This window comes from Triturus cristatus, chromosome 1_1, assembly GCF_964204655.1.
Source record: "Triturus cristatus chromosome 1_1, aTriCri1.1, whole genome shotgun sequence".
Taxonomy (NCBI): Eukaryota; Metazoa; Chordata; class Amphibia; order Caudata; family Salamandridae; genus Triturus; species Triturus cristatus.
The window spans coordinates 325581555-325653643 of NC_140579.1; positions in this window are offsets into that span (position 1 = coordinate 325581555).

The following is a 72089-nucleotide window of genomic DNA, read 5'->3' on the forward strand; positions in this document are numbered from 1 at the left end:
TGTTGACTGACATGGGTGCACCGAGCCACATGCACGCCTTGTACAATATCACCAATGTGGACTGACGCGGGTGGACCGAGCCACACGCACGCCTTGCACAATGTCACCAATGTGGACTGACGCGGGTGGACCGAGCCGCACGCACGCCTTGCACAATTTCTTCAATAGGAACAGACGCGGATTTGAGCCTGGTACGATTCGGTTCCTTGAAAATCCATTGGCTGCCTGCAACAATGTTTCAGACTCGTCATTGCAATGCTTTTGAATATTTCAAACGATGAGGAAGACGTGTACGAGATGTGCAATGCGATGGATTGGCCAGATTCATAGGATGCAAACGTGTCAGACCTATCGCTTTTGACTCATGGGACTGAATCTGCCTCTGCAGCACAGATATAAGTCTGTCTGTTCACCTGTGAGCTCACTTGCCTGCACTACATGCTCCCGATCGACATCTCTGCTAACACTGCTGCTGTATCTGCATCCTCTGGCTCCAAGAATGGCACGTACTGTGGAGATGGCCCCAGCCTTCACAGAGGAGGAGAACAAGGCCCTGCTGGACAGCCTTCTTCCACAGTACAGCAAGCTGTATGGGACACCAGGGTAGCAGGTGAGTGTGCACTCCACATCCCTTATTCATTGTGTATGTTGTCTGACTGGTACCAATGAAATTGTGTGCAACAGTGTCTAGCATGCTCACTGAGTAGTTCATACCCCCATGGTGTGTAGGTCAGTGGACAGGTACTGTACATTAAAAGTGCATTTTCACACGGTTGTAATGCTCAGTTAATGTTTCCCTGTTGAAAACTCAGGACAACTGTCAATCACCATATCTGCACTACCTGTGTCCATCATATTCCCTTGCGAGAAAGACATGTATATCCAAATGTGTAATGCACAAACATGTGGCTTGTGTGGTAAAGGACTTTTTCTACCCTTGTCATCCTCATAGGTTGATGCCCACCAGAAGCAGGAGATCTGGCTGACCATTGCCCGCAACTGCCAGAAGAGGTGGCAGGACCTTCGTGGCTGGACCCGGAGGATTGCCAGAGTCCAGCTGAAGCTGTCGCTTCCTCGCAGAAGGGGCGGACGAAAGACACTGACCCCCCACATGCTCAGGATTCTGGCGGTGGTCTTCCCGGACCTGGATGGGCAGTTAAAGGCCAGACAGCAGCAAGGAGGGGGTAAGTGTGTGCATTCTCTGTGTCCAATGTATCACATTCTCTTTGCACACCCACATCTTGGTTACACTTCCACAGATCTCCTGTCTGCTTGTACAGGAGTCATGTGGCAAAACTACGTCATGTCCCATCCTCATCTGATACACAGGTGTGCCCCTTTTAGGCTGTGACTTGTGTAACTTGGGTTTTGTGTCCCTGCTGTTGTACAAACTTAACATTGTGAACAGCATCTGCGACCGGTGCATTGTTTTGTCTTCATGAGTGAGGCACATGATTTCCATGTGTCTGCACATTGCCTTAAAAAACAGACATGTACTCTGTGTGGGAAATTGATATGTGTTCCAATTTATGTTTTGGCACACCATATGTGCCAGGGTTATTTGACACACAGCCATGTAGCAGCAACGATAATTTATGGGCCTCAGAAAAATGTACATCAGGTGTTTAACACATGCATGGACACATGCCTGGTGTCCAGGGTAATCCCATGATGCACATGTTCCTGGACAGGTATCCCTACTCCGGACATGAAGTACACTCTGTTCTTCTACTCCTGTGTGTCAGCCTAACATTTGTGCATTGTGAAGTATGCTATATGGTGTCTGCATCGGTGTCATTGTGAGGTGGCCTAGCCTCTTAGACTCCTGTGGTGTTGGTCATTTTTGTTTGTGCAGCAAGCTGGGGTGTGGGAAATGGATCATCAGAATGGGTTCATGCATAGGTGTCGAATCACTTGACGGTGCATTATGTTGTATAGTACATCACAGTGCAGGCAGTCTCAATTCATTGCCATCATGCTGTGATGTCATCATGCTTACAGATTGGTGCTTGCAGTCAGTCATCTGTTATTATTAGATGTGATCATCAGATGCCTGAAGATGTGGTTAGCATTGGGTGTCCCTGTGCACTTGACATCTGCAGGGCTTAAATTCTCATACATTTTAATGGTTGTGACACAGTGCACAGTGTATAATTTTGGATCCATTACGCCTGAGACTGAAGCCAGTGCTGGCTGCTTAGCCATACTGGGCCGTAGCATGGTATCCCACTTGCTGATGTGTATCCCGCAGAGATGTCAGTTGTACAGCATGCACTCTATTGTGAAACTGACCATCAAGACATGTGCACATCATGGTGTCTTGTGAGTGAAGCCTATCCATGTTACTGACAATGGTTTTTGCCATCCCTTCTCATGACATATGTACTGAGTCAGTGGCAGGAGATGGCATGTGTTAGTCCAGGCAGATTTAAATCATGAGTCCTGCAGTTCAGAGATATGTCTATGTGGTGCCTGTGCACACATATGAGAAGTGGCAGACAACATGTCCCAGGCAGATGGGTCCATGGAGGGGCAGGATCTGAGGGGCATGGTTGACTTGCAGACTGACATGCGCCATTTACAAATGATGTCTCCACTGTTTGCAATATCTGGCACTTGATGCAAAGCCGTACTCTGTGATGTGCTGCACTGACTGTGATGTGTCAGGTGACACAGGTGACTGATGTGGATCTGTTTATCCTGATTGATTGCAGATACATCGACAGCTACTGGAGGAGACAGCTCCACTGACCAAGAGGAGCCGCCTAGCCAGACTTGGTCAGCTTCAGAGGAGTTGGAGGGACCCAGTGTCACAGAGGGTGAGGGTAGCCACACAGAGGAGACAGCTACAAACATCTCTGCTGAGGAACACAGCATCTCCAATGAGGACTCCCTTGTGGAGGCGGGTGTCAGCAGACCCCAGACAACACCTAGCGAGTCTGTCCCCTCCACCACCACCATCTCCACCCTCCCATCTTCTGCTATACCAGATGTCTGTGGAGACCCCCGTTTGAGGGAACATGTCTCCTTTGGTCCAGGCACCGCACCCCCTGCCCCTGTCTCCCCTGCTGCCCTCAGTGTGGAGTCTGTAGACTTACTGAAGCAGCTCCATGTAGGGCAGACAGCGATGCTGTGTGTCCTCCATTCCCACACTCCTCTGTTGACTCAACTGGTATCCTTCATGGAGGACATCTCATCCAACCTGTCTGCCCTACATCGGGCCATTCAGTCCATGGCCTCCACACAGACGGCAGCAGTGTACCCTACCTGAACAACGCACACACACACTGGCACTGGCACGCACCACAGCAGACCCAGGAAGCACACAATCACGCAAGTCCAGAACAAAATCCACAGGCACGCACACTCAAGGGACTGACGGCACACACACAGGGGATGGGTCACAGATGCACAAACAGGCATCCACGAGCACTCCGCAGACATCAGATGCCTCTCCCTCCAAAAGCACTTCCCCTGCCTCACCTGCAACCCCCCTTCCAAGCAGCTCTTCCTCTGTGATCTTGGCCTCTTACCCACCGATCCATCTGCCCAGACGCACAAGGGGAAGAGGAAGTCACGACGCACAGGGGGGAGTTCCCCTGCCACACAGACACCCTCCCCCAAGTGCCCAAACACTGAGGCCCCCAGCCGCAAGTCCCCCCGCAGCAGGAAGAGCAAGACCCCCCCAATCCCGCAGGTCAAAGTCACATTCCCCTTCCTGCAGCCCCCAGGCCACCACTCCACAGGTCCCCGCGCCACACCCTGCCCCTGGTTCTCCCACACACCAATACTGCATCCCCAAAATGATTAGGCCATCCCCTCCTACCACATGCACTTCCACCCCCACCTCACATGCTCAGCCTGTTGCTGCCACTGATGTGGGGACCGTGTCCCCCCCATCCTGCCAACCTCACCTGAGCTCCATGACACTCCCTTGGAGTTTTGCACTACAGTGGAGGCCCCGTCCCAACCATCTAACCTGCCCACTGCAGTGGTGCCGGTAACAACCCCGTCTGACTTGGGCCATGCATTGATGTCACCACACACCCCATTGGGCTTGGGCCCTGCCGTGGTGATGGTGCCCACAGTGTCAGATGCCTCCGCTTCAGTTGCCAGTGACACTCCTGCACCCACCAACCCTCCCCTGCCCCATTCTGCTGTCCCCTGATCCTGTCCCTGTGGTGCCTGGTCTGCCCCTGTGTATGCCCCTCCAAGGGGAGATGTCCCCTGCCCATAGCAGTGCAGGCAAGCAATGGGTAACAACTTGTCACATTTCACCCTGGGTGGACTCCTGACATGGACTGGCCATTGGCCTTTTGACATTGTGGACTTAACAGTTTCAATGAGTTATGTGCTTAATAAAGCCAATTTTTGTTCTCCAGTAGTGTTGCTTCAAATGTACATGATGTTGATGATGGGTGTCATGGACTTGCTGTTGTACAGGTATTTTAAAGGTATAACAGAATAAGTTGTTGATGTGATGTACTCCATGTGGTCTATGGGATATGTGTACTTTTCTGCTATGTATCCATGACATCCTTAGCTGCAATTTCAGGGTGTAATGATGGCAAAATGTTGTGACCAGGGTTTTATCTTTGGGATTGCTACTTGACATCTTTGCCATACACTGTTGCACATAGGTTGTGCTTACATTTGGGCACATGGAAAGATTCCCTGACTTGGGCAATCTCCACTGGACAGGCATGTTTGTGCATCCATGTTACACAAGTCATCTGTGTCATCTGTCCAACTTGGTCTACATGTGTATAGCATATGTGCAGATGACTGAGGGAGGACTCCCGTACACAAGCTTCTGTGACCATTGCTTTTCTTGAGTTGCAATTGTTGTATAACTGGGCAATTCTTGTGCTGGTATGATAGGAGCCTACACAGACAAAATGTGGCACAGCTGACCTTCCCCAGGAGTGCAGTCCCATCATGACATTGTGTCATTCCATGACATTGCCTGGGCACATGGTGTGTGTTGTGTGAGCATGTCTGTGTGTGTTCACTTCCCTTTTCTGGACGCAGCCTGTGTTCCAGACAGATGTACCTGTTTTGTGGACTGGCTGACTTGGCCTGTGTTCATGTAACTTCTTTGTCCTGCCTTTTCTGGAATGTAGGTGCATGACACACTACTGGTAATTAGGCTGTCATCCCTGGCTGTTTCATTAGTAAATTCCAGGGTTATTATCCAACGCACGTGGGACACATTCTGGATTACCATTGGCACTTATGTGTTAGCAACATCATGTGCTTTTCCCAATGTGGTATCTGTCATTGACAAGCTCACTTGTGTGTGTGTTTGAGTGTGACCACTCCCTATCATCGGGGTCATTGCTGCTTTGTTGGAAGGTGTCGACATGTGTGCGTTGTGGCTCTCCGGTGGTTCAACATTGGTGTATGTGTCTGGCAGGGTTAGGAATGAATTGTGTAGTTTTCACGTAATGTCGATGTGCCGCATGCTGTGCAGTGTGGCATACCTTCACAGGTGTTGTTGTCAGCCCATGTGTGATGATTTGTGGGTATCTATGATCCCCCAACACCCCTGGGATTGGCATGTGTGCATGAGCAATATCACCGGTCCCTGTGTGCCTAGCTGATGCACATTCTTGCAGATCAAGGTGTGTGATGTTGATGTTGGCAAAATGGGAGTTGTTTAACGTCTAGGCCCATAACTACTTTTTGCCCATTGTTTGCAAGCTATGGCCAGTGATTTGTGTTTATGGAGGTGTGCTGTGAGTTTGTGGGCCCAGACACATGACCCAGGACGCACATCTGACTGTGCTATGCAGTATTGGGAAAAACTAGCTTTATCATCACAGTGGGATTGGCGTACAGGCTAGTCACCACAAATATAGGGTACTAGAGGGTAGTGCTGTGTTGGGTCTGTCTCTTGCTGTGTTGGTAGCTGTTCCACCCACCTTGTGTCACATGAATCCTTTGTGATCCTGCTTACCTGACAATGCCTGCTTGCCCCGCCAGGTGTGCCCAGTCAAAGACTTACTTTTGTATGGCACAGTTCACACGTGTGTCATCGTAGTTCAGCCCACCGTCATGCATTGTGCAGTAGCCTGGGGACACTGTGACACACACACATGTTGTGTATGATATGCAATGTGTGGCTGCCTGTCTGTGTTTGTGCATCTGTGCCTCTGCATTGGTGTGGCTTCAGCGTTCCATTGGGGGGATGTTGTTTGTGTGATTGCCCCTATTGTCCAAGCGTCTTGTAGGTCATCATCCTGCACATTGATCATGTTTGGTATGTCCCATTGCTTCCATGGTATGTGACTTTGACAACTAACATTGACAGTCTCCACAGGATTCCGCAGTTTGTGTGCCTGTTTGTAGAGATATGTGTAGGCATCTTGATGTTCCCTTTTCACACAGTCTGATTGTACACTGTTGGAATTATCAGGGGTCATGGCCAATGCTTGTCTTCACAAGGCAGAGGGAGTTCTTGTGATACACAGCATTCTTTGCCTCTCATGTCTATGTTTGTTAGTGGCACAACCACCACATTGTGAAACATTGGTTGTGGTGTAGGGTGCAGTAGTCACAAATGCTGGTCTGGTGATACAGCCCCCTATGAGTTGTGGGTAGTGGTGCAGGGCATACATCCCCCAATGAGTGGGGAGGGTAGTGGTGCAGGGCACACAGCACTGTATGAGTTGAGAGTAGTGGTGCAGGGCATACAGCACTGCATGAGTTGTGGGTAGTGGTGCAGGGCATACATCCCCCTATGATGGGGGAGGGTAGTGGTTCATGGCATACATCCCCCTATGAGTGGGGAGGGTAGTGGTGCAGGGCATACATCCCCCAATGAGTGGGGAGGGTAGTGGTGCAGGGCATACATCCCACTATGAGTGGGGCGGGTAGTGGTGCAGGGCTTACATCCCCCGATGACTGGGGAGGGTAGTGGCTCAGGGCATACGACCCCTATGAGTGGGGAGGGTAGCGGTGCAGGGCATACATCCCCCAATGAGTGGGGAGGGTAGTGGTGCTGGGCATACAACACTGTATGAGTTGTGGGTAGTGGTGCAGGGCATACAGCACTGTATGAATTGTGGGTAGTGGTGCAGGACATACATCCCCCTATGAGTGGGAAGGGTAGTGGTGCAGGGCATACATCCCCCTATGAGTGGGGAGGATGGTGGTGCAGGGCATACATCCCCCTATGACTGGGGAGGGTAGTGGTTCAGGGCATACATCCCCCAATGAGTGGGGAGGGTAGTGGTGCAGGACATACATCCCCCTATGAGTGGGGAGGGTAGTGGTGTAGGGCATACATCCCCATATGAGTGGGGAGGGTAGTGGTGCAGGGCATACATCCCCTATGAGTGGGGAGGGTAGTGATGCAGGACATACATCCCGCTATGAGTGGGGAGGGTATTGGTACAGGACATACATCCCCCAATGAGTGGGGTGGGTAGTGGTGCAGGGCATACATCACTGTATGAGTTGTGGGTAGTGGTTCAGGGCATACATCCCCCTATGACTGGGGAGGATAGTGGTTCAGGGCATACATCCCCCTATGAGTGGGGAGGGTAGTGGTGCAGGGCATACATCCCCCAATGAGTGGGGATGGTAGTGGTGCAGGGCATACACCCCCCTATGAGTGGGGAGGGTATTCGTGCAGGGCATACATCCCCCTGTGACTGGGAAGGGTAGTGGTTCAGGGCATACATCCCCCTATGAGTGGGAAGGGTAATGGTGCAGGGCATACATCCCCCAATGAGTGGGGAGGGTAGTGGTGCAGGGCATACAGCACTTTATGAGTTGTGGGTAGTTGTGCAGGGCATACAGCACTGTATGAGTTGTGGGTAGTGGTGCAGGGCACACATCAGTGTATGAGTTGTGGGTAGTGGTGAAGGCATACATCCCCCTATGAGTGGGGAGGGCAGTGGTTCAGGGCATGCATCCCCCTATGAGTGGGGAGGGTAGTGGTGCAGGGCATATAACCCCCTATGATTGGGGAGGGTAGTGGTGCAGGGCATACATCCCCCTATTATTGGGTAGGGTAGTGGTGCAGGGCATACATCCCCTTATGAGTGGGGAGGGTAGTGGTTCAGGGCATACATCCCCCTATGAGTGGGGAGGGTAGTGGTACAGGACATCCACCCCCAATGAGCGGGGAGGGTAGTGGTGCAGGGCATACATCCCCCTATGAGTGGGGAGGGTAGTGGTACACAACATACATCCCCCAATGAGTGGGGAGGGTAGTGGTGCAGGGCACACAGCACTGTATGAGTTGAGAGTAGTGGTGCAGGGCATACAGCACTGCATGAGTTGTGGGTAGTGGTGCAGGGCATACATCCCCCTATGATGGGGGAGGGTAGTGGTTCATGGCATACATCCCCCTATGAGTGGGGAGAGTAGTGGTGCAGGGCATACATCCCCCAATGAGTGGGGAGGGTAGTGGTGCAGGGCATACATCCCACTATGAGTGGGGAGGGTAGTGGTGCAGGGCTTACATCCCCCGATGACTGGGGAGGGTAGTGGCTCAGGGCATACGTCCCCCTATGAGTGGGGAGGGTAGCGGTGCAGGGCATACATCCCCCAATGAGTGGGGAGGGTAGTGGTGCTGGGCATACAACACTGTATGAGTTGTGGGTAGTGGTGCAGGGCATACAGCACTGTATGAATTGTGGGTAGTGGTGCAGGACATACATCCCCCTATGAGTGGGAAGGGTAGTGGTGCAGGGCATACATCCCCCTATGAGTGGGGAGGATGGTGGTGCAGGGCATACATCCCCCTATGACTGGGGAGGGTAGTGGTTCAGGGCATACATCCCCCAATGAGTGGGGAGGGTAGTGGTGCAGGACATACATCCCCCTATGAGTGGGGAGGGTAGTGGTGTAGGGCATACATCCCCATATGAGTGGGGAGGGTAGTGGTGCAGGGCATACATCCCCTATGAGTGGGGAGGGTAGTGATGCAGGACATACATCCCGCTATGAGTGGGGAGGGTATTGGTACAGGACATACATCCCCCAATGAGTGGGGTGGGTAGTGGTGCAGGGCATACAGCACTGTATGAGTTGTGGGTAGTGGTTCAGGGCATACATCCCCCTATGACTGGGGAGGATAGTGGTTCAGGGCATACATCCCCCTATGAGTGGGGAGGGTAGTGGTGCAGGGCATACATCCCCCAATGAGTGGGGATGGTAGTGGTGCAGGGCATACACCCCCCTATGAGTGGGGAGGGTATTCGTGCAGGGCATACATCCCCCTGTGACTGGGAAGGGTAGTGGTTCAGGGCATACATCCCCCTATGAGTGGGAAGGGTAATGGTGCAGGGCATACATCCCCCAATGAGTGGGGAGGGTAGTGGTGCAGGGCATACAGCACTTTATGAGTTGTGGGTAGTTGTGCAGGGCATACAGCACTGTATGAGTTGTGGGTAGTGGTGCAGGGCACACATCAGTGTATGAGTTGTGGGTAGTGGTGAAGGCATACATCCCCCTATGAGTGGGGAGGGCAGTGGTTCAGGGCATGCATCCCCCTATGAGTGGGGAGGGTAGTGGTGCAGGGCATATAACCCCCTATGATTGGGGAGGGTAGTGGTGCAGGGCATACATCCCCCTATTATTGGGTAGGGTAGTGGTGCAGGGCATACATCCCCTTATGAGTGGGGAGGGTAGTGGTTCAGGGCATACATCCCCCTATGAGTGGGGAGGGTAGTGGTACAGGACATCCACCCCCAATGAGCGGGGAGGGTAGTGGTGCAGGGCATACATCCCCCTATGAGTGGGGAGGGTAGTGGTACACAACATACATCCCCCAATGAGTGGGGAGGGTAGTGGTGCAGGGCATACAGCATTGTATGAGTTGTGGGTAGTGGTGCAGGGCATACATCCCCCTATGAGTGGGGAGGGTAGTGGTGCAGGGCATACATCCCCCTATGACTTGGGAGGGTAGTGGTTCAGGGCATACATCCCCATATGAGTGGGGAGGGTATTGGTGCAGGGCATACATCCCCCTATAAGTGGGGAGGGTAGTGGTGCAGGGTATACATCCCCCTATGAGTGGGGAGGGTAGTGGTGCAGGGCATACCTCCCCCTATGATTGGGGAGGGTAGGGGTGCAGGGCATACATCCCCCTGTGAGTGGGGAGGGTAGTGGTGCAGGGCATACATCCCCCCATGAGTGGGGAGGGTAGTGGTGCAGGGCATACAACACTGTATGAGTTGTGGGTAGTGATGCAGGGCATACAGTACTGTATGAATTGTGGGTAGTGGTGCAGGACATACATCCCCCTATGAGTGGGGAGGGCGGTGGTTCAGGGCATACATCCCCCTATGACTGGGAAGGGTAGTGATTCAGGGCATACATCCCCCTATGAGTAGGGAGGGTAGTGGTGCCAGACATATATCCCCCAATGAGTGGGGAGGGTAGTGGTTCAGAGGTTACATCCCCCTATGAGTAGGAAGGGTAGTGCTGCAGGGCATACATCCCCCTATGAGTGGGGAGGGTAGTGGTGCAGGGCATACATCCCCCTATGAGTGGGGAGGGTAGTGATGCAGGGCATACATCACCCTATGAGTGGGGAGGGTAGTGGTACAGGACATACATCCCCCAATGAGTGGGGAGGGTAGTGGTCCAGGGCATACATCACTGTATGAGTTGTGGGTAGCGGTGCAGGGCATACAGCACTGTATGAGTTGTGGCTAGTGATGCAGGGCATACATCCCCCTATGACTGGGGAGGATAGTGGTTCAGGGGATATATCCCACTATGAGTGGGGAGGGTAGTGATGCAAGGCATACATCCCCCAATGAGTGGGGAGGGTAGTGGTGCAGGGCATACCCCCCCTATGAGTGGGGAGGGTATTCGTCCAGGGCATACATCCCCCTGTGACTGGGGAGGGTAGTGGTTCAGAGCATACATTACCCTATGAGTGGGGAAGGTAGTGGTGCAGGGCATACATCCCCCAATGAGTGGGGAGGGTAGTGGTGCAGGGCATACAGCACTGTATGAGTTGTGGGTAGTGGTACAGGGCATACCGCACTGTATGAGTTGTGGGTAGTGGTGCAGGGCATACATCCCCCTATGAGTTGGGAGGGTAGTGGTGCAGGGCATACATCCCCCTATGAGTGGGGAGGATAGTGGTGCAGGGCATACATCCCCCTATGAGTGGGGAGGGTAGTGGTTCAGGGGATACAACCCCCTATGAGTGGGGAGGGTAGTGGTACAGGGCATACATCCCCCTATGAGTGGGGAGGGTAGTGGTTCAGGGCATACATCCCCCTATGAGTGGGGAGGGTAGTGGTACAGGGCATACATCCCCCTATGAGTGGGGAGGGTAGTGGTGCAGGGCATACATCCCCCTATGAGTGGGGAGGGTACTGGTGCAGGGCATACATCCCCCTGTGAGTAGGGAGGGTAGTGGTGCTGGGCATTCATCCCCCTATGACTGTGGAGGGTAGTGGTGCAGGGCATACATCCCCCTATGACTGGGGAGGGTAGTGGTGCAGGGCATACATCCCCCTATGAGTGGGGAGGGGAGTGGTCCAGGGCATACATCACTGTATGAGTTGTGGGTAGCGGTGCAGGACATACAGCACTATATGAGTTGGGGCTAGTGGTGCAGGGCATACATCCCCCTATGACTGGGGAGGATAGTGGTTCAGGGGATATATCCCCCTATGAGTGGGGAGGGTAGTGGTGCAAGGCATACATCCCCCAATGAGTGGGGAGGGTAGTGGTGCAGGGCATACACCCCCCTATGAGTGGGGAGGGTATTCGTCCAGGGCATACATCCCCCTGTGACTGGGGAGGGTAGTGGTTCAGAGCATAGATTAACCTATGAGTGGGGAGGGTAGTGGTGCAGGGCATACACCCCCCAATGAGTGGGGAGGGTAGTGGTGCAGGGCATACAGCACTGTATGAGTTGTGGGTAGTGGTACAGGGCATACAGCACTGTATGAGTTGTGGGTAGTGGTGCAGGGCATACATCCCCCTATGAGTGGGGAGGATAGTGGTGCAGGGCATACATCCCCCTATGAGTGGGGAGGGTAGGGGTACATGGCATATATCCCCCTATGAGTGGGGAGGGTAGTGGTTCAGGGCATACATCCCCCTATGAGTGGGGAGGGTAGTGGTGCAGGGCATACATCCCCCTATGAGTGGGGAGGGTAGTGGTGCAGGCATACATCCCCCTGTGAGTGGGGAGGGTAGTGGTGCTGGGCATTCATCCCCCTATGACTGTGGAGGGTAGTGGTGCAGGGCATACATCCCCCTATGACTGGGGAGGGTAGTGGTGCAGGGCATACATCCCCCTATGAGTGGGGAGGGGAGTGGTGATGGGCACCCCCCCTAGGTGTGGTGACTGCTGGCAGTGGGGACCATGCTACCCCTGTGGTTTTGCTGTTGCTGGTGTAAGGGATTTGACCCCCCTTATGTGTGTGTAGCATTTCGCATGTTTGTGACATTTATTTGTGGGGTGTCTGACTGACCGTCTGCGTTGTGCTCGTTGCTCCGTCTCGTACACGTTGAGAATTGGTCGGTCTCGTAGCCGTGGATCGTGTTGTGGCGCGAATCGGACCTGATATGCAGCTTTCCTGGATGCTGTGACGTGCTGCTACTGGGGACCCGTCCGGTGCGTATGATTTGCGCATCGTACTTGTCCAGCCGGAAACTGTTGTGGGAACTGCTTCTGGGAGACTCAAATCGTCAATCGGAGGTACGGCTCATACAGGAAATGCTGCTGGAATCACAGCCTACGTGTCGGACGGAATTGTGTCAGTTATGTGCATCGTACTTCATTGCCCGGACGGACCGGCTCCTGGAACGTGTCGGTCGCAAGGTAAGGCTACGAACAGCTCTCGGAGGGCTGTCCGACCCGGATCGGAATCGACCCCTAAGAAGTAAGTTTACAGGTATTAAAAATAACCTTAAAACCACTTACCGCTTTACTTCTTCGTACCCGTGCTGCCCTTCTCCTCTTTCTCGCAAGCAATGCACATGCGCGGGCATGCGCACATGCACATTTTTACTGAAGCATTACCGATATGTTGAGGAAGAGGAGGAGGACAGCCCGGGGACGCCGCAGTTAAGAGGTAAGTGGTGTTAAGTTTATTTTTGATTCCTGGAAACTTACTTCTTAATAGGGAGGTGGAGACGGGCGGCGTAGCATAGCAGAGCTACACAGAGTTTGTTTGCAACTCCGTCGACCTCCACCTGGCCCTGCTATGCACACTGCACCCGGGGTTAGTAGAGATGTGCCCACTTTCATAGAAAAATGACTTTCCGATGCTGTAACCCTTGGAGCATTGCAAAGTTACCCACTCTTTGCACATCACAAATTACAACATAAAAAGTTAACAGACACATGACATGAACGTGCACTTAGCACATGCTTCGTACTTGATTCAATGATATCTGAAAATATTTCACTCAACATTACTATTAAAGAGTGCATTTATTTTAAAAATTAGAGGATATACTCACAAGTGTGTATTTAACAATGCTAATTAAGATGTTGTAATGATGTTTTAATGCATATAAAACGATCCTTGTTTAATAGATAATGTATTTACCTTGAAGTAGAAACCTAACTTTCCTAAACTTGTGCTATAGCGTATGAATAACATTTAGGGCCTCATGTAGGTAGCCAAATACCGGTCGGTAACGGCCGATTTTCGGTAAATATGCCGTTACCGACCGGTATTCAGACAAGTGAGATGTAGGAGTCCAAAAACGACTTTTCGGTAAATATGAGGCGGTAAATACCGAATCATATTTACCGAATTCTAAAATACCGAATCAGATTTACCGAATACATACTTAACGAATCGGTAAATATGAAGTGGTAAATATGAAGTGGTAAAAATTAAAATGACATGTAGGAGCACTCGGTAATTAAGAAATCCAAGAAAATCGGTAAATAAGAATCGGTAATTAACACGGATTGAAAGCAGGTGGTAACCATCAACAGTGCATATAAGCAATCCCAAAATGCAACAGCGTGGACAACATGGCCGCTATGTATGTCATTGCAAGGCGCCTACGTCTACAGGCAGCAGGACTGAGGGCTTGGCGACGGGAGGAACGCATCTACAGACAGCGCATCACACTATTCCAGCTGACTGATGCAGAGATACATGAGAGGTACAGGCTACACCCCGAAACCATCATGGACTTAATCAGGGACCTTCACCCACTCCTGGACCAGCCAATAAGAAGGGCGCACGCCATACCCCCACATGTGCAGGTGCTCTGCAGCCTACATCTGCTGGCATCCGGCAGTTATCAGGTGGTGATAGCTGCGGTGGGTGGTGTATCCCAGAGTTGCCTGTCACGTTTCCTCAGGAAGTTCCTGGATGCCATGATGCAGAGAATGCACCACTACATCAGCTTCCCCAACACACAGGCTGCACTGCAGAAAACAAAAACAGACTTTTATCACATGGCACAGTTCCCCCATGTCATCGGCTGTATTGATGGTACACACATCCCAATCTGTCCACCAGCTGACACAGAGCACATCTACAGGAACAGGAAGTCCACCCACTCCATCAATGTGCAGGTGATCTGTGATGCAGGGAACATCATCACAGATATTGTTGCAAAGTTTCCTGGGAGCACCCACGACTCGTACATCTTCCAGAATAGTGGGATCTACACACGACTGAGTGCCGGAGAATTTGGAGAGGGATACCTGCTAGGTGAGTAACAGTGACGCCCCTTGCAACCTGCAAATCATAGTGTAAAGAGGCATGTGACTGATGTTTCCCTTTTACTCATCTAGGCGACAGTGCATATGCATGCCGGTCATTCATCCTCACTCCCTACCTACACCCAGCAACCCAGAGTGAGAGACGATACAACGTGGCACACAAAACAACACGCAATGTGGTGGAGCGCACGTTTGGACTACTGAAGAGCAGGTTCCGCTGCCTCCACAAGAGCGGAGGCGCACGCCAGTACACACCCATCACCTGCTGCAAGATTATTGCCACTTGTGCAATGCTGCACAACCTTGCCACGAAAAAAGGTACAGATGTGGAACTAACATATTTTGAGGACAACGAGGATGAGTCAGGCTAGCCACAGGGCAACGCAGCTAGAGTGCCAACTGCAATCGATGGGAGAGAGAGACGGACAGAGATCACATGCAACTATTTCTGAGTAAGTAAGGGGACACAGCCAGTTGTGATTAGTCATGACGTAGTTTTAATGTGGCACCACGCCATGAACACATGAACAAGCCAATCTGGCAATATACCATCTATACAAGGAGTATGTCCAGGGTTACGTCACCCATTGGGAAGTGGCTAAGCAGGGCCACATCAATGTTTGCGCATACGCGCTGCAGTGGTGGATGGCACGGCCTGTGCATCCTCACTAGAGCCAACCCCAAGCCGCCTGCTGCTCCTGCGTCCTTCTGGGACGGGGGGTGTGATGCTGCTCCTGCTGCTGGTGTCGATGCTCTCCGCAGCATCCCCTGCAGCAGTTGTCGACGCCTGACTAGTTAATAGCACCCCTAGTGCACTTGTCACCTGCACCATCCCCCGAGACAGGTCGCTGCAGCAGTGTGTTAGGCCCTCCTGCATCGTCACAGAGCGCCGGCACAGTAGAGAAGTCGCAGTTGCCAGACGGTTGAGTGCCCTGTTGGTAGTGTCCCTTCTCTGCCGTTCCCGGCGCCGTGCTTCGATGTCAGCATCTAATTTGCTGCACAACTGCTGGATTGACTGGGACATGTCCCGAATGCCCGCAGCCATGCCGCTGATGTTATTGTCCATGTTGACTAATGTAGTTTTCATCACCCGCATGTGCCTCTGGACTGACATGACTGCCTTTGTTTGCAGGCGCTGTTGTTTCAACATTTGGCCCTCGAGACCCAAGAAGACACCATGGCCGTCAATGGGTGCTGGTGGACTCTGGACACGCGACCTGCGGCGCCCTCTTGCTCCCGTCTGTGCTGCCTGTGAGGTGTGGGGCACAGTGGCATGGCTCCCTTCCTGGGGCCTGGTGAGTTCTTCAGGGCCCATGCTGTCGTCTGACGAGGTGTCTAAGGCTCGTAGCCTGGCTGCTGGATGCCTCCTCATTCCCACACCTGCAAGCGGAGATGTGGCCGGTGATTCAAACATGAGTGGCGATGCTGGCTCTGGGTGAGGTGATGCTGGCTCTGGGTGAGGTGATGCTGGCTCTGGCTGCGGCGAGGCTGCCTGTGTTGGTGGTGCGGCTGCCAGTGGGCCTGCTCCCTGGTCTGAACTTGTGCTGGCTAGAGGTGATATTTGTGGCCGGTGTGCCGTCTCTTCTGCAGCATGCCCTGTCCTGCATGATGTCACATCTGTGGACAGAAATACAACATTGGCTCAGTGTCCCCGAAGGGCTGCATTGAAAGCGTCACAATAAATCATTTCACATTCCAAAATGTCCTCTGTCTCCTTGTGCCTCGAGTGCGTGACATGCCTTGTTGCCCTGTAACATCTACGTCATGGTTGGTGTTTCCCTGACTACATCTCCCGGAATGCATTGCCTGTCTGCACTGACACGTGTGGACTGCAGTGTGATTCTCGTTTCACAATGGGGGATGTGGGATAGGGATAGGGGGTGCTACATTGCTGTGCTTTCGTCTTACCTTGTTGTGTGGCGGCTCTGGCAGAGCTGTCGGCGTCCCCAAGACCCACGACGCTCTCTTGCTCGATTGTGGCCCCCACCAGCTCCTCCAGTTCGGTGAGGGCAGGTGCCCTGTTGGTTCCACCTCCAGTCTGGCTGGCTTCCTTCTGGATGTCGCCCATCTTCCTCTTGGTTACAATCCTCAGGTCATACCAGCGCTTCTTTAGGACCTCTATGTCCCTGTGGGTCACTCCCACAGCATTCACCTGGGCCTGGATGGCCAGCCATATGTTGCGCTTTTCAGCCTCAGGCACTTGCAGGGATTGCCTTCCAAACAGCTTCTGGTGCTGCTTCACCACCTCCTCCACCAGCACCTGGAGTTCCTTGGGGCTAAATTTCAGCTTCCTCCTCCTTTCCCCTCCGTCTCTCTGTGTTCTCTGGCTGGACATGATGTTCGTTTTCCCGCTCGCACAGGCACCGGCTCCCTGCCTCTCCTCTGCACTCCAAGCCTCTCCAGGGTCGGCTAATTATGTACACCTGCCTGGGTGTGGCCACTTCCTGGTTGGGTGGGCTGTGGTTGCACGGGATTAGCTGTTTCGTCAAGTCATGTGATTTTATTTACCGATTCCGTACATACCGATTCGGTATTTTCCGATTCGGTAAATACCACCTCGGTATTTTCCGATTCGGTGAATTCCGATTCGTGATTACCGAATGTTACCGAATCGGTAACTGTTACCGAATTTTTACCTACATATAACTTACCGATTCTAATTTACCGATTCGGTACGGCTCGGTATTTAAGAAACGGTAAAATTTATTTACCTACATGAGGCCCTTAGTGACTTGAAACTGTGATTAAAACTATCCTCATATATGTAGAATGTAACATTACCTGAAACGATAAAGTGTTTGTAATGTGTGCACTAATGTTACACGTAAATGCATTTAAAAGAAGTGCTCAGCTATACTTACACTTGATTTATTTGAAAGATTTACTGTAGGCTACACATAGTATGAATTTAATAAGATGTACTAAAAACTTATATTCATTTGTGTTTTAGTGTGCACATGCATGTTAAAGGTGCACCATTGTATTAATGTTTAACTATTCCTAACAGTTTAGACCTGTGTTTCACCATGCTGCATTTCATAAAATACAGTTATTCATTTTTCTGCTAACACTACATTTCTTGCAGGTATTCACATGCATTGTTAGTTTAGAATAAATGTATTACTGTACTAGAGATAGGGAAAGGTGCCTGAGAAAATACCTTGAGGAGATACAGTGCGCTAAGTGAATGGACTATTTAACAAATGTTTCAATCTATGAGAGTCTGAGAAATAGATGTAATCCCATGTTTAATGGGAGATAATCCTTAGATGTAATAGTCTGCAACTTGGAAACTTGATAAGGACAATGGACCCCTGATGGTGTGATTAAGGGCGTGTTGCCTATGGGCTTTGGGTGTTGTACTGTTCCCCCTGGACCAATTTGAGAGAGATGCTTTGCAGACCCCAATGAGATTGCTTCCCGACTCCCTTCCTGACGCATGTCCTCTTCAGAACTTGCGAATTCCTTGCAGACACCTTCCCTGATACCCTACTACCTCAATGGACTTTATGAGGGTTAGACATCAATGCTTTCCATCGATTATTTTCTAAGTGTGACTTGGGGAAACACTTATTCCTGGCGCATAGAAGACTCTTGACCAAGCTTCTGAAATGCTTACGCTTCCTTATTGAATTTCCTCTTGTCCTGTCCCGACTTCCTTCATGGAAATTTCCTGATTTGTGAATCCTTTGTTCCCTAACCTTCCTCTGGTCTTAGATTATTTTTTGAGCATAGGATGTTGATACTTTTGTTCTGTATCGTAGTCACCAAATTGCTTGTATGTTTATTACTAGGTTGCTTCAATTTCTTCAGGTGGCTGGGATTTCCAGTTGTTATTGTGTACCTTTACAGCATGGTCTTATGAGTAGTATATTTGAACTTGATTATTATGTGTAATGCACCTTGTTGAACTTGACTATTGACTCCTGGTCCTCATTGTGTAGCCAAACGGGGTTCACTGTTAATTGAAATTTGATCGAATGCAATGACTAACTCCCATCACCTCTCAGCCGGGTTTAAAAGGTCCATCAGCTGACTAATGGTTTACAAGTGGGCCCATAAAACGCTGTATTGCCCTTTAGTGACTGTATGCATTCTTCTCAATTGAAAGAGAGCTCCAAGTATTGAAACAGAGTCCTCCACCTGAAGTTCCGCCTAGACCCTTAGCAGCAAAATTACTTCAATACAAATAAAGCGAGGTAGGATGGACATTAGAAGATGAAAGATTAAACAAAGTTCTTCTCTTCTTCAGTTACAGCCTGGCAGTGCAGCACCGCTGGTCCTCGTTCACAGCAGTAGAGTGGAAGGTGCATGATTTGGAGCAGAAGTATGCTATGACTTTTCCCTCCAGATTGAACATTATCCTTGATCAGAATAATTTTTCTTTACTGAATCTGAGATGGCCAGTGCGTGAATTCAACATAATACAGCAGGACACTCAGTCATTCCTGATCAATGGAAGCAGTAGAAGAGGAAGAGACATAAGCAGCAGAACCCCAGGGGGCAACAATTGGACCAAATTTGCTTCAACAACCACACAACAGCAAGTGCAGAAAGTTAAGGAAAATGCACTGGCAATTTCAGCAGCCTTCAGTCCATGGACTGTGGACAGTACACTCACTGTAGTGGACCCATTGATGAAGAGGGATGCAGCAGTTCCCCAATGAACTCCGAAGTTTGGAGCTTATCCAAGGTCACTATTTAAATAGTGGATGATATCCTTTGAATGGAAGCTTTGTGGATGAAGGGATTGTGTAGTGTGATGGGGGGGTCGAAGTGTTCACTGCACTGATCCAAAGTTCACAATTACTTCAGTTGCTGATATTTCAATTTTGTAGCCAGCTACATTGTACACTTCACTGAAATACTAGCAGTTATCAACACTTTTATTGCAGCGAGGGGTCCTGTGGAGTGGGAATCATATTGCTACCCTTTCTCTCCGAACCCATGGAAATCAACTGCGGAGTACCACAAGGATCGTCGCTCAGCTCCACGCTCTTCAACATCTACATGGCCCCCCTCTCCACCATCGTCAGACCGCACACACTCAGAATAGTATCCAACGCTGACAACACCCAGCTCATCCTTTCCCTCACCAAGGACCCCATCACCACCAGACTCAACTTCCAGGAAGGAATGAAAGAAGTTGCATCCTGGATGAGCAGCAGCTCCCTGTAGCTCAACTCGGAGAAGACAGAGGTCCTCATCCTCGGACCCGCCCCCTCTGCATGGTACAACACCTAGTGACCCACCGCGGCAGCCCTACCACCCCCAAAACCTCGGAATCGTACTCGACTCTTCCCTCTCCATGAACCAACAAGTCAACGCCGTCGACTCCAGCTGCTTCAACACCGTCTGCATCCTCAGAAAGACCTTCAAATGGATATCCCCGAATCAAGGAAGACCGTCACCCATGCACACTCATAACCAGCAGACTGGACTATGGAAACACCCGATACGCCGGGATCAACAAGTCTCTGCTCCACAAACTCCAGACCATACAGAACACCGCAGCCAGACTTGTCCTCTGCATCCCTCGACACGAACACATCACCCAACACATGCGGAACCTCCACTGGCTCCCTGTTAACCTTTAAAAAACTCACTTCCGCCTACAAATGCCTCCACAACACCGGACCCCAATACCTCAACGAGAGAATCTCCTTCCAAGTAACCAAGAAAAACCTCCGATCCACTGACCTTGCCCTCGCCGAAACCCCGTGCATCCGCAGAGCCAGAACAGGTGGAAGAGCCTTCTCCTACATCACAGCCAAGACCTGGAATGAGCTCCTGATCAACATCTTCAGGAACACACTCAAGACCTGGCTCTTCGAATGAACGGAGCTATTTCTCAGCACGGACAAACACCATGCACTGAAAATTACAGTGAATGCCATTTTTCTAACGCACTCCACATAGCGTGGCAGAGGCTTTTTTTGCACTTCGCAGAATTCCACGTAGCGGAACTCAGCAAACTCTGCCCAGGCTTAGTATGGATTCACAGTTGGGGTTGTTAAATGTTGTTTTGGCTCAGGCAGCTTATAAAAGTCACAGTATTAGCAATTGTTGTTAGTATTAAAAGGCGTTTGACAGCACATATGTTGTTGCCCACACCAACTATAATTTCCTGAACTGTGTTTATTTAAAGGAGCCCCGAGCAGGAGATCCTATTGAACATTCCTTAGTCCAGTGCTGCAAGATGTATATGAAAACAGAGGGATTCTCAATTATTAATTGGAATGTATAAGTTCTGCTCACACATCACTAGCAGGCTGGACAAGCTGTTTATTTACCAAGTATTTCCCTGATGAGCTTGATCCCTAGGAGGCGGGTTTGGAACGCCATGGTTTGTTCACTGCTCCTGGAGGTTAATGCAGCAGGCACTGGAAGGCTTCTAGAGAAGAGGGAGATAGAGAGGGAAGAGGGAGGAGGTAGACAGAGAGTGTTCAGAGATTGTGAAAAAGAGAAGGCAGAGGGCGAGAGATCAATGGAAGGATGGATAAAAAGAGAGAGATTGTGCAAGGAGCTGAAGGGAGTAGGGCTGGTTTGAGGATTTTTGCTAGTGCTGCTTTTGGTTCCTATGTCTAGCCTTGATCAGAGGCATGGAGTCCACTTTGTGTTTCTTCAAAAAACACAGCTCACTAAGTCAGAATGATATGGAAGGGCCAGATTTATCTCACTTCCTACTTGACATATGCTAGGGCCCTAGTGCTCTGGATACATCCCGTAGTACCTTATATAATTAAGATGCACAAATAGATTCAGACTGGTTTTATGTGTGTGGGGGAGTCAGATGGATGTCAAAAATATGCATTTACAGGACTTATATTTGCCTTACTCTGGTCAACCACTATTTCCTGACAGGCTGCTGCTGGCAATACTCCTTTATTTAGTTTACTTATTTATTTAAGGGTTTTTGCAAACTGCATCAATCATCACCTGGAGGATATCACAGCGCTGATATGGTAAACTGTCATTTGTAGAGGCATTAGATGGCACATAAGCCTCATCTCTATGTTCTAAACAACTGAGTTTTTAATTTCTTCCTGAATCCAAAATGTTCTCGGTAAGACACAGATCCAAAGGTAGCTTACTCCACTGAACAGCCACTAGATGAGAAAAGGAGCAGCTTCCAGCTCTTTTGTTATCCACATTGATTTGGCCAATGCAAGATTGTGAAATCTCAGGACATAAGTAGTAGAATAGAATTCCAATCTGGTTTGTAGGGTTACTGGGCCTATTTTATACAGTTCTTTGTGCGCATGACAAAGTATTTTGAATTTGGCTGTTTGGCTCATGGGCAACCAATGTTGCCTCACTAGACATGAAGATCCAGAACTATATCTATCTTTGTCACATGTCAGTTTGGCTGTTGCTTTTTGCATTACTTATAGTTGGGTGAAAAGATAATATGTCAATGCCCACATACATAGCATTATCATAATCCAGCCTACTAGTTATGAGGGCCTGGATATTTAAAAAGTCTCCTTAGTAATTCTAAAGTGGCAAAACATTCGCCACAGGTAGCCTTAACTTAATCTTGCGTAGATAAGGAGTTATCAGTTCAGAGTCCCAGATTTTTTACTTATTTCTTTGGCTCTGGTGCGGCTCCCAGCAAACTTGGCCACCATGAGGAATCCCAAGTCAGTTTTGCCCCTGCGTAAAATAGAATCTCCAATTTTTTTGCATTCAATTTGAGGCAGTGACCGATAAGTAGTTTACCAGCTTATTTCTGATATCTTCATGTCCTTCACCTGTTGATATCACCAGCTGTGTGTCATCCGCATAAGAATAAATATCAAAACCCCATTTCTTCACAATCTTTGCAAGGGAAAACACATAAATATTAAAAAGAGTCAGGCTTAAAGAGGAGCCTTTAATGAACCTCTGCTAAAAACAGGTAATTCTAACTGGTTCATGAATCATGAGAAGGATAGGTCTCAGCCTCCCTCACCCTCCAGTGACATGGAGAAAGCATTTAACTCACTTAATTGTCAATGTCTGTTCCATGTACTCCAACGTTTGGAATTTACTGACGAGTTTCTGGTATTGGTATGAATTTTTATATATGTCCCCCAATGCAAGAATTAAAACAGACAGAGTAATATTTACTCAGGTGCCCATGCTTAGAGTTAGTTATGGGGCAGGGGTGCCCCCTTTTGTTCCCTGTAGGAACCTTGGTATGTCACATACTTAAGGAGAGGGTAGGAATGGTCTGATTATGCATTGTCATGCTAACATTATCCTATTATATGCAGACAATGTTACATTAGAGTTATGGGATGTGTGCTCTGGATGGCCCATGGCTCTATAGAAACTGGAAGAATTTGGTGCTATTTCTGTGCTCCAATAGAAAGTTACTACGTCATTGATACATGCTCTCACACAACTCAATGCTTTCAATCTTATTTCATGGGCTAGAGTTGATGTCCCATGATTTAAAATATTTTGGAGTAATCAAATTTAAAACATAAGCAGATGGGATGAATGGAAATTTACAAAAAGCTTTGGTGTCTTTCCAAGAATTGATGGAGCTTTGGATGAAGTTGCCTATTTCCGCATTGGGAATGGTGGCTTTGATCAAGATGGTGATCCTGCCTCACATGCTTTATTACTGTTCCAGAACCACCAAGTTTTTGCAAGACATGAACTCAGAAGTGATAGATCTTAGGTAAAGCTCCAAGAGTCGCAGAGTGGACTGTCCAAACTGTACCTACAATTGACTGAAGGTGGATTTGAGGTCCCTGAATCTGAATCTTATTACATAGAAGTAAAACTGCGATGGTCGGTGTACTATTTACACCAATCAAGCTTTACTGAATCTGGGTATATATTGTCTGCTCTGGGAGGTGTGCCAATACCTAACCCTCTTTTGGGGTGGAAGCGATGCCCGAACAGAGTGTCTCTTCTTTTTGGACCTGCGAGGCACTATTAGCATAGATAACTACAGAAGATTAAGCAGAGTATCCTATATACCCTAGAGATTCAACTCAGGTCATTATCAGAGTTCGTTTGAATTAAGGAAATGGCAGTTCAGCCTCTTTGGATCAGAGCTGAAAACACCCCAGTGGGACACATCTTTAATTCTGGTTCCCTCATGTTCTTTGCTGAAATCAGGGAGGAGTTTGAGATGCCTTCTGGACAATTCACGGTACCTGCAGCACCTTGTAGAGAAGCAATGGCTCCAAGGGGGTGAGATCCTACAATTCTGGAACTGACCACTCATTTACAATACTACTGACATGACAAGGAGAGAGGTGTGCGCTTTATAATCTGTATAAGTGCCTGAGAATAAAGCATTGTGTGGATCTGAATGGTCTTAAAGGAAGATGGGAGACAGACTTAGGTGAGGATTTGTCTAAAATGGATTGGATGGACATTTACACAAGGTGTTTGCGAAATTACTAACTAAAACATATTCAATTATTATTTTTGCATCTGGAGTATCTTACCCTATTTAGATTCTGTGAATTAATTCAAACAATTCCCAGTGATTGACTTAGGTGCAGCATAACTGAGGTAACATTTTATCACATGATATGGGCTTGTTCTCAAGCAAATATTTCTTGATTGGAACACTGATTAGATGAGGAGTAGGAGGTAGTGTCTGGGTAAACAATTCTGGAATTTATACCAAGACTCAAAGCCAATAAGGTCATCAGTCGCATTACTGATTTAGCTTTGGCAGTGCTAGGAGGGCCAGGTGAGTCCGATGGAAAGTGCTCCACCCCCTTCAGTTTCCACGTGGTGACTGAAACTACATAGGTGGGTGCAGGCATAAGAAGCCTGCCATGAGACATCTCAATTACAAAGCCGGGAGAACTGTAGATATATCTAACTGACACTTAATATTGTTGATGCTACACCCAAAGTCTAATGATAAACCCCTGTAGGAAAGGGCCCTTTTTGTATAGTCACTCCCCCACACACACTTTTTGCTTCAATGCTGATAGCTATGACTCAAAAGATGCACTGCAGCCTGCTCCCCAGGTACCAGTGCCAGAGCTCTCTACCTAAAACTGTTGTGTGTAAATTGCCATCCCCAATTGACAGGAACTTTACTACCCTTATAAGTTCCTAGTATATGGAACCAGTGGTACCAAGGGCATGGGTGGTAAAGTGGTCCCGAGGGCTTGCAGCACTGTTTGTGCCACCCTTAGTGACCCAAGTAAACTACTCACAGCAGTCATGCAGGAACAGTATAAACTGCTCTAATTTAACCTTGCCCTCACCATGTGCAGCAAAGTCAATGTACTGCTTTTATTAAATGTCAGTCACACCTCAGGAATGCCTCCTCAAGCCCAGGAGGCAGGGGACATTCTATTAAAGCTGTGAGCATGTAAGTGAAAGCTTGTTGTGTCCCAATAGTGGCCTTTACCATTAAAGGACACTATAAGTGATAGACGGTCCATAGAATAACATGGGCTGACACCCCGGAAAACCTGAGGTTGACAGCTTCATTATGGTACCACCAAATATGTTGTGATTGGTATCAAACAACGTGCCTTCTCACCCCTGACATGAATCTTGGGTTGATAGCGATGTGGCATGCACACAGGTGGCTACCTTAGAGGTTCACCCCTGTTACCCCAGCTTCTCTGTACTCTGGCTGACAGCCTGTGCTTGCTGCTTCCAAGACAGGATTCTGACCTCCTGCCAGGCAGTGTGATCCCTTCCTGTAATCAGAAACAAAGGCTTGAGGAGGAAGGAGGTCACTCCTCCACCCTCCCGGGAAGGATAGAGCTTCACTGCCTTTGATATGCATAAAGGCTGAATCACAGAGGAGAAAACAGCCCTCCCTCTGCCTCAGGCACATTTGCACAGGGGGAGGTGGAAAATTAGGTATGCATGAGGTGTGCACCCCAGGAGGTTAGCCACACCTCTAGTTTGGACTGCCTGGTCTGTACAGCTAAGGAAGACCTGCCATTTTTAAAAGTGGTAGAAATAGTAAATTCTGGATAGAAAAGGTATCCTACACCCCTGGATGTGGTCAACTCAGGGGCGGATTAGCCACTGGGGCAAGCAGCCCATTGGCCATTTGCACCCACCCCTTAATGTTCCTACATCTAGGATTTAAGGGCTACCCCTTACACCAGACCGCAGTTCTGTACAACCTGCATCTAGGAGGACAAAGAAGGGACCCATGTCTGCGACAACCAGACTTGCACAGAGCAAAAGAGGGTAACTCTGTCCTGTGACAATGCTCCCGGAACTGCCCGATCAAGACTTATCTTTTGCTAACTCTTGATTCCCCCAGACAGAGGGATCCACAAGTCCTCTGCAAACTGCAGGTAAAACACATCTCCAGATCTGAAGATTCACTGGCCATCAGACCCTCTGAGGGATCATCCAAATCCAGATGGTCTACTATAGACCTGCCTTCCACGAAGTTAAAGGCAGCTATTGTGTTCCTTGGGACCACCAGATGGCGAAGTACCTTTTGCCAAGGCTTGTTTTGGGCACCAGTCCAACAACCGATCCCTGCACTTGAGGCTGCACCTAGAGGGAACTCCTTCTGACCTTCGACCGACATCAGCAACCACCCTGTTGTTGTGTTTTAGGATCCTGTTCCCCGCAGCACTGTGTATGTGGTAAAAACATCTCTCCCGTGGCTCCCATTCAGCACCAGAGACAGCCAGGACAAATCTGCACCCGGGCTCCACAGGCTAGGTAAAATTGTACTGACAGTCTAGGCCTGGTCCTGGGACCTGCATCATGTTTAACCTGCAAGGGTTCCACGCAACTTGACCTGCAAGTGACCGATTGTCACTAGTGTTTTTTCCCATTGACCACAACAATAAAGTCTCACTATATTCTTTTGCACTGATTTTATATTGCTTCTAAATTCTATACCTCTGGTTATATATATGCTATTCTTTTCATTGTTGTGTCTAAAATAAGATAAAAATACACTTTTGGCCCGATTCACAGAACTAACTTAAGACAAAATCATGAACTTACTACCATTTTGGTATTCACAGAAGGCACTTGATTTGAATACCAAAATGAGTAAGTGCCTTCTGTGAATACCAAAATGGTAGTAAGTTTAGGATTTTGTCTTAAGTTAGTTCTGTGAATCAGGCCCATAATTTTTATAAATTTTTGTTGGATTTCTCTTGAGTCGTGTCAATTACTTATCATCCATTTTGGTACTCTGAAATGCTTAACACATATTCCTCTAGTAAATATTGACTGCTCTTTGCCACACTACCAGGACTGAGCTAAGGATTTATTATTGTGAAACCAAGAACTATCTTTAGGGTCTGTGAGAGAATTGCATGGTGAAGCCTAACCAGCTTCACCACATAATACTCCACCTTCCTACAACCTTGCAAACTGATGTAATTATTTTTGATACACAGGTTTAGAGGAGATATTGTGGTAAATTTTCTTTCTTCTAGAGCACAGTGCTCCGATTCAGAGACTGGTTCTGCTGATATATAATATTTTATTTATGTAACATTGTGTAAAGTCTCAAGGCATTTTCAGTAATTTGATGGCCTTGTTTTTGTGTACAAGCATTGTATGCTCTCTGTTATTTGCCGTGAATTCCCATGTACTCAGGTATGCATGTAATACCCAAAAATAACAAATGTTGTGTCTATTGGACGATGCTTTTTGTGGACACACACGTGTTAAGATAAAAAACAAAAGAAAATACATTTTTTTAAAGTAGCCTGCTTGTGTAATAAATAAGCTGAGAACGGAACCCTTACGCCACCACTGTGAATCAAATGGCAAGCATGCACCGATCGGGGCACATTCCCTCAGGTGTTAATTCGAGGCTGATGAATCTGCTCATCGGCAGTGCCACCTAAGATTGATAGGATGCTTGTAGAGAACTAAAGCAAAGAACTGCCAGATGTGAGGTTTTATCGCTATAGCTTGCAAACTGTCATCTGGAATGATGAGAGGCAGGTGATGGGAAACACCATAGTCACTGACACAGTACCACAAAAATGCGTCCACTGTGAGGTCTTGCATGACCAATCAATCTGGATATCTGTGCCAGCATAGCAGATGCATGAGCAATGGGTCCCGTGTGCTTTGAGGCCTGGAGAGGAGTGAGCAGCACTCACATATTATGTTGTAATCAGGGAAAGTCAGATTATCCCTTAATGTGAGGCAAACACATCAGCTTCAGTCTAGTAAAATCACCAATTCACATAGGACAACACAAGAAAAAGAGTGAGGTATTTCCTGGTACAGGGAACATTTTCAGTCCAAGGATATCGGGGCAGAGAGGATGTAAAAGAGAGAAAGGGATTAAATAATCCAGAGAAAAATGACAGGGTCGCACTGAGTGTGATACAGGGAAGTCACTTTCTAACGCAGCTAAGGGTATTCCTCTCTCATACATGAAAAAAACACATAACAGTCAACTTTTCCAATTACAAGAATAACCCAGTAACAGACAGCTCTCATTGGTTCCTGATCCACTACTTGGTGTGTAAATAACTGCAGACAGCCGACATTTGCTCATTTTAGAAAACCAACAGAGTGAACCTCTCCTTGTCTAATAAATGGCTAACTAAATTCTAACCACTTTCATCATAGTGTGCGTCCTTTCCCTGAAATTGTCTTCCCTCTCGACCAAAGTTTTCAATGGCTGACAGAAAAAGAAGCTACTTTATAGAAATGTCAAATTCACACCAAGAACACATAGAACTACTGCCAAATGAACTTTGATGAAGCAAGCACATTTTGGACCAATTTTTGGCAAGAGTGACTGCTTTCAGAAAGCATATGCACAACATTACAAAGGAATTAGAGGCATACCTTAGTGAACAAGATGAAACAGAATAAGACTGATGTTGACTCACCAAAGCTAGTATCCAATCTTTCAAATGAAGAACGTGCTCATCAAGCTGGGCAATCAGAACAGGGAATTAGATCGCTTCATTTTTATTCTTTGCGAGGTAGCTGAGGGAGATGAGGGCTGATACTAACTGGAGAAGATGAAGATTATGCTGAAGTAAATTATTCATAATGGATAAATAACTACTAGACCATGTTCAAATTTGAAACAATATAATACTCTTTCACTAAAATCTATCATAAAAATATTCAGATGCAAGTTTCTAATGAGGTTATAGAGAGCCACATACATAATGTACATTTTTGGTGGCAAATTCACATACACCAGGACCTTCAACAGAGATGAACAGTGTTTGCAACCCAAGCTGAAGCTACCAGTACATAATGATAGTCTTTTTTGATCCAGTAAAAATAAGGATATCTCACAGTCACAAAAGCACCTGTAATTGTTTGTTGGGACCTGGAAATCTCTTTTTCCTTGGGTGTCTTTTAATTTTTATTAAGACTTTGCGGTCCATTTGTCTTACTTACATGCACTGATTTTCTCATTTTGTGGTGCAGAAGTTTGAATCCCAGAAGATCAATCCATATGAAAGAAAATACTCACACCATGACTGAAAATAAAGGTTGCTTTCTTCAGTGTTAAGGTTCTCTGAGAGAGTACTGAGACAGAAAATGCCATACTGTGCATCTTCTTGTGAAGATGCACGTGTATGATCGAGAAAATCTGAGTATGAATGAAACGTGTTTTATGGATTTTCCTTCTCACAGCCAAAGGTAATACATTGGCATGGACAAGCTGGCTCACAATTCAGGGTTTCTATCCACACACACACAACATATAATAAGTAGGTGGTGGCTATTATCACTTACATTCCATGTTCACCTACGGGCAAGACCTACTGTATACATTAATATCACTACTAGAGACAATCCTGATTTATGAAGGCAGTTCTTTGAAGAGGTTGTGCACCTGGTTATCATTATTTGTAGGACTGAACCTCTGGTCATATCACGTTCACATATCTGCCTCAAACACGTGCTGTGTTATATATTTATTTAGAATGCATGCTGGCATTTTATTGTGACAGGAAGATACATACTCTGTTGAAGAGGCTAATTGCTCCTTCTTTGGTGAAAATTGGTTCAGGTAACGTACATGTAAGAAATTGGGTTACTGGTTGAGGTGGGTATACCCTACTCAAGTAGGGGCTAAGATCTTTGTCAGCGTGAAGTCACAAGCAAACCCTAAATTAACCTTTGCTCAATCCTCGAGTAGCTTAGCACAGAGCAGTCAGGCATAACTCATAGGCAATGTATAAAGTATTTGTTCAACATTTCAAACAGTGCCAAAGTGAAAACACACCACAAAAAGGATCTCACACCAGATTAGAATAATAGAGTACATTTTAATAAATAAGACAAGACCAAAATAACAAAAATCCAATCAGTAGAACTGGAGATATGCAGGTTTCAAGATTTAAGTGAAAACAGTGCCAAAAAGTACAAAGCTCCAACTGTGGATATCTGGTCGGGCTGGCCAGGACAACAATACATGTTCAGGTCGACTGTGATGGGGTGTGGGCCAGCTACAGGGACACAATTAGGCTCACTGAACAAGAGTAAATTAAAAACTGCCTGCAGAGCGACGCAAGGTACCACACCGAGGATGCATTGTGCAGCTGATGCAATGATCCAACTCCAGGGAGCTGCAAGGTGGCGATGCAAGGACCTGCTTCATCATTGAAGTGATGCGAAGTCCTGTGTCGAAGATGTGTCGTGCACTTGCTGGTTCCAAAGAGCCTGCGGTGCTTGTGATGCAAAGTCCTGCATTGTCGATGAGGCTCCTGTCGATGAGAGGTTTGCGATGCAAAGGACTGCATCAGGAATGCATCGCACAGTGGCAGTTCTGATGTGGGCTGCGAGTTCGATTGAGAGTCCTTGCGCTTGAAAAATCCACCCAGCAGTGGTGATGCGTTGGTTCTGCTCGGGGTTGTGCTGTGAAGTAGAGGAGATTCATTGGTTCTGCTGAATCCACAGATGGGCTGGTAGAGCGCTCTCAGGTCCGCTTCCATATGTCTAGAACTAGGATGGCACCACTGGGCATGGTAGAATTCACAGTTGCAGAGTACAGGTGCTGGTTGCAAGAGGCGAGGAGTTGGAGTCATTCTGGTGGTCCTGGGTTCAAGTTACTGGTCCAATCCTTCTCTCCAGGCAAGAGGGCAGCAGGTCAGCACAGCAGTCAGTAGTCCTCCAGGGCAGCAGTCCAGCAGAGTGGCAGTCCTTTCAGTAGCACAGCAGTCCTTCTTCCTGGTAGGGTCTTCCACAGGTCTGGAACCGTACTGAAGAGTTGATATCGGAGTTCCAATACCATTGAAGTGGGAAAAGGTTCTAGAGTTTTCCCTTTGAAGTATACAGGTTTACTGCCTCCCCTTCCCCGTTCCACACTAACTACAGGGGATGTGCAATCTGTTGTGTGAAGGCAGGACATAGCCTTTTCAGGTGTAAGTAGGGCTGGCCCTAACTCCGCCCTCCTATCCTGACAATGATGGCCCATCCAGGCACACCTAAGCCCTCTGTTTTGTGTGTCTGTCTAGGAGGAATACACAAAGACCAACTACAAATTAAACCCAGTTATGTGACCCAGAGGCAGGCTGTGGGCACTAAATGGCTTAGGCAGGAAAATGACAAATTTTTAAAAGTGACATTTTCCAAACTGTAACCAAAAATCCAACTTCAACATAAAAGAGGATTTTTTTATTACAATTTCAAAGACACAAAAAATAAGCTGTTAACTTGTTCCCATTTGGAAGTATCAGCTTAATAAATGTAATAAGGTAACTCCAATGTTATCCTATGAGAGAAGCAGGCCTTGCAGTTGTGAAAAACGAATTCAAGAGTATTTCACTACCATGACATGTATAACGGAATAATACATGTCCTATTGTTTAAATACATTGTACCCTGCTCTGGGGCTGTTTCGGGCATGGTCTAGGGATGACTTATATGTATTAAAAGGCTGCTTTGAGCCTAGCAAAAGGTTTATTTTGCCAGGTTGAAATAACAGTTTGAAACTGCACCCACAGACTGCAATGGCAGGCCAGAGACAGGTTTGCAAGGCTACTTAAATAGGTGTTACAACAAATGATGCAGGCCCACTAGTAGTTTTTAATTTAAAATCCCTTGGTACATGTAGCACCACTTTACTAAGGACTTATCAGTAAATTAGTTATGCCAATTGGATATAAGGCAATCTTACCAAGTGTTGAGGAGTGAGCACACACAATTTACTTCTGGTTGGCAGTGGAAAGTACAGAAACCCAAAGCCAACAAAAACGAGATCAGAAAAATAAAGAGGAGTAAGTCTAAAGGTTTAGGGGAAGATCACCCTAAGTCTGACAGGTCTAACATCCACCCGCCAGCTTAGAGTGGGGAGAAGTACCTAACCTCTTGGATGTTCTCATCACTAAGGCAGAAGAACCTGGTTGTACCATCAGCATTGGTGTGGTCTGACCTAAGATGGTGTTCCACTGTAAAGTAAATTCCCTGTAGGGAGATGAACCACCTCAACAGTGTAGGATTTTCACCCCTCATTTGCAAGTGCGATCTGAGGTGTCTGTGGTCTGTATGAACCCAGAAGTGAGTACCAAACAGGTATGATCTCAGCTTCTTCAGTGCCCAGACCATAGTAAATGCCTCCCTTTCAATCACTCCATTTCTGTTCCCAGGGAAGTAAATTCCTACTAAAGATGGCTATGGTTTGGTCTAGGCCATCCTCGTTTAACTGTGCTAAGAGACTCCCTGTGCCATGCTCTGAAGCGTACACCTGCACAATACTCTCATTACAGAAGTCAAGAACCTTGACTACCAGTGTTGTACAGATGTCTTCCATAAGGGTGAGAAAGGCCTGCTGTCAGGCCTCTGTCAATATCACCTTTCTCAACTCAACTGCTTGTTAGAAGTCAACTCTCTAAAGGGGGCAACAATGGTGCCCTGTCCCTTAACAAACCTCCTATAGTATCTTGTGAGGCCCAAGTAGGATCTCACCTCAGTCTGTGTTTTAGGGAGTGGCCAGGCCATGATAGTTTCAATCTTGGCCTGGAGGGGCTGCATCTAGCCTTAGCCTACCATGTGGCCCAGATACTCCCCAGACCCTGCCCTATCTGTCACTTACTGGCCTTGATAGGCAGACCCACCCGCTACTGGTCCTAATGCACCTTCTGGAGGTGGTACAGGTGTTCTTCCTAGCTAGAGCTGAAGACAGCTACGTCATCTACAAAGGCTGCACAGAATACCTCCATCCAGTTAATACCCTGTTGACGAATTGCCCAAAATTGACAGGGACATTCTATGAGCCAAAGAGCATTACCCCAAACTGGAGGTGGCCCTCTGGGGTGGTGAATGCAAACTTCTCTTGTGCCCCCTCAGTCAGAGTAATCTGCCAGTACCCTGATGTAAGCCTTGGGCTAATTCTGATGGTCGTTTTTCACTATTGATTGTAATGATATTAAAGAAAACATTGCAAGCAGCAAGGTTACAACTATGCAGTCTTCCATACCTTGCAAAACTACCCAAATTTAAAAACATAGGCCACTTCTTTTGCTTTCTAATTCACAAATAGGAGCCACTTTTATTTTTGAGCCTGGATGTAGAAATTAGGTTGTTGGTTGAGGAGAGTGTGAGCTCTTCTCAAGCAACAGCCACAATCCCTATCTGGGTAAACCACTAAAGTCACTAAATTAACCTGTGCTTATCTTTCTGGTAGCTTGGTTCCAAAGCAGTCAGGCTTAACTTAGAAGCAATGTGTAAAGTATTTCTGCAGCAGGTAAACAGTAATTAAATTATAACACAAAAGAAGAAAAATCCCACACCAATTTAGAAAAACAAGGTAAATGTGAATACATTATTTGATATTATAACAACATATATCCAATCAGGAGATATGAAATTTTAAAGATTTAGGTAAAAATAGTGCTTAAAAGCACAAAGTGTCAACTGTGTTTATCTGGTCATGCCAAATCAGGACAAAGTCACGAATTCAGGTCGACTGCGGTGGCATGTGTGTTAGATACAGGCCACACACAACAGAAAAGTTTTAATTCAGTCCGCTCAGTAAAGAGGGAGCGACATGACCGATCTTAACTGAATACACACTGCATCGTAATACTACTAATTTAACTGCAGCAGAAATGCGTACACTATATGGAGATTTGGTGAAAATATACAGATATTTTACACAGTTCATAATGAGGACACTTACAGTAAAGACTGTGCGGACTGCTCAAGCTGCACAGCCACAATTTGCTACTACTGGTATCAGCCTGCAAACACTAAATGCTGCTATGGGAAAGATTACCATCAGTCGGGAACATATTTTGTTCTGGATAGCTCTAAAAACAAGCCAGCTTGAAGCAGTATTTCCCCATGCAGGCCCACATGAAAAACACAGAATACTGACTATTTGCTCGCCAATGGGGATGGCTATGCCAGTGGAGGACTGTGCAACTTGGTGTACAGTCTTCGCTGGTCTTTATGCCAGATCACATGGTACCCCTTTCTCTGGTTGTTTTACTTGAGGTATTGAAGCAGCCACAGAATTATTATGGGGTAGCACCTGTCCTGGACTTAGGGATGAAATCAATGGACAATTTTGTTGCGGTATCAGCCATTATGTTAAGCAACATAAAAGGGGAGGTAGCTGCATTGCATATATGCCAACGCCTGAGGGATCTCACTACTGCAAAGCAGGAGGAGGAATTACCAAAAATTATCGAAGAAACATATGATCCACTAGGTAGAGATAATTTGGGTGCTGGACCTGGGAAACCACAATTGAAGAGTAATTCTGAAAATAATAACTGTAAGCAAGCACCCGATTCTTCAACAAAGAAGAAGTAGGATAATAAACCAAAATATTAGGACAAGCAAAGATCACAGAGTGGTTCTCCTCAGCAGGAAGCTACTGAAAAAAGATCGAATCTCAGAAACTGAGATAACATTAGGAAGCGTGGCAGGTATCAGGATACTGATACAAGTTCCTCTTGTTCCTTTCAGGTGTCATCCAAATTCGGAGAGAAGTGGATGGTCAAAGCGCAGATCGGAAGAGCATGTGAAGCCGAAGAAGGAATCATAATGCTCCTCCGACTACATTATTAATAAAGAAGAAAAATCAAAGACTCCTAAACCTCAAATTCAAAATATAATGGTCGCCAGACATTAAATTAGGTATGCCCAGAATACTGAGGACTCTGCTTCTGAACGGGGAGTGGGCAGAAATGATGCTGAACTGTGCAGCAGAATTCACAAAAACCTTACCAAACCTGTTGGATTATCTGGCAGCAGTAGCGCTGAGTGAACATATCACAGTGGAAGCACCGGATACTAGGGTAAGTGTTTCCAATTGTTTATACACAATTAAACACCATTTGGAGGGTCACATACCCAGAAACACAGAGGCTGTCTTTTGGGAGAACTTGACATATGGTTAGGATATCCTTTTGACTGAAAAAGACTGACCACCTGATTTCATAATGGAATGCCCAAATGCAGTAGTGGCTCCTGGAGGGAGTGCTGCGGGCGGTGAGGCGGGGCGGGGCGGGAGAGGGGCAGGGTGGGGAGTAGTAAACTCCGGCATACGGCCGATCGCAGTCAAAGGTAAAGAAATAAAGAAATAAAACAAGTTAATTGCGCACGGTGCAATGTCAAATGCGTTGCGGCGAGCGCAATTTAATTTGTTTTATTTATTTATTTATTTACCTAACTCCGCCCCGCCTCACTGCCCCACAGCACTCCCTCCAGGAGCCGCTACTGCCCAAATAGGGGAACAGTAAACCTACCTGCTTTTTCCGACCTCCTTCCAGAATCAGTGAAAAATTCTTATGCCAAGGAGTGGAATCAATTGGGTTCAGATGATGAGTCACCTCATCACGAGATCCCGTTGAAATCAACTCCTCAACCCCAAAGACAATACCCAATAAAAATGAAGCTAAAAGGCAAGTTAGGGAAATGCTAGAATAACTTGAATACCAAGGTGTAATAGAAAATTGCACCTCTTTAATAAATAATCCCTTGTTTCCCATAATGAAACCAGACAACTCATACCATTCAGCATTAGACTGCAGACATTTAAACACATCTAATCTCACATTCGCAGTACAAAATTCACACAGTGCTGCACTAATGAATAACACAGTTATTAAAGACTTGCGAGTCTTCATCTGGACATAGACAATTGGCACACTACATTTCAACCAGGGTCTGGTGTTTAGCTCTCTGGCTTACAAAGAAGCCATGGGAAGTTTGTGTGTGACCTTGCATGCTCTTTCACCTATCATTCTGAGGGAAATTTGGTGGTTGAGATGAAAAACCGTTACGTAAAGCAGTCTTTAACAGCAAGGGTACTAGGCTCAGTTCTCAGTTGGGTCCATCACCTATATGCGGTCCAGAGGGCACTTCATAACATGCCAAGAACATCTCTTGTTGGCTGCAGTCCAAAAATCCTATTTGGGGTAAGCACGTGGGTCCCAGAACTTGATAATGTCGGTACAGTGGCGGCAGACACACCATTTGACATCAATGAACGTTTGGCTGTTTTACAGGAAAAAAATGAATTCCGGGACGAACATAGCAACATCCTAGTAAAACGCATCACCACTGGGGAAGTGAATGCTGTTCTGGCAACACCCCACTGGGTCCCAAATATAGGGGATATGGTCAGGGAGAAAATTGTGGACAAAAAAGAGTTTAGGCCATCCTACAGAGTCTGTACCTGTCTTGGCTGTTGAAGGTACTGGAGCTGTACTTCTTCCGCCCCTTGCCGGTAGACGAGATAAATGGTTTGTGTCCATTGATCAGATCATACCACATTATGTGGCCGATTCTCAACAGTAAGCCACGTGGGCTCATGGGTAGCCACCGCTCTCCTCTCTCTAGCACTCAGGAGGTTCAGATGGTCGCTTCCATAACTAAAGACGATTCCTCTCTCCAACAAGAAGCAGTAAACAACAATGAATTAAGTATTTCTTCTTTATGTTGCAACAGCTAAAACTGTACAATCAACTATTTGGGGAGAGGATGTAGCCTTGCGGTCAGACCGGTCGACTTCAAAGCTGGGGAACCAGGTTCGAGCCTCGGCAGCGACACTCAACATTATGTGATTCTGGGCAAATCACTTAATCTACTGTGCCTAACAAAAATGAATGTGTCCATCTGTAACAAAATTGGTGCTCATGTAAAGTGCTTTGATACCTGATATGTTTGGGTCTCAAACTCAAATAAAAAAACCTAGGACCCTAGGACAGAAACAAAAATTTAAATTTGAAAACTCCACGACAACAAGATCTCTTCGGATATGCCACAGATTGAGTCATCTCCTGGTTCTACAAAACCTGATAAGCTGCCAAAAGTAGACCAAATGGCCTCTGGCTACTTTGTGGACTATGATGACTTCTCATCGGATTCAATTGAACCTGAGATGTCACAGCCGCCGCCTCTTCCATTTCAAACTACAAGTATGTGCTTTTTATCTTTTGCTGAAAAGGATATACTTTGTTACTCCTTGGTTGTACCTTTGGACTTCAATAGGATTACTATTTTTGGCCCTCTGGATTGGTTTGGTGACTGTCTTTTTTCTGCTTCTGAACCAACATTATCTCCCAGAACGCTCTGTAGTACAACTTGTAAATCTGGTATTGAAATCACTTGCATCATCATACCGTGAACAAAGAGTTCTGTCCCTGGTGAACATTTCAGCAGTTTCAGTTCCCAAAGGAATAGTGTGGGACAGGGTATCATATGATGTGTATGGTCCTACTGAACCTTTGCAAATTCCATATTTCTTTAAATTATATCATCACCTCTAGTACTATTTCTGATGATTGGGACATTGATACAGTGCATAATTTGCTAGAAGGTTTGGAGCAATTGGCTGCATTTTCTTCTGATGAATTGTATGATGGTACATCTAGTTATGGTGATATGTTCTCTTATTAACATTATGGTCACCATTTTTCTGCATAAAGCAAGTATCCCACATGCCGTTTATAACTACACCCTATTGGAACATTGCCCCGCACCACCAAAAAGCAGTTCAAAAACATTTGCACAGAGGTTTGCTTTTTTTCTGGTTTTTACACATCAGACCGCCCCTCACATTTTTAGAAGCTTGTTCCTACATCTACAAATAAAAATATGCTGACAAACACTAAGCTGATATATTATGCCTCCTTTTTTTCACAAATGTCTGTACATGGTTTTAACTTTTGGAAAGACACAATAGATTCAAAGGGCCTCATTTATGAGGTTTTGACGTAGGGCAGTGCCGCAAGGAATCTTGCTCCACTGCCCTACGTCAAAACAAAGGGGCAGGAATGTGCCGTATCTATGTGATACGGTGCATTCCTTACTTTTTCCCCAGTGCCAGTGTATAATGGGCTGTCGTGAGCCAACGCAGGCACCCTTGCATTATGGTGCAAGGGTGCCTGCATCGTGGGGCTGGTTGGGCAGGTATGCCTTGAGTGGCGAAAGACCTCGGCACTGTATCAGGTAAAACAACACTTGTCCCTCCTGTCAAGTGACCTGTATCTCAGGGATTGCTTGTTAGGTCCCCGGAGATTGATAGGGTTAATCTAAAAAAGGCTTTGGTAGTGCTTGACAATGGCATTACCACATTATCTTCCAGAATATATTCATTGGACAACCTAGTATCATTTGCAATTGACATACTGCAGCAGGACATGTCCATTTTAGAACACAGGCAGTCACAACTTCAGTCCATCGTGTTATTAAGCTGGACTCTTCAAACATCATGTTCTGGCCATGTGCTGTGGAGTTATATTATCACCACTAATCTATTTTCTTCATACGATCTAACTGAATGACAGATATTAATGGCACGTAGAGATTGAAGCATACCATGTTGCACATTGAAAAATTAGACCAATTACCTTTCACAGTTGCCGAAACACCTTCCACGGATCAGATAATCCTTGGATATTTTGCCCTACCAGTCACGACATACCAATTCCAATATTGTCTACAACATTACCAGGTAGCCAGTTACGAAGTGTTGGGGGAAGGATTTGAGCATGAATACTGGGAGTTACCTTTCAAGTTTAGATGCAGGAATGGGGACATGGACGTTTTCTCAGCGTGTCAGACTGTGAGAATACTTTATGCGGCTCCTTAGTATGCAAGGATAATTCACTTCAGGGGATTTGTATTGCATTGGTTGCAAACTTATCTTGTTAACTAAAGGGTTCTCCGGTTGCCGTGAGTCATTCAGTTTTCAAGCTACTCTCTCAAATGGGAGTTATTTGATGCTGAACAATCACGGCTGCTGTGAAATTGAATGAGGCATTGCTTATCTTGTGATGGTTAATTCTATTGTTACTTGTTGCACACAAGTTTTGCTTCCACCAACCCGCAAAGTTAGGGAGGCAACACTGTGGCGTTCCATAAATGTTTCCAACATACGCTTTGATTCTCCGAGAAAACTGAAAGCCATGCTTTTTCAGAAGAATATGGGGTCTTAACATCCGCCAAAGAGACGTTTGATCTCCAGTTTGTGAGGTCTTTGTCTGAAATACAGAGGGCACTTCGTACTAACTTCCCACTACATTTTGGGGAGCTGGTCCACTGTACCTTTAACATGTCTGATGCAAAGGGAGTTGTGCACTTTTTTACATGTATTGGCTCTTGATTGGTTAGCACCTTTCAGACAGTTTTCGGAGTTATGCCATCATTCATACACTCCATATTGGGAAGCGTTTTTAGAGGTCCTCCACTTGTCCTATTACTTGTAGCGGAGATTCTTATTTTATTTTTCCTGCTCCACAATGGATGTCCCAGTGCAAAATTGAATGGAGACAGCACTGCCTATGCTTCTATTCTGTGAGCGCATGCTACACTGCTTGGGCACACTTTGGCTTCAAGAAGTGAATTAGCATTGGTTCATATCATTCAGACCTGTGTGGCCTCACTGCATACAACCTGTATTCCTCTGTCTACTTAACATTCAGGAAAGTGTACTGGATTTCTGCCTTGGATTGCAAGTGGTTGCACCATTGGATATTGAGGTACTGATGAACCCTTTAAAGGGCCATAGGTATAGTTGCCACCAGCGTATTCCTTTGCTGCTAAACGCATACTTCTAGCCACCCTGGGATGCTTTGGCTCCTAGTGGACTGGATATCAGCTCTGCGGAACGCTTACAGAATGTAGTCCCTCCCTTGACGGCTGCTGTTGGGACTGAATGAAACCAACTTTGCTCTATGAACCTGCTTTGAGGTGCATCTCTGGGAATGTCATCTTTGGTTGCTGCCAACAGCGATGTTGTAACTACCACCCAGAACACATAAACAATTGCCTATTCCGCTTGGTGGGAACAATTTGGCTTTTTTTTAAACAAAATGAAACAAAAAGATTATTCTTTTTATTCTATATTACTTTACTGCTAGGCACCTTGGCTTTCTGCGTGCTTGGTATTTCAAACTGTATAATGGCATTTTTAAGAGTTTTTAGAAATTACTTTTAGGTGATTTTTGGAATGGTTTTAGATTTTACAGTTTTTATAATTTTATATTGCCTGCTGTTCTTTCAGATAGCTTTTAGGTCGACCCTTAGTATGAGGAGTCGGTGTTATGTGCCCAGGATAGGCTCATTTAGCAACGCTGCACATTTTTCTCACATTGTCCTCTTTCTGCACAATAACATTCTACTGTAACCTGCTGTACATATTTGCTTGTGTCACAATGTTGGATTAGTTTCTCTGAAACTGCATTGCTTACACATCTGGTTTCGTGCAACATTATTGTAATGCCTTGAACAGTGAGTAAGGCCTTTATGCACGCTGTACAAATGGCATGCTATCTTCATCCATGTGGTGACAGGGCTAGCTGCATTCCCATAGCAATATTAATCTGCATATACATTGCAAGGATGCTTTTTATTGTAAATGGAGAAGCATTTCCCAGGGTTAGCAGAGGTGACACTTCCGCTGACATTAAAAGGTCCCTGCATGCTGAGGCTTCAACAAACAGCTGCCTAACATCTCCATGAGGGGTGTCCAGTTTATAACTAAGACGGGCCCTACATTTTTACTGCCAAGAAATGGGTTTGGATTATTCCGTGGTGGGAATTTTGGCTATACACCAACATACGACCTAAACTCACATAGAGTAGGGATTGCATAGTAGGAGTATGCCTGAATACTACCTTATTATATATGCCTACTGTTAAACCTGGCACCTTGGCGTGAGTCTCCCTTCCACTTTTTGTCGCTGTGCCTCATGGTTTTTATGGTGTTGGCCGCTCAGAGCACTGTGCCACTGCCAACCAGTGCCACAGTGCAAGTGCTCCCTTTGTAAAATGTATATGTTGGTTGTATTCCATGATTGGCTTATTTGGTTTACTATCAGACCCCAGTAAAGTGCACCAGGAGTGCCAGGGCGTGTAAATACAAATGCCGCTGGTGGGCTCGCAGCACTGGTTGTGCCACCCACAGAAGCAGCCTGGTAAAATGTGTCTAGGTCTGCCATTGCAGAACCTGCGTGCAGTCTGGTACTGACATGCTGACTGGCAAGTGCACCCACTTGCCAGTCCCTAAACCTTCCCTTAACTTCATGTTAGTCACCCCTATGGTAGGCCCAAGGGCAGGGTGCGTTGTAAGCATAAGGTAGGACAAGCCCTGATGTGTGTGGCATGTCCTAATAGTGAATTACAGCCATTTTCGTTTTTCACTATTGTAAGGCTACCCTGTTCTCATAGGCCAGAATGGGCTGTTAAGATTGTCACATCCTATGATCCTAACAGACCCAGGGAACATGGTAGAAAATCGAGTTTAGTATGCCCGAACTCAGAATAATAAGGTACATCTTTAAGTAAGGTTTATTTTAATATTCTGCGTTTGCAAATGCCACTTTTAGAAAGTTGGCCTTTGCTTGCCTAACCATTTCAGCCCGCCTCTGCGGGATGTGTATCTGCTGTCTGGCTTGTGTGAATGACAGGGCTGGGGAAACCCAGATGGGCAGGGCTAGGTAGCCTGGTGGTGAATAGGAACACTGACAGATAGATGGGTGGGAGGAGTACACCTGGACTCTGAATAGGGCTGGGCTCTGCCACCACAATGCCGGCTCCGCCCCCTGTGGAGCGTCTGATAGCTCTGCCCTGCACCCTGAAAGAAGAAGCCTGCATCGCATCAACAAAGTGCTCCAGCACTGGACTGAACTAGGCAAGGGCCCCCCTGGCCTGGGAGAACAAAGGATTTGTGGTATAAATATAGGAGCCCTTCTCCTAAGAAACTAGATCCTGTCCTGCCAAGAAGAAACCTCTGTCCGACCTGAAGGAACTGGAAAAGATGCATGGAGGAGTACTGTCCCTGACCTGGGGGATTGGCCTGCAGTGGTTGTCTTGCTGCTGAAGAAGAGGAAGAAAAGACTCAAGGAACTTTAATTTGACTTGTGCTGAGAGTTTTCCAAGGGCTTGTGAGTGAGCTTGCCCCCTGAACGAAGTCCCAGGACCAGTGGACTTCACTGCCGTGAGATCGCCTTGGAAAACGGACCGTCTTCCCCGCATCTTCGACTCGAACTGCTGCGTACGTCTCGCTGATCGCAGCGTACCTCCTGAAAGCTGGTATCCCGCTGTCCGGCCCGAACAACGTGACTAAGGCCCCTCTACGAGCCGTAGCTCGCACCGCAAAGGAAGATATCGTCCGGCCTGAGCAACGCGACTAACAGGCCCCTACGAGCCGTAGATCGCACCGTAACGGAAGGACTGCGAACCGTACTTGCTACTATCCCCTACGAACCGTACTGCCGGCGTACGCTTCTTTCCCCTGCTTTGGAAAGGCTGCGGTGCGTACGGTAGTTGCGTACGTCTCCCCTGTGCGGAGCGTACTGTTCGCTTGTATCCAGCGCTTCAAATCAATATTGCCGATCTCATGGTACGGCACGAACGCCGCGACGAACTTTGAACGCACCGTACCTACGCACCGTCCCCTGAAGCCCTGCACGCCCAAGGTCTAACGTACCGTAGTACGCATCGCACCAGGAGGACAACGCACCGTACATCGCGCTTGATGCCAGCACAGCATCCGTGACGAACTCACCAAGTAAAGGTACTGTGCCTGTTCACACCGTAGGGCGTACGCTTCATCCTGAAGCGCCTACAGTGCGTGTGAGACCCGTTCCCATGCAGTTTTTACCGCGTACGAAGCGTACGTACAGGAACGAAGCACACAGAACTTTAAAACTACGCTAAAACCAAGAACTCTTTGTCTAATAAGTATTGTGGGCCGTTTAAACGTTATCTTGTCTTCTGCTAAGCCTAAACTATATATATAAAGTATTATTTTTCTATATCCCAGTGTGGAGTCCATTTGTGGGATTGTCACTGAGTTACTGTGTGTGTGTTCACAAATGCTTAACCTGAACGCTCTGAGATAAGCCTTGTCTGCTCGCGGCAAGCTACCTAGAGGGTGAGCATGGGTTATTGTGGGAGTGTACCCCCTTACCCTGACTGGAGGAAAGTTTCCCTGCTTGACACAAGTACCTACCTGTGCCAACCAGAGAACCCGGATTCTAACACCTACATTTATAAACTGGGATTGTATGTTGGAATTACGTATGTGTTTTGAAAGCATTCTTTTATAACGCCATCATTAGTACTAAAGCGCAATAACGACGCGTTTCTTTTGCACGCAAGTCATTACAATGACTTGCCGTAGGGGGGCGCTAGATTTTGGATTAGTATAATTTACTAATCCAATTCCAGTCTGCAAATCAGTAGGGAAGGTGTTGGATTTTAAATCCAACACCTCTGCACCAATGCACCCCCCCAAAGCAAGTTGTTTTAATGACTTGAGTGCTAAATGAATGCATGTTTATGACACATTCGTTTAATTGCTTGCGCTGTAAAGGCACAGCTCGATTCTGACACCATGCTAAAGGCTGTTTTCCATACACTGGGCCTCATTGATGAGGATTTGACTTAAGGCAGCGCAGCAATCCTATCTGTTTTCTGCTTTACCAGTTACATATTGAACTGCATGCTGTGCTAACATCTGATATTGTCTATGCTCATACTAATGCTTGTTGGGAACCCTTGACCTCGCCAATATTTCCATAGCTTTCTTACACCTGTCGTTGCTCTGGATAATCTCTTGTTTACATGACCTTGTGCCTACACTGTCAAAAAGTTTTTGTCATACCTAAGTTTCACTGAGATTATGCTTGGGTAAACATTCAGGCAGACTTAAGCTTTAACATGAGAAGGAATTGAGTTGGAACAGGGATCTTGATTGGGCCCTGCAGAATTTTCTCTGTTAGAATAACTTGAAAAATAGAATTATAAAACAGAGCCTGTCATTTATGAAAGAACCAACCACCAATCTATGTTCCTATTTTTAACCTGAGGGAATGGACATTGGGAAATAAATGGGAATTCCAACAACACTAAAAATCTAGTTGCTCATGACCGAGTGCTGTACCACAAAACCAAAAATACTGCTGTGTAAAAGTAAGTACCATGTGCCATTTCCAGCACGAGGCACCAGATGTTCTTTCCTGCCACCACTGCTATTTGCAAACGTATGACTAGTGGCATTACACTGGAGTGCATCATAAAGGACAAGCCTAGCACAAACCCTCCCTTCCAAGTTTTGCAAAGTCCTTTGCTGGAGGCTATGTATTCTGAAAATGCCATTGTTTATTATTCGGTAGCGTTACAAGCACTGAAAGTGCTCTGGGGCTGCCGAAGGGTAAGATGCTGGCACACTGACAGCCTTCATGAGGCAGCACCTGAAGCATGGGCTGCAGCAGATCATGACAAGCCCAGTTTAAAGTTTTCCTTTAATTCACATCAATCTCTAAGCCGAGGGTGTGCTCAGGAAGAGGTGTGATAGTGTATTGTTTTCCCATTCTCTGTGTTTCTTAAGAAATTTCAGCTGCTGCTGTTCACATTGTTCCGGTAAATAATGTCTTTTTAGCACCTCCCTTTTTTTTTATCTAAGGAGTGTTTGTGTGCCTCTTCTGCCAACTAATCCACTAGGGTGTCTAACCCTTGATTGCCTAAACGATAAGCAAGCATTTGCAACCACAATACATCTGGCAACGGTTGCCAGCCTTTTTCAATGTTTTTTGCTATGTCATTGATTTTGCCAAATGTTATCATTGGGAAGGCTTCCAGGCCCTTGTCATCTTAAAATAAAATGTCTAAAAGCAAAAATTGTTTTTGTCTCAAAAAGAGCACATTGCTTCAGTAGTCCCTGGCTCTGAAGGAAACAACTTTATGTGTCCTTGCACTCCTTGTGAAAGAGCAGCATGCCATCTTTCACAGTAAAGTTAGGCAATAGCTGAAGTGGGTTGACACACTGCCTCATACTGTGAGTAGTGTGCCACAGAAAATTATGAATGACAAAATAACAGTCCAATAGATGAAGCACACTGGCCTAAAGTCCCTAAGTATATAATTTCAGTAAAATCGAAAGGTCTTGACCTAAAAAGGCAGAATTTATTTTTCTGTGAATTCCACAAACTGCTCATTTATATATGCCCCCATTTGGAACTCTCCAGGGACCCCAGAATGCTTAAATGATAGTCTATCAGCCCCTCTATGGGATTATGGCTTTCAGAAATGGGGCCAATTACTGCGCGATAATAAACTCTTGCCATGGAATGAGCTTATGTCTCAAACAAATCAAAGCTTATCCAGATTTAAGTTTTATCAACTCTCCTCCTGGTTCATAAATCAGGGCAAAGACAGTGTTATACATGATGAATTGGAGAGCAGGTTTCTGGTCCCGTGTAATCAAAAAAAAGAAGTGGCGAAATGGTACTGGATATTGATTAAAGGAGATCCGCCACTGTTGCCTATGGAGGAGCCCTGGAGAAGAGACTTGCCTTCCAGTGATATCTCATCTCTATGGCAAGTATCTTTAAGCACTTTGTGGAAGGTTGTGAAGGCTGCGTCATTTAGAAGGAATCATCTGTTCACACTCCACAGAGCTTATTGGACCCCGAAGAGGTTACCTAAACTGGGAGGCGGAGAGAAGTCCTGTTTAAAATGCAGTCTGAGAAGAGCAGATGACGTACATATGTTCATGCAGTGTCCACAGATTCAGGACTTCTGGAGCCAAGTTGGTAAGACCATCTCAGATGTAATGGGCCAAGAAATTCAGGTAAGCCTGACATTAATTATTTTTGGGATCTTACCTGAAGACATTATTAATATCAAATTGTCAAATTTCCAAACCTCATTAATGTTTGTTCTTATCCTCTTGGCAAGAAGAGAAATCTGTTTAAATTGGATCTCTCCTAATTCTCCAAAGCTTTTAGATTGGGTGTCATCTGTTAGAAGAACTCATAAATTGGATATGGAATGTAAGGCAAAGAAAAGAACTAGATTTTGGGTGCTTTGGGATAATTGGGCTAATAACTCGAGCCCTGCAACTGCCTAGCAATTCATAAAAGTACAATGATTATGAAATAAGTGAGTCTTGGGGAAAATGGTTTATGGTTAACCATGGATGCTATACTACTCTCAGAAATTCCCAAGTATTATGCGGTTGGTTTCCCTTGATACCCACGAGGTGGAAAGAGCATTATTGGGCCATGTCTCCCCTCTGTGGGGTTTAAGAGGATGCCATGATACCGTTTTATGTCTACTCACTTTTTCTTTTCCTTTCATGAGGACAAAATAAAAAAAAACTGCTCATTTATACAATGACATTTGATATCATTCCCCATTCCTAGTTTGTCAACCAACAGGATGTTGCTGTGTGGGCTTGTAGCTTCTCGGTTACCACTCTTATTAGGGGTTCAAATCCTTAGAATGCAAATTGCTGTTGGCTAAAATGCTAGAATTGGCCTCAAATAAAAGAATCGTTGATCATGTGAACTGTTTCCTCTTTTGTGTAGTGGGAATTTCAAAACTGAGCTTCTCAATGCAACAAAGGTACAAAAGGAGCAGCAGCAGTGTAGCCATCCCTAACTCAAGGAATAAGAAAAGAACAGGCGGCAGAAGCCAGAGTAGCAGCACACACTATGCTTACACATGCAAAACAGGTACAATGCAGGTAGCTAACACATTAAATACTCATGTAGGATTATGAACCCTAACTTACGTAGTGTGGTATGATTCATTAATGGGTTCCACATCAAGCACTGGGAAGCATCCAAGAGTACTAAATTTCACTGGTTGATGGTTTTCGAGTTATGCGTTCCCTAATTTGGATGAGGTTATGTCCTTCACGTCAATAATGAACTTTCTTTGTTAAACACTCAGATTTGAGATAAAATTTGTTTTAACTTTTATCTCCTTATACAGGATAAAAAAAACAGGAGGAATAAGCAACTAGGACCCTATTTTCCCTTCCGTTTGACATGTTTCAGCACTCAAATATTGCCCTTATGGGTCAGGCACCTTTTGGGGAACTACACATCATGTTATCTCGCATCAAATATTGAGAAACTACCTGTGATTTATAGGACAAGTTATGCCAGTGAATCCACCTATCCTTTGTTTTTTAATAAGTTGGGACAACAGAGGCAGAATTGACCCTACTCCAAAGAACAGGTGCACCTTAGGTAGGAACAGTGCAAGCTTCCTTTCTTCAGATAACAGGTACAGCTAGAGCAACTGCAATTGGCATCATTAGTAAGAGGCTCCCAGGCCATAACTGAGTGCCAAACCAGCCTGCCCTAACTGAGCGTCAAACAAGCCCGCTCAAGCCAATCACAGCTCTGGTCTCATGCTGCTAAATAGCAGTAGAGGCTGCTACCTAGAAGCAGCAGTGGGCGGGTGGGGGGAAAGAAAGCACTTACCACCTGGCCGACTGGCTTGCCGGCCACCGCGGCCTCTCTTGCGTCCTCTTTCTGGCTTCTTCGGAGAAACAGGAAGCATGGCTTACACGCTCCCCGCAGCCAATCACAATGCTGTAATGCAGCGTTCTGATTAGTCTGAGCGCCGTTGAACAGTGCTCAGCCAGGGTCTGAATGGGTGGGCATGTTCTCCAGGCAGGCTGTAATGCAGCATCCTTGAAGAACAGGGAAAGTGCACATGACTTTTTTGGGCAGCCAGAGAGGGCCAGCCAAACAGTCATTGTGCACTTAATTTTTATGTGAGTACAAAGCATGTCTCAGATACTAACGAGGCATTTAGGAAAAATTAAGTTTGATTCCCCAAAGCCTTAACTGAGAAGTGCTATGTGATTTCTTTGGATTGAAAATAACCTGTATGTACAAAATATTTGTCTGGCACACGCCAGCATTTCATCTGTGAACTGACCACCAATATAATTTGTGTTTATTTCAACGGTCTGAGAAGGATACGTTGTTGATTGATTTGGTTATGTCAAGGTGCCGACTTGTGACCTGCAGGAAACACCCAGATCCCTTCCGCAAGCAACAGTTAATAGTATTCTATAGAATGTTGGGACTTGGCTACTAAATCCATAATAATAAGAAAGCAACACCTTATTAAAATAACATACATTTTAACACTGAAATAAACATCGATGGAGGAAAGATTTAAATGGATGACCCACTGAGTTCACAGGTGGGTCATTGAGTGGGCGACATGAGCAGTGAGGGTCTGGATGCATTGATGGTTGAATGAGTATCTTAGGATAGGTTAACTGGATACATTGGTGAGTGCATGGATGGAGGAGGGTGACAGGGGCATTGTGTTGGATCAATAGATTTATGTGGGAAGCAGGGTCAGTTTTTGGTGGTGCTGGACAGAGTGCTAGTTTCTTGGGAGGGGCAGTGTTTGATACACAGGCTAAGATTAGGACGGGAAACGACCTTTACAACACAGTAATTACATCGCACTACATTTACAACGCTTTCATTACATCCCAACATCCTTTACAACGCATGTCACTTCAACGCAGCCATTACATTGCATGTCACTACAATGCATGACACTACAACACATGTCACTACAACGCAGTCTTTACATCGCATGTCATTACAACGCATACCATTACAACACATAGTACACCTACACTAGCCAACACTTACCCTACTGTTGAACCCCCTGGAGTTAGAATAGTAATTTTTACCCCTACACTATCCAACACTTACCCTACTGTTGAACCCACTGGAATTAGAATAGTAATTTTTACCCCTACACTATCCAACCCCTACCTTAAATGCAATGTAATGGTATGTGTTGTAATGGTATGTGTTGTAAAGGTATAATGCAATGTTATGGAATGGGTTGCAAATGTAGTTTAAAAAAATTTGTTGTAATGGCATGCAATGTAAATGTATGCGTTGTAACGTCATACATTCGATTAGGACAGGTCTTGTGTGGACAATGCAGGGGCAGAATGTGGAGAGAAGTGTGTGTACGGAGTTAGGCCACTGTGTGACTGTTTCCATCTTTCCCTAATAGGGAGATAAGTATACAGATCTCAGCATACTTGCACAGGTGATTCTTCATCTGCACTGCTTCCCTTCCAGTTACTCTAAAGGCGGTCTCCGAGGATCTGCAAAACCAAATGTTCTTGTGTACACAGAGTGCACGCCTTACATTGGGGACAAACTTTGTGTAACAGGAAGCTATCATAGTACACCCTTCTATTCCTGCCACAGCTAATATTAACTTCTGATTCTCACAGCTGATTTAAGACAGGCCTTAAAACAAGGATTTGGCGATGGCAGGCAAGGAGAGCAAGAATGCAAGAAGGCTACAAGCATATAATAGAAAATGTGAGAGCAGACAACCTCTACAGAGTAAAAAACAAAATTGTAGGCAAAGTTGCAGCTGGCATAAGACCGTATACAAAACTGAGAGCAGAAACTAGCAACACATAAGAGGGAAACACAGTGAAGAGACAGCTGAGAAGGCTAGTTCTGCATGTGGAAGCCGCTGCAGAGACTGGGCTGAAAGTTGTGGAGCGAGTCCCAGACTCCTTCTCTGCCCTGCTTTATACTGCTGGGCTTGTAGGCACTGCTCGGATTCCTCTCTTGACGTTGTAGCCTGATGCTTGCCCGCGTGGTTGAGCTGTCTGTGAGGTGAGTGAGTGGCCAAGCGGCACAGTCACTATTCTCGGATGATGCTTGGTCATGCCCTGTGTGAGGGGGCATGGTGCCTGCTGCAGCTGCTGCACATTTGCTCAACTTCCTCTGTTTTTCCCTAGCACTGGGAGCAGGGATCCGCTGCAAACATTCTTTTCATTTCCCATCGAAACGGCAGAAAGTATTGCTTGCTCTAGTGCCATTATGTGACTGCCTCATACCACTACATACTTTCCAGGCCTCAGCACAGGAGTAGGCCTGGGCAAAGTTCAAACTCATCCGCAGTATGGGGAGTTCCGCAAGCCGTGGAGTGTGTTAGGTCACACTGTTCTTGCTGATTTTTAGCGCTAGGTGTTTGTCCCACGCTGGAAAACCAGTGCAAATGGCACCATGTGCAGAGCAAGAGGGCGCTGTTTCCGCCACGAGTGTCAGCTTCCTCAAAGCGAACGGATGGTTTCTCAATGCGAGCAGTCGCGACCATCTGCAACAGTTGAGAAATCTGGCTGGGAGGTGGTCTAACGGTGGATTTTCCTTGCAAACGCTCACCAACTCAACATTGGTGAGCACAAAAGAGGAAAAATATCATGCTCTGCGGAGTGCAGAAAACTCCACAAATGCAATGGGGTTTTGTTAGATCTGGGGGTCTCTAGTTGGCAGGGTAGGTACCAATGTCCAAGTAGGGACCCTTGCTTCTAGTCAGGGAAAGGGGGATACACTGTTAAGATAACCCTTGCTCACCCTCTAGGTAGCTTGGCCTGAGCAGTCTAGGCTATCAAAGGCAATGTGTAAAGTATTTGTAGCAACACTCACAGTAACACAGTGAAAACACCACAGATTTACTCTACACCAGTTTTAGAAAAATAAGGTATCTTTACTAAAAACTTCACAAGAACAAATACTACAGAAAAACAAACATGCAATTAAAAAGGTTACTTTAAAGATAGTTCAAGAGTTTGTAGAAAGTACTCCAGGATGTAAAAATCAGTGTCCTGCACAATGCGACTCTCAATGCACAAAATGCGACATTCTCGTGCCCAACAGTACCTGTAGTTGCGCTAAGTTTCCCAAAAGCTATAACAATGAAGATGGCAAAGGCGATGCGCTACTCCTGAGACCTTGGGGAGGCTTTGCAGCAGCCCTGCTTCATGCAGCAGAGGTGGATGCGCCGGCTCCGATCTGTAGGGGGAGGATGCGATGACTTTGGCTTTCGTTGCGTAGGTTTCTTAGGGGAAAGCTTCGCGCACAGGTACGGTGTGACGCTCTTTGATGGGGCGCGATGCACGGCGCGGCGTTGACTTCTGGCACCGCAACCATCGATGCGCCACGGGACGGGACCCTGCGTCGACGCACGCAGCGACTGGATACTTTCACGCACCGGCAGTGGTGCGGCCCGCAAACTGGTTCTGCGACGACCTTTGCAGTGTCAGGAATCTTCACGCACCGGGACGATGCTCGACGCACTCGGCGATGCGGGGACTCCGGGTGCTGCGATGACGCCGCGATGTAATTCTTCTCGCACTCTCGATCTTGCGACTCGCAATCGGATGATGCGAACCTCAAACGGATGATGCGATGGGTACCAGTTACTCTTGTTCACGCTTTCTGCTTTCCAGCTCCCAAACACAGCAAAATGACCTCCTGAGGCCCCAAGACTAGGCAAGCACTCCAAGGCAGGTCAGAACTCCCTCAGCAGAGTTCCAGGGGAGCTGGCGGTGAAGTCCTTTTGTTCCTGGGACTTCTTAACAGGGAGCCAGCTCTACTCAGGCCCTTGGAGATCAGAATTTAAAGAAGGGGACACAGCAGAGTCCTTCCCCTCTCCTTGGCAGCAAAGCAAAACAGCAAGCAGGCAGTCTTCTCCTCTTCAGTTCCTTCCAGCTTTCTCCTTGGCAGAGGTTCCTTCTTAGTTCCACAGTGATCTGAAATTTAGGTGTCTGGGGTCCTCTTCTTATACCCCTCCAAGTCTTTGTCTCTCTTTGTTTCAGTGGGGGGATTCCCCTGCTCAAACCGGTTCCTGGGTGTGCTCTGCCCTGGAGCACCTGGTTCCTTTCAGAGTGAGGGGCAGGGTCGTTGGATGCCCAGCAGGAGGTGGAGCCTTCTTTGTGCTGGCAGAGACAGAGTCCTCAGCCTGGCCAGCAGGGGGTGGAGCCGGCATTGTGCTGGCAGAGGCAGCCCTATTCAAAACCCAGGGGCTACTCCTCCCACCCTTCTAGAGCAGATCTCCCTATTCACCCTGCTGCAGACTCATCCAGACTCCTGGAGCCACCTAGCCCATCACATGACACCAGTCAGCCAATCTGCACACAGGCACACAGGAAGGTTAAACAGGAGAATAGCTACTTTCTAAAAAGTGCTATTCTCACACAGTGAATTTAAAAACCATCTTCCTAAAAAGATGTATAATTAAATTCTGAACACAAAGATACCAAACTTGGATTTTCTATCTTGCCTTTAGGGGAAGATAGGCATGTAAACAGCTCCCCCATTCTGTCCTATGGGCAAGATAGCCTCTCAGCAGTGAAAAACGACAATGGCTGTAATTTAATACCAGGGCATGTTAAACACCTCAGTACATGCCCTACCTTTCAGATACACTGCACCCAGCCCAGGGGGGTACCTAGGGCCACCATAGGGATGCCTTACATGTACAGAAAGGGAAGGATAAGGCCTGGTCAGTGGTTGCACTGGCCAGGTCGACATGGCAGTCCTGGACTGCAAATAGGCACTCCAAGCAGGCCTAAGACATCATTTTAGGGCTACTCCTGTGGGTGGCACAATCAGTGCTGCAGCCCACTAGTAGCATTTGTACTACCAGCCCTGGCACTCTCAGTGCACTTTACTAGGGCCTTGCAGGTAGAACAAATATGCCAAACATGTATAGCCAATTACATCACAATTTCCCTAGGGAGCACTTGCACTTTGACACTGATCAGCAGTGGCAAAGTGCCCAAAGCATCTATACCAGTAAAAACGACATTCAGCATAGCATCAAAAATACAGGAGGTAGAGGCAAAACGTCAGGGGTAACCACGCCAAAAGATGCCAGGTCTAACAGGTTTACTACCCAGGCCTACACAGAAGCCTTCAGCTTCAGAAAAACTGCTTATCTGCTAACTGCTTTACACCTTTGCATTGAACTGGCTTCCGGCAACTAACCCAAGCAATATCAATCAGGTACTAATTAATAAGGACACTCCTTATGGAGAAAAACACAAGCGCTGATAGAATATGACTGTAGTATAACACTAGCATAAGTATATATAATCTGGCAATGATGGCTAAACAGTAGATTTAAACAGTAGCAGAACAGTGGCATGTATATTTATAGTGCAAAACTAGCAGCACAATAGCATAAGAAAGAAACAGTCTTGAATTAGTCACAAGAACAGTAAATCATTAGTCAGAAGAACAGGAGAATCTGGCCCTTCAATACTGGACTTAACTTAGTAGCTAACATCGTGAAGCCCGCTCTGAACACTCTGTCCTTCATTCCGGACAGTGCAGCATGGGCAGCAGCAGTGGGCAATGGAAGATCTGCATGATTCCGTCTGTGAGTTTCACTGAGGCATCTGCACCTTCTCTACACTAAAAGCTGGCTTACACAACATCAGGTTCCTCTCCTACAACAGTGGTTCTATGTTATCAGTGTTTTCACTAACCCATCATCTTCCGAACTCTTGCATTCACTGGTACCAATCAATCACTCTCTCTGACCTCTCAGGCTACTCCCAGGCTCATTCACGGTGAATACAGCCTTAGTGGTATGTGTCCCACGATTTACATGCCTGTAAACACAGCACCTTTGCAGCATGTCCAATTTTGTCTAGTAGAAATGGCAGAAACAAACATCATAAGATCATCTGCTATTTCAACATGGCCCATTGGTTTTCTGCATGCATTATAACTCATCAACACTGCCTAAGCTAGCTAACGCTTTTGCATCACATTGTCTCCCACACAGTATTCTCTGTATACTCCAACCTTGCTAGCCACAACTAACCAGCCACTAATGGCATTGACGTTGCTACATCCAGTTGGCCAACAATAGATATTTATTGCTGAACAATTGTGTTTAGTGTACTATATCTCTCGCATTCTTCCCTGCTCAGTCTTAGTCGATCTATCCACAAGAATGGGAAAAACTGTTAACAAAAAGTCAAAACTCCCAAGACAAATGGAATCTCCTGTGATGATACTCCACCTTCCCCTGCTGCGAATATTTGGAGAACTGATCCTAACTCTCCAGACATTCGAACCCTACTACTTAATATGCAAAGCAGTCTATTGTCAATTGACCATAAACATAGACTATATTAGTAGACTCTTTAAAATGAAACATTCATTGGATAAGTTCACTTGGAAAGTTCTTGGAGCCGAATCTCAAAGAGGTGGGTCGAATCAATTTCTCATTCAAAAGCACTGGATCAGCCTGAGAAACTTCTGGATGCCACACATAAAAAAATGAAGACCTGAAAGTGAGCTTGCAGTGTAACAATTTGTGAATTTTGGGACTGCTGAATTCCACAAAAGTGAGAAAAATAGAACTATTTATGGAATGGATGATCACCATGATATTTGGCTCCAACAAAGTCTTCTCCATATTTCTCTGGGAGCATACTCCTCTCGTTGTGCACTGATAGTACCAAATGTAGCACATGTAAAGAATTATACAGACAGCAATGTGGATCTCAAACTGGCCCATAAACGTAAAGATTTAACCTAGGAGAGTTCTTCTATTTCCATCTTTCCTGACTTCAAGGTCCAGGAGGTTTGGTGTGTTTTTATACCAGCTAGGGAACATCTACAGAGGCTGCATATTTTGTTGGCAATGGTTAACCCAACGAGGCTCTGGATACAGCATGTGGGGAAACTGCTTTACTCTAATGGCCCCAAAGCCATAATCGCCATAATCATCAATCCAATTTTCACAAGCCCACATGGAACCTCAGTTCAGCAATAAGGCCCTCATATCTTGTAGAAGAATCAAAAAATTCCTGATGGGCGGCTGTTCTTTTAACTCCACTCACTGGAACAAGATCCCTCAGGATTTACGCACTGTGACGTTTTGGAAAAAAACTGAAGACATGGCTATAACCACTCTAGGTCCACCATCAGACCCAGCACCTGTAATAGTGCAGCACTGAGATATCACTCTGGGGATGAGTTGCGCACTTTACCAATACCCAATAAAAATAAAAATACACAATCTGCAGAAGTACACCTCGGGGTTGCCCTCGAGGAGCCCGGTGACAGCTAAAATCTTTCTCTGGCATATATGAATTATTTGATTAACATGACAAATTGACCCATAACAATTGACTGTACTACAGGCCATTAAATAATGTTGCTCAGAAGTGCATGCAACATTGTTTGCTTTGCTTATTATTTTTGTAACCCTGGTTACAGGTACAGTCTAGTTCTCTCAGACAAGTCTAATCTCGTGCTCGCAGACTTAATATTTGAGGTCTTGTTACTAGTAAATCCTAAGTGAGCACTTCTATTATAATGCCACTGCAATCACCTATCATGTCATCTGCTCAATAACTCTTTAAGTCGGGCTTAGACTCTACCAATTAGTTGCCTTCTTATTGCACTTGGGAAGACCCATGCAAATTTCACACCATAAGCTTTTCATTGTTGGTTTATTCGCTTAGTTTTTTGTATCCTTATGAGAGGGTACTATGCATTGTTAAATTGGGGTTTACAATGAGGGAAGGGTGTATGTTAAACCTGAATGTATCGTTTGCTAATTTTTTTCTTATCCTGCTATGTTAGTCTATTCAATTGTAGTGTTTTGCACATCAGGGGTGATGCAGTTGAATTTGCTGTTGCTTGAACCTCCTGGTTGCATATTAATGTCTATTAATTAATGTCATTAATTATTGTCCTACATTTTTGACAAGACATCCAACAAATCAATGAGACAGGTCACCTGGAATGTCAGGGGTCTTAACCACCCCTTTTAAGCTTGACAATTACTTGCTTATATCAAAAGACATAAAGTTGACATATTGTTGTTGTTGGAAATGCCCTGCACCCAATGCACTGAAATGCATGTTGCCAACGTATGGGGCACTCATAGATATTACCCTTCCTACAATTTCCATTCAAGGGGGTGGGGTGCCTTTCTAATCAGTTCAACCCTTTGTTTGAAATGAGAGACCAACATTGCCGGCCGCGAGGGCCGTTACCTTTATATAGAGGGGCTAAATGGTGATAAACAGTGTATTCTCCTCGGGCATGTCTGACCATGCGGCAAGATGGCCGCTTGATAAGCGCGCTCCACTGGCCGAGAAATAATCATTTCACAATCCAATCCTATGGAGGGTCATCGCTGCTAGAATTGTGCCCATATGGCTTGCCTGCGGCGGCACAACCCGAAAAGAACCATCATTTCGACTACTAGCCACCTCAACAACGCTATAGCGACTCTGTCTACATGCAGCTTGTCGGAGACTCCTGGAGCCCTCGGGCCTGTGAGGCAGTGGTTGGGAGGTGCTGTTGCCCGAGTGTACCCTTACGCCTGGTGCCCAGCAACCTACCGTGTGGCTGTGTGGACGGCGAGATCTCCCTGATGAGGTGTTGCTGGGCTGCGGGGGTCGAGTGATTGTAAGGCTGTTGCCACCGAACCGAGCGCTCCCTGAGTGCGAGCCGAGGGTCCTTGCCGGAACATCTGCGGCCCAGTGAGGACACAGCCGCATGGCTGGTGGACTGAACTCCAGAGAAGCTGACTGTGATCCCGCCGCAGGACCAGACAGCCGCCATCTTGAGGTCAGGCGGACCGGGGCTTGGGGGCCGATATGGCAAACAGACGAGCCGGGAAGACGGCGTGTAGTCCCTGAGTGGGGGAGAGAGTGCAGGAGAGAGCGCAGGATGGGGGCCGGCCCAGGCTGCCAAAGGGTCCCGCGCTGTTCCCCTGGTGGAGCGAAGAATTGCGATCTTCGAGCGGAGGTGCAATCAGTACTGGGCAAACACGTTTGGTGACAAGGGCTGTGAGGACTACTTGCCCAGGATGTAGAAAAAACTGCTCAGGTGGTACCTTCCTGGTGCAGTGCCGGCCCCACCCTGAGTCTTGTGATCCTGGCATTGTCACTCACTAGTGTCTGTGGGTAGTGTACCCATACACCAACACGTGTGTCACACAGCGCTGGCACCATGGGGAAACAGGATGCGAAACAACCAAAGTTAACGTTCGAAAACAGACGAGCCACCAGAACGACGGAGAAGGATCCAGAGGGGAGTTCGGAACGTTTGCCCGAATCACAGGCTGAGGATCGAGGTGAGGACCTGCGCACGCTGATGTTGGAGTTGCGCTCCAGCCTCCGTACCATAGACACAAAGCTGGATGTGCTTACGACCCAGCTGGACACCATTAAACAGCAGGTGGGGTCACATGAGATGTGGCTGGATGTGCTAGAAAATCGAAACTCAGAGCAACTCCTACATATGGATAAAGTATTGGGCCTGATCCGAGCCAAGAATGAGGACTTGGAGGCCCTGTCTTGCAGAAACAACCTGAGGATCACGGGAAATTCCAGAGACCACGGCAATCTCTAAAATGGAGGTCCTCATTGCCGATTTGCTTCATGAACTTTTTGATCCAAACCTATCTGCGGTGTTCGCAGTTGAGCGAGCTCACCGCACCCTGGGCCTCAGGCCACCGGTGGGCGCCACACCACGGCCAATCCTGGCCCGGATTTTAAACTATCAAGACCGCAACCTTATCCTAAGACTAGCCAGGGAACGCACGACCATAATCCATCAAGGAAATACTATTTCATTCTACCCAGATTTTACGCCGGCAGTGCAGGCAGCACGCCGGGAGGTCCTGCCTGCAAAATGCATCCTGCTACAAGCCAAGATACCGTATTCGTTGTTATATCCAGCCAAACTCAAAGGGTCGCATGGCTCCGTTTTTTAAGGACACAAAATCCGCACTAAAATATGCTAAGCATGTTGGTGGTAAGAAAAAGCAGGCGCACAGCCCTTGAGCAAAGGACCCATCCTTCGACAGGTTGAGTGACAATGATTAGCTTGTGCAGGGTTTATCTAAGTCTACAAATGTGATTATCCTTGTCTAAATTCAGCCAGAACAGTACTGTCCTTATTGTTGGGTTTTGGGCATTATGTTTGCGCAATGGCTGCGGCGAGCTGTTTTGGGGTCGGTGCATTACGCTTTGTCACATAGATTTGGCCCTCTGCTTCACTCTGGGCCACCCTGCTTTGGCGGGGTGTATGCCAGTGACACCACGCCCCCAGGGAGATTTCCCGATTGTTGATCTGCCCTTACTGGGGTACAACTCATATTTGCTAATGTTGGAGGGGGAGGGTTTCAAACAACCTCTGTGGGGGGTTGGAGTGGGTGTTGGGTGGAGGGGGGAGGTTAATGTTTTGTTGTTGGCCAGCTTTATGCTTCCCAGTCTAGAACACCATGCTTGTGCATCACAGTCTATACCCCTTCAGTACCCGATATACACAGAGGGTTGGCATTTAGTCAAAAGCATCACACCGTTGCACCATAAAGCCACTGGGGAGAATAGTGCATTTGGGGCCAAAATGAGTCTGCTATGACGAGTCTAAGTTTTTTTAACTTGGAACATTCGCGGTCTAAATGATTATAGAAAGACACGACTGGTCCACTCCTACCTAGTAAGGCATCACATTGATCTGTGCTTGTTACAAGAGACACACCTGAACACCACACCATCCACTAGGTTGCAGCACAGACGAGGGGGACATGTCTACTCCTCTATATATTCAAATTACTCCTGTGAGGTGGCGGTGCATGTGAGGCGGTGATTGGACTGGAAGGAGAGTGAATCCCAAGTCGACCCAAAGGGCAGGTACATCATACTACTGGGTGCCTTAAGCGGGGTCCAGGTGGCCATAGTGGCAGTCTACGGGCCCAATGTGGATACCCCAGCTTTCTTCCAGGGTATATGGACCAGGGTGCGGGCGACAGAGTGTGATACCATCATATGGGGGGGTGATTTTAATGCGATACCATATGACGCATTGGACAGGAAAGGGCAGTCCCTATCCCTACATCCAAACGCGAGTGCTGCACTAAATGCTATCATATCCGATGGCAATCTGATAGATATATGGCGCCACCATCATCACTTAGTCAGGAAAGGTACATGTATATCAGAGTTCCACAAGGCCTAGTCTAGGCTGGATAATTGGCTGGTGTCGCCGAACGTGGCGACATGGACATATGCAGTCTCTCACCTCCCAAGGTCCTTGTCGAATCACGCACCCAGTCTACTATTACTCACACTGCTGAATTCCCCCACCAAAATATTCAGTTGATGGCTTACCCCTAATGCACTGCTGGACGCGGCTTTTAAGGAGGAGATAAGAGGGGACATAGTTGACTACTTTGCTCTTAATGCTGGTTCGGTCACAACCCAGGCCTCCCTATGGGAGGCATTTAAGGTGGTAGTCAGGGGTCAATGTATAGCTCGTCAGGTGGGGGTGCTGAAGGCCATAAGAGGCACTCTGGCTTCCTTACAGAAACCGATTAAGGAGCTTGAAACACAATTTTTTACCACTGATGATCCCACTTTGGTGGCGCAATTGAAGGAGAAGTTGTTAGGGTTTGACGAGGAGGCCCAGCGCGAAGTAAAGTTTCTAGGAAAGGACACACAGGCCAGGAGATATGGGGAGGGTTACAGGCCTGGGAGAACCCTAACAGCAATGCTTTGCACCCCACGCTCATCTGCCTATGTTACAGAAATCAGGGGTGACCGTTCACAAGTGATCAGAGGCCCTCAAGAAAAATTGAACAAGTTTACACAGTTTTATGCCACACTATACACGACAACCCATGGATCTGTGCAGGACAACCTCGGGCCCTTCCTGGACTCTCTTGAGATGCTTTGGCTGGGAGGGGGACATAGGGAGTTCTTGGATGTTCCCGTTACAGTGGCAGATGTCATCCAGGTGATTAGGAGTCTCCCATCGGACAAGGATCCGGCATCCATGTGTTGACCACGGCTTTTTATAAAGCATATACCGAGGAACGGGCTCCACATTTCTTAACACTTTACGACGAGGCCCAGATCACGGGTATTCTACTGTCCTCAATGCGAGAGACCATTTTAATCACCCTGCTTAAGTTGGGAAAACCCGTAGACGAACTCGACTCATACCGGACTCTACCGTTGAGAAATGTGGATGTTAAAATCCTCTCAAAACTGGTTGCCAATAGACTGCAGCCTCTTCTTCCGCTGATCTCTCGCCCAGATCAATCAGGTTTTATCCCTGGGCGTTCCGCATCTCACAACTTTTTGACCTTTTTTCTGTTGTACATTATCTCCATCCGGACTCGCAAGCCTTTGCGGTATCCCTTGACGCTACTAAAGCGTTCGATACTCTAGAGTGGACATATCTCATTGCGGTCCTTGAGAAGATGGGGTTCAGCCCCCTTTTTCTCAGTCTTGTGTGACTGTTCTATACTAGGCCATCCACAAGGAGTGAACGGTATGCTGTCGGACCCGTTCACCATCTCGCGTGGAACCAGACAGGGATGCCTGTTGTCTCCCTTGCTATTCGTGATCGCAATGGAGCCACTGGCAGCATGAATCAGGCGCCGTCACACTGCTAGGGGCTTGTGGTTTAGCTCGAGGGGCCTTTTAATTTCATTATCCGCTGATGATGTCACGGTATACATTTGCGACCCAGAGACAAATACGGCTTCTATCCTCCGTGAACTGATCAAATTTGGTGGTCTATCTGGAGTCTCTAGAAACTGGATAAGTCCACCATAGTCCCCTTGACTGATGCTACTGCGCCCTTCCCTCTTGACTACCCATTAAATGGGCCGATTGCCCGGTAAAATATCTCGGCGTTTGGCTCAGAAGAAACATGCATGAAATTTGGGACATGAATTACGGGCGTACAGTGTCATGGTTGGAGGACAAGGTCACTGCGTGGGCTGGTCTCCCCCTGTCCCTGGCTGGGAGAATAACAATTGCTAAAATGGTGGTACTGCCAAAACTGTTGTATTTATTTGTCAATATTCCGATTCCTCTCACGCAAAACTTTTTTAATTCCATTCGATCCTTATTAATCTCCATGATCTTGGCGGGTCGACAGGCACGGATCTTGACCCTACCTTTTGTCCCAGGGTGGTTTCAATTGTATGCTCTTAGTGCACAGGCACAGTTCTTACATTTTTGGGTGCACCCAACCTCTTTTCAGCCACATATCAGGCCTGCAAACAGCCCCATGGAGACATCGATATGGTTGAAACCTTGTGATGGGTGTGGAATAGGCTATGGGAAAGGGTGCCTCTCAAAATTCTATATGCTCCGCCCATCCTCCTGGCACCCAATGCTATGCTACCCACCATGGGGGAGGGCGCCAGCAGAGCACTGGCACAGAAGATGGGCTTATAAATCTTTGCAGACCTCTACCCGGGAGAGGTGTTCAGAGCTCCCCCTGAACCTGCGGAAGAGTGCACAATATCCTTTTCTGAATTATTTTTCTATCAAAAACCTAGGACTACGTGTAGAGCTCTACATGACACATTCCCCAATCCCCCTCCCACATTGTTTGCCCTTGAGAACATGCTTAAGACTGACTACCCTCATAGACTCATCACGAGAATTTACAATAATATGCAGAATACCGTCCCCTTGTTGATGCCCAGGGCCCTCCAAGTGTGGAATGCTGAACTGCAAACTCCATTAATGGAGGAACAGTGGGCATTTTGCTGCAATCAACTCATGGCTCTGTCCCCCCAATTATAAGCTATGCTTGATTCATTTTAAATATCTCCACAGATTTTATAGGACCCCTTCACAGCTACACCGTATGGGGATCAAGGCGGATGACGGCTGTTCGAGATGTGGCTTTACCCCAGCTACGTTCCTGCACATGGCATGGAGTTGTTCAAGGCTAGCCACATTCTATTCTGCAATCTTTACCACTATACATGAGATCATTTGCACCGCTGATGACCCGGACCCTTGTTGGGACTTTTGGGATACGTCAAAGACACACCAGTTGGGACTCATAAACTACGTGCTATGTTACTGCCTTTTGCTAAGCGTAGGTTAGCTATGCATTGGGGGAGGAGGGGCTCCCCCTCCATGAAAGAGTGGATCCAGGATGTAACATTTAGCCACACACAACAAACCACTTTTTGGGAGCTGATGCCATCGGCATCCAGGCCAAGGGACATATGGGACCATTTTTGGAGTGTGTGTGCACACGCCAACAGGATGGTGCAGGCCCTTCATGGGCGCCATTTGACTCGTAGACATGCCTTTGTACGCCTTAGGGCAAATAACATGATGGCATAGAAGTGTTGCTGTTAAAACAATTCCTATTCGTATTGGAAAGCATAAATGGGCCCTACTTTGGTGAAAACACCAGGTGCAATGACATTTAATCTGCATAGCTAATGCCACCTTTTAACTTGATGTACAATGTATCATATGTTTTGTTTTTGTCGCACTGGAGATCTGCAGAGTTGACCTTGAACAAATATCTTGTTCTCATTCACAAACAGCTGAAATGTGCTAAGGCTTGAAGTAGCTGGCTCTTCTGTTGGATGATGTTTGTTTTTATGTTAAAAATGCAATAAAGAAACATTTTTAAAAAAAAAATATATATATATATATGTATGTGTATATATATATATATATATATATTCACTGAAAAAACCATAGGTTTCACACATGTTATAGTTAGCAGGACATTTCACTCGTGAAAAACCAATGAAATTCCCCCGTTATAGTTAGTGCAGGCAACTATAACTCATGCGACCGCAATCCTCTGCTGATGACGTCAGATATTACGTCACTGTATTTAGACACTTATTTACCCATGTCTTCTTCCATTAATTTTTAGCTATACATATATTACAAATATTTTTTTTTCAGAAAAACACATGTCATCAGTGATGTAATATCTGACATCATCAGCAGAGGATTGCGGTCGCGTGAGTTATAGTTGCCTGCACTAACTATAACGGGGGAATTTCATTGGTTTTTCACGAGTGAAATGTCCTGCTAACTATAACATGTGTGAAACCTATGGTTTTTTCAGTGAATTTGCAAGGTTTTTTAAATGCTAATTCCTAACTATAACGTGTGTGAAACCTATGGTTTTTTCAGTGAATTTCAAAGGTTTTTTAAATGCAAATTTTTTTTGAGATTTTTGTTAAAAAATAATATCCAACCTATGTATAAAATAATATATGTACTATATCCTGCATTATGGAATGGTTAATTTAAAAAAAAAGAATGTTTACATACAGTTGTACATCACAGTTATTATCTTCTACAACCCGTGAAACTTTTTTTTTTTTTTTTATTGATTTTTTTTGCCGTGCGCGTACCGTAAGCTGACGCTACGCGCTCCGTACGTCATAAGTACGGTGCGCTTACGTGATACGTACGTGACGTACACGTACACGCATGCGCGTTGCGCGGAACCAACGTCGCGGTTACGCGGGTGCGTGCAATGCGCATGCGCGAGTGCGTCCTACGTACGCGCTCCGTAAGCACTCCGTAAGCGCATGTTTACGTCACGTTTGCGCATGCGTACTTGTTTACGAGCACGTACTGTAAGCTTACGGAGCACGCACGGTAAGTCATGTGATCCACAAAGAACACTTTTCATTGGTTGAAACTACTTTCAGTTCCAGAAACTTCCAACACCACACCCATTCCCCTCATTACTGCTTGAGATCCCCTAGGAGAAGAGCTGAATTGACATTGAGATACAATGGCAGAGCAGCAGTCCTCTTCTGAGAGTGAGCCTAGCAGCACCATCATCAGACAGAGAAGGAGGAAACAAAAGGATTCTTTTGTGTGGGAGTATTTTACTTTTCCAGAGGGGCAGAAAAAGGTCAATGCTCCATTGGTCACTTGCAGACTTTGTGACCGTGTTTTATCTAGAGGAAATCCAAGGAAGAAGTATTCCTTTGGAAATCACTCTATGATGAGACACATTAGGGATAAACATCCCAGGACCTTTGCTCGACATACTGAAGAAAACTCTTCAGTAAGTCACCGGAGCCCAACCTCAGAAGCTCAGCCGAGTACATCATCGGCAGCTCAGCTGAGCCCTTCCTCTGAGGTGGGAGCATCACCTTCTTCAGCTCCTCTGGACATTAACCCTCGATTTCGGAGGGTTTCAATGAGGTGTACAACGTGTTGTGGACTTATTGTTTTTGGGGAGACCAGTGTTTCCCTTATTAACAATAAGATAGACCAGCACGTTTGTAGACGTTCATAATATTCCCATTCTTTCTTTCCTCTATCCCTGTATTAACACAACGGCTCTTTTAAGAGCCAACCTTACCTCACAATTTTTTTATTTTTTTTTTAATCTTTCCTTTTTGAAACAATGTTTTTGCCGTGCGCGCACGGTACGCGTAGTCGCGGAATCGTTACGCGAAGTTCGCAGAATTTTTCCGTTTACACCGTGCGCGTACACTACGTGCATTCCGCGATTTTTCGAAAAAAAATTACAACTAATTTTTGCCCTTGGAGGTCCTTCTGGGACCCCCTGACAAAGGCTAGGGGGACAGGAACTGTCCACCCTGCCCCCTTTTCACGTTCTCCACCTTTGTTTTTCACACCCGCAGACTGCGAGAGACAAAATGGCGGCCAACACTTCCTGGTTTCGACCGATTCAAATGTTTACTAAGATCTAACAACCAATCAGAATCGCGCTCGCGCACGGCGGCGTGCGCGTACGGTAAGCTTACGGTACGCGCTCGGAGCGCGCCTATACATATATATATTGATTTAAATGCTATTTTCTCAGGAAATACTGAACAGATTTACACGCGACCTTGAAAAGGCACATCCCTGACCTGAGGGCTACCTCTCTGCCAAATTTCAAGTAATTCTGTTCAGCCGTTCGGGCTGTAGCTCGGACTAAAGGTCCTATGGAAAAATGCATGGGGAAAACGTGTTTTGGGACCCCCCCTTTTTCTCAGCCCCCGCTTGACGAATCCCCCCGAGACTTTCAGGGAAGGAGCGGAGCGGAGCGCCCCACCTATTTTGAGAATTTCGCGAGGATTTATCAATCCGCGCAAATGTTATTCCAAATAGAATGTTGCAGATTTCCTATGGAAACACGGTCCTAACTATAACTATCTACTGGCGACCGCCAGTAGATAATATATATATATATATATATATATATATACACATATAAATTACCTACTGGCGGTCGCCAGTAGGTAGTTATAGTTAGGACCCTGTTTCCATAGGAAAACCGCAACATTCTATTTTGAATAACTTTGGCGCCGGTCGACGAATCCTCGCAAAATTTTCAAAATAGGTGGGGCGCTGCGCTCCGCTCCTACCCTGAAAGTCTCGGGGTGATTCGTCAAGCGGGGGCTGAGATAAAAGGGGGGTTCCAAAACGCGTTTTTCCCATGCATTTTTCCATAGGACCTTTAGACACAGCTACAGCCCGAACGGCTGAACAGAATTCCTTGAAATTTGGCAGAGAGGTAGCCATAAGGTCAAGGAAGTGCCTTTTGCAGGTCTGGTGTAAATCTGTTCAGTATTTCCTGAGAAAATAGCATTTAAAAGCATATATATATGTGGGCGGAGCCTAACCACACATCTCGTCCTGAGATCTGATTGGCTGTCAGCACTTCATCCAAGAAGTGTTGGCAGCCATCTTGGGACCAATATACATGATAGCACCTCATTAAAAAGCATTGCAGTTAATAGAAGGTTTTAAGACTTTAGTTACATTATAAATCATTTGTTGATGGTACCATACTCATTTTAGGAATTGTGGTATGTTCTAAGGTGATTTCACCATGTGAAAAAGCCTTCTGCTGGGATATCATGATTGAGAGAAAAATATTTACTCATGCTTTTACCACAGAGGTTTGGAAGGTGATCTATAAGCTAAACTGAGAGCTTATTTTCTGTAAATTCACATTATCTTTCTCAGTCATGTGAGAATGAAGTCTGACATTCTCAGTAAAACATGTACATCCAACAAGGGCAGAGACTGTCAGTTGATTCCTTTGTGTTCTACTGCAGCTTCCCAGAGTGTTCCAAAGAACTACTAGAGCGCTAACAGCCCTACTTATGATAAACGTATGGCACACCTGAAGCCATCTTGCTTGGATTAAAGTGGTAACTCTTAAAACATTTAATTTAAAAAGGAACAAAATGAGGGGGTTCATTTTTCCATAAAAAGTATGATTAGTGCTGCAGAAAGAAAAATTAGGGCACATTTTGAGTGACTTCTCAAATCCTCTTCTATTTCATTAAAAAATTCTGACATGCAGACTGAAACATGCATTTTCAATACCAGCAGCAGTTTTTCCTGGTGAGCAGTAGCTTTACTACAGTGATCTAATGAGCAAAAAGAGTGCTAACATTCTGAATTTATGGCAAATGTGTGACACATCTGAATGCCTTCTTGATGGAATCAAAGTAAAAAACTGAAAGTATTTCCTACTGAGGAGACTGCAGTAAATGAGGAAATTAGGAAACTTCATAACAAAGAAGTCTCCCAAGATGGCCACCAGAGACAAAAGAGCCCAAATGTAGCCCAAATATCACCCAGATGTAGCCCAAGTATAGCCCAATAACAGAATGTCCCAGAATGTTCTTAAAAACAACTAGAGCGCTTACTGTCTTCATTATGACAAAAGTATGGCACACCTGAAGCCATCTTGATTGGAATAAACTGGTAACACTTAAAACATTTAATTTAAAAAGGAACACAATGAGGGGGTTCATTTTGCCATAGAAATTATGATTAATGCTGAAGAAAGAAAATGAGGGCACATTTTGAGTGACTTCTCAAATCCTCTTCTATTTCATTAAAAAATTCTGACATGCAGACTGAAACATGCACATTTAATACCAGGAGCAGTCTTCCATGGTGAACAGTAGTTTTACTACAGTGATCTAATGAGCAACTAGAGTGCTAACATTCAGAATGTATGGCAAATGTGTGACATATCTGAATACCTTCATGATGGAATCAAAGTAAAAAACTGAAAGCATTTCCTACTGAGGAGACTGCAGTACATGAGGAAATTAGGAAACCTCATAACAAATAAATCTCCCAAGATGGCCACCGGAGACAAAAGAGCCCAAATGTAGCCCAAAATCACCCAGATGTAGCCCAAATATAGCCCAATGACAGAAGTGTGCAAAACACTTATTATTTTGTGTTTTTGCAGTGTTATATAGTGCAGACTTGTCAGGTATTGGAGTGCTTTACATGAGCATTGGTTACATCACACAAGAACAAATTCATTTTGGTTGTAGACATGGGGAAACTAAGTGATTTGACCAGAATCACAGAATGTCGAGCTGAAGCAGAAACATCAACCTGGTTCCCCAGTTGCAAAGTCTGCAGTTCTGGAAGTAACACCACATCCTCTCCCCTAAGTGCAACATTTAATCAAGTGGTCAACTGGATAAAAAAACATAAAGATAACAAATAATTTAAAAGTGCTTTGTCGCTATTTGAAAACTCAGAAAATATGTCCTTATTTTAGTCTTTTAGAGCACTAACCATAATTTTGATGCCAATAAGACCTTCTCATATATGTAATTTCTAAAGGAAATGCTCTAGGTATTACAGTTTTGATTACATCAAGATGATGTCAGGCATTCCACACTTTTGTAATAAATATAGAATGTTAGCAATCCAGTTGTTCATTAGGATACTGTTGAGAGGCAGAGGCCAGGGGCACGGACTCTGAAAATTGAAGGCAGGTAGGAGGGTGCAAAGGCAACAATTTAACCACACTGAGCAGGCAGGAAGGGCCGTGGAAGCACAACAGACTATGGAGGGCAGTGGAAAGGGGGGCAGGGGCAACAAACCAACAATACAGGACTTGCAAGAGAGGCTGTTGGAGGGAAGATCTATTACGGGTCAAGGAAGCTAGGGGCGGTCCCCAGAGCCCTGGGAGCCACCACAGAACTGAGCAGGAGAGTGAGTCAGGGACAAAAGGGGCACCTTAATTTGAGCCGGGGTGCCTAGGAACGCTTGCTCCAAAAATGAAGAAAACAGACATATGAGACATGGAATTGGAGGCAGAATACAATGGCAGTTTAATGAGAAGATGCAACTTCAAAGAAACCGCAGAATAGAGACATAAAGTACAAAATACAGAATCCAGATAATCATACAGCTGTCATGATATTCTCTGTATCTCAATTAATGTACTGACAGAGAGAGAGAGAAAACACATCTATAAATGCATCATGAGAAACAAGTTACACCAAGGAAAATGTTACCTAGGAACACTCACGTTTACTCTTAGAGCAAGCATTCCTGCAATTACAATACAAAATCTTTTAAATGCAAAAGTAAAGAGAACAATGGTTAAACATAACATGACATTTCATATAGGTAAAATAGAATAAGATACTTCAAGCAAAGCAGAGCAAGACATTTTAAGCAGAGGAAGACAAGAGCTCCCAGCTCTTGGGGAAAACCTGCACAGCCTGTTAACCTACATACAGACGGCGAGGTAGTCCCTCGATATCTGTGGGTGCTCCCTTTTTATATCATTTTGTGGGCTCCTTTGCACGCTACATCTACCTACGTATGCTACCCAAAAGCTTCGTCTGCAGATTTTACCAGACATTTCGTCATTTACCCACTTAATGCTGACAATGGACTGGGTGAAAAGGTCAGTCTCTCAGGCCAATCGCTTATCGTAAGTTCCATAGAGCAAGCAGAAAATAATGGGTATTGTACGGGAATTCAATATATTCATGTATAAAATCTTCTCAGTTCTCCTAACTTGACGCTCTGCGGTTGCCACTTCCTTAAAAGCGGGAAACCTGCCCAGGAAGCAAGTACCAGTCCAGGATGCAGCCTACTGTATATCGACAGCTTCAGGGGGATGTTGAACTTTGATACCGAGCACGGAGCACTCGGGTAGGGTGGGGGCTACTAGTTTGGAGCAGAAGGCCTCGCTGACCTGCCTTCAGACTGCTATACACTAAAATTGCAGAGCTATGGTCAATTTAACAAAGAGGCCTACATATTGAACAGAAGGGCCTACACAGGGGTTTTATGCTGGCTGAGTGGTAAGGATGTCTCAGGATAATTATATAGCAACACAGGACCCGCTGGTCAATTTAATACGGCCTACAAATGCGGCTGGCAAGGCAAGGACAAGGGTCTCATACTTCAGGTGTGGACAGAACGGGCCAGGGGCCCCCTGTGATACAAAATCTACCCTCCTTCAAGGCTGTGGCAATGTAATAGACCATTGTGGGCAGAAGGAAGAGGCAATGGTAGTACAACCATACATGCCAACAGACCCGATTCAGCCAGGAAACGTCCAAAGTTTTTAAGCTCAAATGGGGTTTAATTTGACTGTCTCCTGTCTACAATATCCTCTTTTTCAATGTAACTCAAAGGGGAAAATCAATACCCCAGATTTTTTTCAAAATCTCCCTCTTACCAAGTTCAAAATGTTTGCAAGTATGGTACATTGGATCATGGAAGGAAATGGGATAGGGACATGGACTTGGATAACAGAGGACAGGAGGGACATGGAGAGGTGCACCAAACTGATCCTGCAGGGCAGGCATCAGGGTTTGCAGCAGCACAATACACCACACAGGGCATGCAGGACGGGAGTGCAGCACAACAATCCATAGAAAGCAAGAGGGAGGGGACAGGACCATGCACATGGACAACAGAGAACAGAGGGGCAAGAGGCAATGGTAGCTAGCTGACCATAATGGACAGACAGGAGAGAAAGCTGCAGCATAACAGAACATAAAGGGCAGAAGGGACGGATCAGGGGCATTACAATGGAACAGACAAGCCAGGAGGGAGGGAGTAGGGGTCTGCACATGTAAACAGAGGGCTGGGGGCAAGGGGGCAGGGCAGGAGCAGCAAGATAGCCATGGAGGTCAGGCAGGATGGGCACTAGAAGCAAGACACACCATGAAGAGCAACAGTGAGACTGTGATGGCATTCACACAGACCATGGAGGGAAGGTGGGAGGGGGTCAGGGGCAGCTAACTGACCACCCAGGGAAGGCGGGAGGGGCCATGGCAGCACAGAAGACCATGCATGGCAAGTGGGAGGGTTAGTGGCAGCACAATGGCTATGATGGGCAAGAAGGAGGGTGCAGGGGCATGCACAAAGGACGATGGAGGATAGAAGGGAGGGTCAGGACCTGTGCACAGACAAGAAAGTTCAGGGGAAGGGACCTCACAACAGACCACACGGGGCAGGCAGGAGGAGTAGTTGCAGCACAACAGACCAGGGAGGGCAGAAGGGTGTGGCAGTGCAATGGACCATGTAGGACAGGAGGAAGAGGATAGGGGCATGGCATGTGGACAGGCAGGGTGGAGGTGGCAGGGACAGGTTACAGTCATCTGACAATGCTAGGCAGGTGGGAGGGGAGTGGCAGCTCAACAGAACACTCAGAGTAGATAGGAGTGGCAGGTCCATGGAACATGGTGGGCAAAAAGGATGGAGCAGGGGCATGCACAAAGACATCGGAGGGCAGGGGGAAGGAGAATAGGGGCAGCAAGCTAAGCACAGAGTTTAAGCAGGAGGTCAATGATGGGGCATAGAATTGGGCAATGGAGGGCAGGAGGAGTGGACTGGTACATCATACTAAATTGAGGGCAGTGGCAGCACATCAGACCATGCATGGCAGGAGGGAGGAGGCTAGTTCATGGATTCACACAACAGAGGATAGGGAGGAGGGGGATGGGGCAGCAAGCTAACTGTTCAGAGAAGGCGGGTATTAGGAACTTTATTGGTTTTAAAACATTGTGTCTGTGCGAACTACTTAAAATATGAACAAGTATGCAGCATAATCTCACTTTTATTCAGGAAGAAGAGGACGTTTGTGACTGTGACTCCGGGCTCACTTGGCTGAAACACCCCCTGACCCTCCACCCCCTATCGCAAAATGTAATGCCCGTGAAAAGGGTAGGTGAACACAGTGTTATATAGAACATAGTCCTGAGAGCACGATTGAAAATGAAAACTAGATATAGTGTATGGTATAAACTATGCACCAAAAAGTGTGATATAAGATGAACCGGGCGTGAAATATAATATGCAATACATTGTGCGCAATGACAGATTCATTGGAGAGCGCGAGATAGCACAGGCACTAGCGCGTGCTATGCGATATGCGCCTTGGAGCGTAATATGCACAGGGCAGTGTTGTGTAACCTAACTAGTCTCTAAAGTTGTAATATAAAATATGTGCTGGGGAGTGTAACGTTGCATATGCACTGTGACAAAGATATGGATCCCAGATTATAATATGTATGACATAGCACTGTGCGTTATAACTTAGGCATCGAGGAAGGCACGTTAGATGGGGCAATATAACCCGTGCGAAGACAAGTGTGGCATGACATATTCACGGGGTGGTGTTACAGTGCACATGGGCTAGAGAGTGTCATAGCATATGCACTAGCTAGTGGAATACAACACAGAGGTGTGTGGCACTCGGCAGGCAATGGTGGGTGTAACACAGCATTGGGCTCTGTCAGGAGCGCGCTGTGACTCTCAAGTGATGTTCATCCCCTTTCCAGAGAGTAAAATAAAAAGTATTACACATCCGGCAGTGGATGTGTGTTTTATTAACCGTGAGGGGGGTTTCTTACATAGTTTTGGTCGAATTTTTGTCGAATCCTCTTTGAACGGCTTGGTGTGCATGTGTATTAAATGTGCCCGTCAATAGCTACCCATGTTTGTATAAATAAACGACAAGGGTGTCTACCGGCATTAGGCACGGTAGGGCATCAGACATGTCAGAGCTTTACTAGTGGTGTAAATACATTCCACGGGGATTCATTGCATGCATAGTCGCCTTTTAATGAATATCACGCAAATCGTCGTGGTGATAGGTACGTACGGTTTGTCCAGCATGTCCTAGGTGTGTCTATAAATATATATTTTTTAAAAATAATAAAAAACAGTGGCCGGCCCTGGGGATTGGGGTCAAAAAAATATAATTAGGAGACAGGCCCTGGGGGATGGGGTCATCAGGGCCTATAAATTAGAATAAGAAGGGGAACCACACAGCCCCCTTCTTAAAAAATTAAAATAAATAAAAGACTGGCGTTGTGCCGGAGGCCATACCCCCTCCGTGCAGCACTCTGCAAACGCGCCCCCAATAGGCATCTCCAGTATGCGCCAGGGAGCTGCGCTGCAGACAGGTGTTCTGAGGCCAAGCCCCTATTTACACCTCTCTGCAACGCAGCTCTGTGGCGCTTACTGGAGGTACCTAGTGGTCTAGTTTGACCCTAGGGACCCTTAGGATTCAAGGGGACTTAATCTCTCAACTTAGAACAGCCACAGGGCGCGTTTACACAGTGGTGAAGGGAGGGGACGGGGCCTGAGGTGACGTGTGCAAACACGCACTATGGCACGTTTTAAATTGGGGATATAATTTCCCTTCAATACTGAGGGCCCCTGGGGGCCAACTAGCCCACCAGGTGCTTCCAGTAAGTGCCACTGAGCTGCATTGCAGAGAGGTGGTCCAGGCCGTGCCACTTTTTACACCTCTGTGCAACGCAGCTCTGTGGCACTTACTGGAGGTACCTAGTGGGCTAGTTGGAC